General features: G+C 40.1%; 1 protein-coding gene and 1 long non-coding RNA gene across 3 annotated transcripts in view; both read right to left on the bottom strand.

Annotated features, from left to right (window-relative positions):
* Window positions 1-25,368: 25,368 nt before the first annotated feature.
* LOC114559325 (uncharacterized) lies at window positions 25,369-56,561 on the bottom strand. 2 transcript variants are annotated; one of them, XR_003693073.1, is made up of 4 exons: window positions 56,458-56,561; window positions 53,571-53,723; window positions 31,208-31,385; window positions 25,369-25,476 (listed from the first exon to the last, which is right to left on the bottom strand). It is a non-coding gene; the product is annotated as an uncharacterized LOC114559325 (long non-coding RNA). The 2 variants fall into 2 exon arrangements; XR_003693074.1 differs by having other exon boundaries at window positions 56,478-56,561.
* A 9,452-nt stretch (window positions 56,562-66,013) lies between these two features.
* The window catches only part of LOC114558161 (zinc finger protein 852), a 16,105-nt gene continuing 10,029 nt past the window's right edge, over window positions 66,014-72,089 (bottom strand). The window contains exons 4-6 of the mRNA XM_028581945.1: window positions 68,875-69,089; window positions 68,385-68,550; window positions 66,014-66,630 (exon numbers count right to left, since the gene is read on the bottom strand). Coding sequence (XP_028437746.1) covers window positions 66,352-66,630; window positions 68,385-68,550; window positions 68,875-69,089 — 660 coding nt within the window. The 3' untranslated portion in view covers window positions 66,014-66,351. The remainder of the gene's footprint in view (window positions 66,631-68,384; window positions 68,551-68,874; window positions 69,090-72,089) is intronic.

Below are 72,089 nucleotides of genomic sequence, written 5' to 3'. Positions count from 1 at the left end.
TTTTAATGGGAGTAAATTGAGGAACTCTTAATGGTTATAAGACTCTTGTCATAAAGGGCTCAAACAGAACTGCCCTGCTGTGAAATTTTATCTATGGTTCTGTTTCCATCACTTTTAAGCACCAAATAGGAAATACATTAATGTGCCTAAACATCTAAAGTTTATATAAAACAGAACCGTAGATTTAAAAAAAAGAAGAAAAAAAAGGACAGGTGATCTAAAACAGAACTACCACCATCCAGATGGAACGAAACCTTATTGCCCTAAAAACCCGAATGGTGGGGTCCGACTGTCATCTCTCCAGCCAATGCCATAAAGGGGATCTAGAAAAATCTCCCTTTTCTGTGGTTTCATTATCTGTTAAATATGTTACAATATGAACAGATACACATACACACATTTTGCTGTCATTTTTCTTATGACTTTTAAGGTTGACCTTGTACAGAACTACGGTGGCCGACAGTGGCAAACGCCCTGCAACTTCAGAAAACACATGCAAATAGACAAAACACAAGCAAATTAAGAAAACAACTTCATTAATTTGACAACACATGTGCAGCATTCAGCAAACGCGCTGCATATACACACAACACAGTCTCACTCCCTACTCGTCAAATGTATGACGCATGGTCAAGGACCCTGGCGTCAAGTTTCAACGAAAGAGGTGTACCCTTGACGTTATTTTTCGACGAGGGGGGTCCGTCAGATGGACATTCATGTTATTCCCTCACCGTCAAATACCGACGAAAGAAAAAACAAAATCTGTGACAGTTATTATTGGTATTTTTAGCCCAATAACGGCTGTTTTAATCAACATTATTCACAAGATATTATCATGGTTTATCAACACAGTCTCACTCCCTACTCGTCAAATGTATGACGCATGGTCAAGGACCTTGGCGTCAAGTTTCAACGAAATAGGGGTACCCTTGACGTTATTTTTCGACGAGGGGGTCCGTCAGATAGACATTCATGTTATTCCCTCACCGTCGGATATCGACGAAAGAAAAAAACACGCCCCCCGCCCCTTAACTCGAAATCTGTGACAGTTATTATTGGTAGTTTTAGCCCAATAACCGCTGTTTTAATCAACATTATTCACGAGATAGTATCATGGTTTATATGTATTTCTTTTTATGTTATTATTTCGGTATATTTCGGCCAGGGAAGCTGGATTGCTTTATAATGACGTATAATATAATGCTACATCTATCAACATTTATTTAGATGTTATCATGGTATTCATTTCTTTACTTTAATAATATTATTTCGGTCTTATTACCGGTGAAATATTACAGTATATGCTGTAATACAGAACATTACGATATGATCCGAGCAGGAAGCATTCAAAGCCGATAGGCCTATCCCACAATGCAATGCGGCCATTCATTTCAAAGAATCGGGCAGCGATCAGCTGGTCTTTAACGCCAGGATCGCTTCAATATACATATATACAGTCAGTGGTCAGTATCACTTCAATATACATATATACAGTCAGTGGTCAGTATCACTACAATATACATATATACAGTCAGTGGTCAGTATCACTTCAATATACATATATACAGTCAGTGGTCAGTATCACTTCAATATACATATATACAGTCAGTGGTCAGTATCACTACAATATACATATATACAGTCAGTGATTGTGTCACCAGCAACAACACGTTGCTCAGTTTTGTTCCAGTAAGTTATGAACCATAATAACGTTTAAACGAATCCGCGGAAAACTCCGGAAGTGACGTAGTACGTCCCGCTCGGCGGATACGAAGATAAAAATATATAGGCCTAACATTCGTAATATTAAGGTTTTTTTCTAATGTTGTATTTGAGGAGTTAAACAATAAAGATTGTTATAATATTAAAATACAGTTTAATGTATTTGTCTACGTTTAAACGAATCCGCGGAAGTGACGTGGAAATTCCACATCTCGTCTGTGAAAGAATGTTCCACGTTGTACGTACGTGATTTACACAATAAAATACTAATAATGAAAAAATTGTGTTTTATATTTAGCACTTTGATTTGCCTTATATATACTATATAAAAACCTACAGTTGAGTGTTTAGAAATACAGCCTAATGGCTTGTTTGACTAATTTGCATTTGTTTTGAATTGTACTGTTGTGAAAAACAATAAACTATATACAAAGAGAAGCATTTTTTATTTTATTTTCCATACATAGTTATTTAAAAACGCAATTTTCTAATTTTGCAGTTGATGAATATTAATAGCAAAGACTAAAGGGGAAAAACATGAGTATATTTATGTGTGGGACTTAGTTTGATTTAAAATCACACTGCATTATTTGTTGTTTTAAATAAATTACTTAAAAATAGAAATATCAATTTATGGTAGGCCTAACATATTCAGATTATATTCAGAAGATGATCCTCATATCAATCACCGTGGTTACAGCTTGTAGCCATCCTAACCTTTATAGCCTTTACTGAGACTACCTTTTCAAAATTAAGAAGGGACTAGTTTTAAGAAACATTTTCAGGAAATTAAAAGGATAAGCAGATTGTTACCGAGGTTTTTGTTCACTGAGTAAGATGTATATAGCTTTGTTTGGGTATGTCTACATATACAACATACAACATGTATATATATGGCATTTTTGGCACACTTCTACCTCAGCACTACTGCACAAAGACAAAACTCACACATCTCATTCAACCATTTCACAAGCTGAGAAAAGGGTCATGAGATGGGTCAGAGCAGTGGTTCCCAACCTTTTTTCCTTGGTGCCCCCCCCACTCATGTCTAAGAAAAGCTGACCCCCCCCTTTGAAACTGAAGTTGAGGTAACTCTGGAGATAGAGCTGGGTCAGAGGATATCAGAGGTCATAAATGATGAACCAATCATCGGCTCTGCTCCTATAGGCCCAATGGTGTTCATATGGACAACATGCACCTTTGGCTGGAAGGCCCGTGTTGAAAGTGTGTGTTATCATTTAGAGCAGACACCCACGGTGAATCAGATGGTTTATGTTATACAAGGCTGCATTACCGAGAATTTTATTATGACTCTCATGAAGGTTGTGTAGAGGAATAGAAACCAGTCTCTCCAGGCAAGCACACAGAATATGGTCTGCTCTATCTTTATTCTCCATGCCAAGTATGAGCTCTTATCCTCTGGCAGAAGATATGGGTAAACTTAACATTTCTAAACTATAAAAACGTTGATGATGATATAGGCCTAACTTGGACCTACCTCAATTAAAACTTTAAATAATGTTGCTTGAGATTGAGGGTGTGCAATAGCTTCATGATAGAAGCATGGTTGTGTTGCTCTTGTCACTGTTTGTGAAAGATGAGCAATAGATTGTTGCTGTGTGATGTGCTTCAGTCTAGCCTATATCACTTTGTTCATGTTCTTTTTTATTTTAAGTATGTCAGCTGTATGATAAAACAATATGTGAAGTGTTATTTGTGAAGCATTTGAACTCAAGGCAAATATCCCTCTGGGGACAATAAAGTATCTCCTGCTAAGTGGTCTCCATGATGTGTAAAAATTAAAACGTTGTCGTAGGACTATAGCAAACACATCATTGGAAAGGTCTCAACCTGGAGAGGAACATATGTCAGTCTGAAGAGCATACATTACTCCTGCTTTGAAATATTGACCTCTGAACCTTGAACCCAGTCCATGTATGAAGGCCTGTCATTTAGCAACAGAAGGTTCTACACACATAAAACCAGCTGTTATAGAAAGCTCTGGACCTCAGCTGTCATGTAGATATGGTCACCAAATTACCTACTGTAAGCACTGTCAAATATGGTAAAAAGCTATTTTCACCTATTTAACGATTTGATTTTTAAAATCTGATGAAACCAGTGTGTTATCCATTCTAAAAAACCCCAGGGTATATCCAAAATTATACACTGCCAACTTCTACTTGTGAGAAATATACCGATATACTTTAAAACTACAACTCCCATAAGAAACGCCACAGAAGCTGTTACAAAGCTTGAGCACTTGTAGTTCTTCCGGGGTGGGTGGGGGGACTCGTTCGGCTCCTCTTTCTGCTGTCTGCCGTGAAATGGCTTGATTCCACTTCAGATTGAGGCCGCCCGCCGGCCGGCCGAGCACACAATACATGAGACAAATACATGAAACTGTATTTTATTATTATAACTATCTTTATTGTTTAACTCCTCAAATACAACGTTTGAAAAAAACATACATTTTACGAATATTATAAATGTTTATCTTCGTATCCGCTGAGCGGGACGTACTACGTCACTTCCGGAGTTTTCCGCGGATTCGTTTAAACGTTATTATGATTCATAACTTACTGGAATGAAACTGAGCAACGTGTTGTTGCTGGTGACACAATCACTGACTGTATATATGTATATTGTAGTAATACTGACCACTGACTGTATATATGTATATTGTAGTGATACTGACCACTGACTGTATATATGTATATTGAAGCGATCCTGGCGTTAAAGACCAGCTGATCGCTGCCCGATTCTTTGACATGAATGGCCGCATTGCATTGTGGGATAGGCCTATCGGCTTTGAATGATTCCTGCTCGGATCATATCGTAATGTTCTGTATTACAGCATATACTGTAATATTTCACCGGTAATAAGACCGAAAGAATTTTATTAAAGTAAAGAAATGAATACCATGATAACATCTAAATAAATGTTGATAGATGTAGCATTATAGTTTAAGAAATATAAATCAACAAAAAAGCAATCCAGCTTACCTGGCCGAAATATACCGAAATAATAACATAAAAAGAAATACATATAAACCATGATAATATCTAGTGAATAATGTTGATTAAAACAGCGGTTATTGGGCTAAAACTACCAATAATAACTGTCACAGATTTCGAGTTAAGGGGCGGGGGGCGTGTTTTTTTCTTTCGTCGATATCCGACGGTGAGGGAATAACATGAATGTCTATCTGACGGACCCCCTCGTCGAAAAATAACGTCAAGGGTACCCCTATTTCGTTGAAACTTGACGCCAGGGTCCTTGACCATACGTCATACATTTGACGAGTAGGGAGTGAGACTGTGTTGTGTTTATATGTATTTCTTTTAATGTTATTATTCCGGTCTATTTCGGCCAGGGAAGCTGGGTTGCTTTTTTGTTTATTTATATTTTTTAAACTATAACGTTACATCTATCAACATTTATTTAGATGTTATCATGGTATGCATTTCTTTATTTTAATAATATTACTTTGGTCTTATTACCGGTGAAATATTACAGTATATGCTGTAATACAGAACATTACGATATGATCCGAGCAGGAAGCATTCAAAGCCGATAGGCCTATCCCACAATGCAATGCGGGCATTCATTTCAAAGAATCGGGCAGCGATCAGCTGGTCTTTAACGCCAGGATCGCTTCAATATACATATATACAGTCAGTGGTCAGTATCGCTTCAATATACATATATACAGTCAGTGGTCAGTATCACTACAATATACATATATACAGTCAGTGGTCAGTATCACTTCAATATACATATATACAGTCAGTGGTCAGTATCACTACAATATACATATATACAGTCAGTGGTCAGTATCACTTCAATATACATATATACAGTCAGTGGTCAGTATCACTTCAATATACATATATACAGTCAGTGGTCAGTATCGCTTCAATATACATATATACAGTCAGTGGTCAGTATCACTTCAATATACATATATACAGTCAGTGGTCAGTATCACTTCAATATACATATATACAGTCAGTGATTGTGTCACCAGCAACAACACGTTGCTCAGTTTTGTTCCAGTAAGTTATGAATCATAATAACGTTTAAACGAATCCGCGGAAAACTCCGGAAGTGACGTAGTACGTCCCGCTCAGCGGATACGAAGATAAAAATATATAATATTCGTAATATTGATGTTTTTTTCTAACGTTGTATTTGAGGAGTTACACAATAAAGATAGTTATAATAATAAAATACAGTTTCATGTATTTGTCTCATATACTGTGTGCTCGGCCGGCCAGCGGGCAGCATCAATCTGAAATGGAATCAAGCCATTTCACGGCAGACAGCAGAAAGAGGAGCTGAACGAGTCCCCCCACCCACCCCGGAAGAACTCAACCCGGTCTCACGCCAGGTCGTTATATAGTCACGTTATTGTAATCTATTAAGTCGTGGACAGGTTATGTAAATCCCGTTTTTTCCGTGTATATGCAACGACTTTTGAACGTGTACAGGTCACGCTTTTCGAACCTGCTGCTCTGGGGGACGCGACAACGGGGAAATGAGGCGCCACACGCCGGCCAAAACAACGGGACGGGCCGCCACTCGCGACCCGCACAAGGGCACACAACAACGGGGAAATGAAACGCCACAATAACAAGACGGTTGGGGTTAGGAAAAAAAAAGAACAGGGAAAGGAACCGTCACACACAAGACACGCCGACAAAGGAACTGCCACACGCGGGGCGCGATCCCCGGTCTCCGGGGTGAAAGTCCTGTGTTTTCTGACCCATCCACCACCCCGACCAACTTCCCTACGCGGACTTTCGCCTTATCAACTACTCGCTACTCGCTTTCGTTCTGGGATCATGAAATATGCTTCCCATTAAAATGCATTGCTTTCAATTTCGTAATGGCCACACGAAAAAAACAGGATTTACGTAACCTGTCCACGACTTAATAGATTACAATAACGTGACTATATAACGACCTGGCGTGAGACTGGGCTGGAAGAACTAGAAGTGCTCAAGCTTTGTAACAGCTTCTGTAGCGTTTCTTATGGGAGTTGTAGTTTTAAAGTATATTGTTATATTTCTCATAATTAGAAGTTGGCAGTGTATAATTTCGGATACACCCTGGGGTTTTTTGGGATGGAGAACACACTGGTGTCATCAGATTTTAAAAATCGAATCGTTAAATAGGTGAAAATAGCTTATTACCATATTTGATAGTGCTTACAGTGGGTAAACTTTGGTGACCATATCTACATGAGAGCTGAGGTCCAGAGCTTTCTATAACAGCTGGTTTTATGTGTGTAGAACCTTCTGTTGCTAAATGACAGGCCTTCATACATGGACTGGGTTCAAGGTTCAGAGGTCAATATTTCAAAGCAGGAGTAATGTATCCTCTTCAGACTGACATATGTTCCTCTCCAGGTTGAGACCTTTCCAACGATGTGTTTGCTATAGTCCTACGACAAGGTTTTAATTTTTACACATCATGGAGACCACTTAGCAGGAGATACTTTATTGTTCAGAGGGATATTTGCCTTGAGTTCTAATGCTTCAGAAATAACACTTGACATATTGTTTTATCATACAGCTGACATATTACAATAAACAACAACATGAACAAAGTGATATGTAGTCAGACTGAAGCACATCACACAGCCAATCTTGCTCATCTATCACAAACAGTGACAAGAGCAACACACAACCCTATATGCATCATATTATGAAGCTATTGCACAACACCTGCAGCCTCAAGCAACATTATTTAAAGTTGTAATTGAGGTAGGTCCACATTAGGCCTGTTTGGAAATGTTAAGTTTACCCATATCTTCTGCCAAAGGATAAGAGCTCATACTTGGCATGGAGAATAAAGATAGAGCAGACCATATGTGCTTGCCTGGAGAGACTGGTTTCTATTCCTCTCCACAACCTTCATGAGAGTCATAATAAAATGCTCTGTAATGCAGCCTTGTATAACATAAACCATCTGATTCACCGTGGGTGTCTGCTCTAAATGATAACACACACTTTCAACACGGGCCTTCCAGCCAAAGGTGTTGTCCATATGAACACCAAGGTGCCTGGAGCAGAGCTGATGGATTGGTTCATCATTTCTGACCTCTGATATCCTCTGACCCAGTGGTTCCCAACCTTATATAAAATATTTGCACATTATTAAACAAATTATGATAATACACTAGAATATATAATGTATACAAAAGTCTGTATGAAATATATTTTGTTGTATGGTTGTTTTTCCTGGCCATTATGGCATCACTATTTTATGAATGAAACATGGCGGAGAAATGTAATAGTGCTGATAACTCCTCTGTATCAAAAAAGAAAGTAAGGCTTTATGTCGAGAGTTACCTCAACTTTGTTTTCGGGTGGCTCAGCTTCTTTTCTTAGACATGAGTAGGGGGGGCGCCAAGGAAAAAAGGTTGAGAACACTGCTCTGACCCATGTCATGACCCTTTTCTCAGCTAAGGTAGAAGTTTGCCAAAAATGCCAAAACACATGTTGTATATGTACACATACCCAAACAAAGCTATATACATCTTACTCTGTGAATAAAAACCTCGGCAACAATCTGCTTATCCTTTTAATTTCCTGAAAATGCTTCCTAAAACTAGTCCCTTCTTAATTTTGAAAAGGTAGTCTCAGTAAAGGCTATGGCTACAAGCTGTAACCACGGTGATTGATATGAGGATCATCTTCTGAATATAATAATTAAAATGTTAGGCCTACCATAAATTGATAATTCAAAAAAAGTAATTTATTTAAAACAACTAATAATGCAGTGTGATTTTAAATCAAACTAAGTTCCACACATAAATATACTCATGTCTTTCCCCTTTAGTCTTTGCTATTAATATTCATCAACTGCAAAATTTGAAAATTGCATTTTTAAATAACTATGCATAGAAAATAAAATAAAAAATGCTTCTCTTTGTACATAGTTTATTGTTTTTCACAACAGTACAAGTCAAAACAAATGCAAATTAGTCAAACAAGCCATTAGGCTGTATTTCTAAACACTCAACTGTAGGTTTTTATATAGTATATATAAGGCAAATCAAAGTGCTAAACATCAAACACCATTTTTTCATTATTAGTATTTTATTGTGTAAATTCTCACATACAACGTGAAACATTCTTTCACAGATGAGATGTGGAATTACTATGTCACTTCTGCGGATTTGTTTAAACTTTATTGGGGACAATAAAGTATCTTCATATCTGCTGAGCGGGACGTACCACGTCACTTCCGTGGATTTGTTTAAACATGGCCGGCCGGCGATATTACGAATCCCACTATGGCCACGCCCTTCAATAGCGTTCACACACTACTATTGGCCAGGCGTCCAATCGAGCTGCTTCATATAGGGCGGGTCTTGGCGTGGCCATAGTGGGATTCGTAATTTTGCGGCCGGCGATATTACGATATTACAAATTCATTCAACTGTATTTTATTATTATTGCTGTCTTTATTGTTTAACTCCTACAACAAAATAAGTGACCAATCTGCATTCATATTGTGGAGCAATACACTCTTGAAATACAAAAAATAGACTATTTAAAATAATCCCTCCCTGTTTAGTAAACCAGCCAATTTACCGTGGGATTTATCAAACTGAATAAATCCGGCCTGCACATAAAGACAAAACTGCTTTGCTTGCTCCATTGTGTTGTAAGTAAGACATCTGCTGATAAAGTTATTGTATTCATCAGCATGATTGCCGTACTGTTTAGTTCAAAAACATCCAAACACCAAAGGAAGACGAGCCGACCAAACGCAAGCTTTTATTTTGAAAAGTCGAAGCTCGAGCACGGCACCAGCCTCCCGGCTGAGACGGGAGCATAGACTGTATATTACTAATATATTATATTATTTTATTAATAAGGGCATGAGACAGGAGTTCTCTTTTTACTATGCAGCCATACCCGACTCTAATAAAAAGGCAGAAAAGGGGTCATAAATCCAGCTGATTAGCTGCTCCCTCTAGAGGTCTGGAGAACTTCCGTTGTGGAATCTGGATGCAGCGTTTTTTTGTTGCATTTGAGTTTGTGTGCTTTTCTTTTTGCATCATTTTTTATTCGCATCGCGTTTATGTATTTGGTGGGGTTGTGTGTATTTGCATCGCGTTTGCTGAATGCTGCGCATGTGTTGTTAAATTAATGAAGTTGTTTTTCTTTTTGCATCACTTCTTTTTTCAGGGTTTGCTTTTCTTTTTGCATCGTTTTTTAATTGCAGCGCGTTTGTATATTTGGTTGTGTTGTGTGTATATGCAGCGCGTTTGCTGAATGCTGCACAAGTGTTGTCAAATTAATGAAGTTGTTTTCTTAATTAACTTGTGTTTTGTCTATTTGCATGTGTTTTCTGAAGTTGCAGGGCGTTTGCCCCTGTCAGCCACCATACAGAACACAAGAGAAAACAACAGGCAATGCTTAAAGACGTATAGCTGTGATGCAATTATGGCAATGATTAAGATTGGCAATGGGAAACTTTGTTTTATAATAAGTTTAAACTGAAAAGCCTAAAACTAAATTTACGTACACATATAGTCCAGTGTCCAGGTATCCAAACTGGGAGCAGAATGCACTGCAGAGTTGCTGCATTCGCCTAGAAAGGAAAATAGGTTAATATAAAATGAGAGTACTTCATTTATTAAAAAAATATTTTCATTATTTAAAAAACAAAAAAGCTAATATATTGAAGAATCAATAAAGAAATTACCGGCAGGTGACCCATAGGTTCAAGGACACTGGTGGAAACCAAGTTGCTGTGACATGGCTGTTTTCTGCAAACACTCCCGCCACTCTCTGTAACAGATATAGTTGATCTATTATTGTTGAAAAGAAATTGTGTGTATCGATTCCATTTTGTTTAAATATTTTACAAACATTACCTTTTCTATAACTTTGAGACAGCTGTTCAGGATCTGCGAAAATATAGACACATGGGTTATAAAAATGTTTTAACAATTAAATTAAATTAACTTGCATAATCAATAAGCATCATCTCATTAGCATAAAGACAGTATGGTCTTGATTCTTACTGTTCTATCCATGTCCTCAATCAATCCCAGACTACAAACGTCTGATCGAGTGAGGACTACATTGTCCACAAATGCTAGGTGTTCATTAGGATCTTTGGTCCTATCCAAAACCTCCATTAACTAAGGGAAAGAAAAAAGAAATCAAGACCTGTACCTTTTAATAGTAAGCACAATTCTTAGTACAGTTGCTTTGCATCACCTTTTCTTTTTGCATGTTCAGAAACTCCTGAGCCCAGCATGCCTTGTTTGGCTTGACTTTCTGAAGACTGGTGAAGTCTGTCTGCTTTTTGTCATGGTTTACTAATTGAAAGAACACAACAACAAAAAATATCAAAGTTGTTATATATCAAAGTTGCTTCATAAAACCTAATGTCAATCAGAGCGGCTGACTCACACTTCTGTTGTTCTTCACTTCCTCCACCGCAGCCAAAGGATATAGGATATATCAGATTTTTTTCTGATATAACACTATATAAGAAAAAAAAGATTAATCCTTGTGCACCACTCTAACAAACTTACAAATGTACCCATTCTAAACAGGAGGCCATGTGCTAAATTTGTGCACGACACAATTTAAATCTATAATCGTAACTGAGATTACAATTTTGGAATTGTATAAAAACTTCCCAAATTTCATGCCATTGGCATTAACACAGCAAAAATATACAGGTTTTCATATTTATATTGTTTCCAGCTTTGCAGAAGTGTTGTGAACAAAAGGAACAGCATACCCAACATGAGTCTTCCATAGCTGTCCAACTGCATCACCCCATTTTCTGGAACAATCTTTTTGTATTGCTCTTCTGCTTTTTTGTTCCTTTCCACATTGTAGTGGTGCAGTGTATTTCTTTGGAGAAATATATGGGTTGAGGGTGTCGTCATATTCAAGAAGTAATTGTTCTTCTTCATGCCTGAAAACAGCTGCTCCACACTGGCTGTTGATGTAACCAGCAAGCTCAGGCACGTGTTGGATCTTTCTCAGCACGTCCCTCTCATCTCTGCTGCTGCCCTGGTGGAACACATCACTAACAACAAAATGCTCTGAAGACCCAGTGAGAGGATGGCCATTATCATCTGCTGGTACCTTGGGGTGCTTCACCCAAGACATATTCACTGTTAGTTTTCCCTCTGAAGCCTGCTTAAAGGGAAACTTCACAGATTAGCATTAAGCTTTGTATCAGTAGAAACCTGGTAGTATTTTTGAATGACCATGCTTCCCTCCCTCATGTCCCCCTGAGAGGGAAGATCTCTGTATTGTTGGTCTGGAAAAAAACCTCAGATGACGCAAAATGACGATTTTTGGTTGCGTTTTTTTTACCCAGAGGCAAAAGACTACAGTCTGTATTAGGAGCCACCTCCGCATAGCCCAAAGGGGGTTGGACTGTCGGCTTTGCCTGCACGGAGACCAGCGGTGGTGCTCGATTCCTCTGGCCGGTGAGGAGACCTCATCAGTGGGGAGCGTTGAATGAGTGTGACGGTGGAAAGCTAACGCTAGCCAGCCACCTGTTCACCAGTCCTGCTTGCAAGTGTCCACTCATTAAACAAAGTGGACAACATCCAACTTCAACGAAACTCCCACGTGAGTTCAGAGACGGCTGTGCTGTGTTTTTGTTGTTGTGGAAATATTGCTGTGGACAATCCAGCCTGCTGTCACCGGGTAAGACTACTAGTGGAGGTGGGCTGTGTTACCCCGGACTGCCTGTTGCAGAAATGGGGTGATTTGTATCCAACTAACTGCTAACTGCTGGTGGAGTTTGTGACTGTAAAATGCCGACAATTCTAGCTACATCCCACGCAAATGTACGGCTGTGTTTATACTCGATGTTTATACCACAGCCCACCAAGAGCTAATCCTAGTAGCTATGTGTTAGCCTTCTTTTATTACATGGCTTGGTTGAATTCTAATGTAGAATGCGGTCTGTTATTTCTTGATAACAGACCGCTGCTAAGGATAACACATTGTTGCCATGCATAGCAGAGCGTTGCCATGGACGCAGTTCTGTTCACTCTGGAGCTATCAATCAATCCGCTGAAAGAAGTCCGGATAATGTATCAGCTGTGGCAAAAAAAAAGCATGTTTTAAATGTGTAACACCACATGAGCCACGGTGAAACATTTTTTCGTGTATATGGTTGAAATGACAATAAAACACACTTGTTGAGTTGATCGTCTCACTGTCTGTCTGTAAAGGGTAGGCGTGGCTTGGGAGTGGCCTCATACAGCAGCAAAGCAAGTGCATTCTGGGATGTTTTCTTTCATCCATATGAGCCAAAAACACATTTTCTGGCTTATCTTGGCCTAGAAGGCACCAATTTCAATTTTCTTTTCATATTTCTACTACATAAGTGACCCAATTTAAAGATATATTCAGCTTTCCAGCAGTGAAATTTCCCTTTAATGAGGTTTATTGACCATGAACTCCAGAAATAAGTGTAACACTAGTGGTAATAGGTTGGAATGAAGTTGGCTAAGAAGATGTAACACAGAATGGGGTGATCATTTATACTTTACAGACCAAACAGAAGGAGGACAACACAAGGGTAACCTTCAACTGAGAGGTAACACATTAAAATACCTTACACTTGACCAACATTTAAGCTCTTCTTTTTAAATAAATAATGTTACAGCTGTAATGCTGCTAGAATCAGATATCTAGTCTGACCCACCTGCTTCTCTTCATAATTGTTAGATTAATAACATATAACAAAGTAGAGGGAGGCAGGCCAGCAAAGCCCGATCCGGCAGGGGAGAGTTCAAAGCCCGAACAGGCTACCTCTCCTTATGTCCTGTCTCTCTTAGTTACGCTGTTATAGTTCTAGACTGCCGGGGGACTTCCTTCCTTCCTTTGACGCACTGAGCTGCTCTCTCCTCTCCCTTTCTATTACCATTTGTGTGTATCCCGTCCCAGAAATGCTTGTTACTAATCCTAGCTTCTGGGGAGTTTACTCCCCGGAGTCCTTATGTTTTTTCCCCCAGCGTATTTCCTTGGAGAACGGTGGCACCAAGATCCTGGTTCCAGCTGTCGCCGTGGTCCTGCTGCACTCCCTGCTGAGCTCAGCGGTGCCCTGCAATGTCATGCTGCTTCCTGCTGAACCCTGCAGCTTCCTGCTGAACCCTGCTGCTTCCTGCTGAACCCTGCTGCTTCCTGCTGAACCCTGCAGCTTCCTGCTACGTCCATCCATGCTCTGCTGGGCCACGCTACATCCTGTAACGCCCTGCAGCACCCTGATATGACATGAACTACTACGACTACCATTTGAAGTCACTGTTCCATTATTAATGTGACTATTATCGCCACTGTTCATCATATCCCCAACCGGCCCGTCAGACACCGCCTACCAAGAGCCTTGGTCTGTCCCAGGTTTCTTCCCAAGAGGGAGTTTTTCCTCGCCACTGTCGCACTGCTTGCTCTTGAGGGAATTACTGTAATTTAGAAACCAATAAGGAAACTCCAAGGCACTCTCTTACTCTTTTAAGAGAGTGCCTTGGAGTTTCCTTATTGGTTTCTACATTATGTCTATCCCATCCAAAGAGCACCTCAAGCTAATTTTTTGAGTCCTGGAATGCAGGACTTGAGTCCGCTACAGACATTTGAATTACTGTAATTGTTGGAATTGTTGGGGCTTTGTAAATTATAGAGTGTGGTCTAGACCTACTCTATCTGTAAAGTGTCTCGAGATAACTCTTGTTATGATTTGATACTATAAATAAAATTGAATTAAATTGAATTGAATAGTTAAAATATCAGTAATAGAATGAATACATGAACAAATTATTTGATTAAGGAAATGATGGAATAGTAACTTGATCGATTGATTGGCAAATGTTTTTTTGGGGGATTTTGACGGTGTTTTCTGCTACGAGCTGTGTGGTTGCATATTGAGAAACGACAGATTGACAACACTTTGATAATTGTCATTAAAATGACTGTTTTCTGTCTTCACATGTTGCCGTTAGTGATGTCTGAATGAAGCCGTATGAAGCTCAGACACAGAGACACAGAGACACCTGCTGGTTTCTAAAACGGTCCGTGTACTTGGCGGCCAACGGATTTTCGTTTTGAAAGGAAAAAAACAAAAACGAAAAACGGCCAGTTTCCCAATTACCATTAGTAAATAGGAAAACAAAAAACGGAAAACAACCCATTATTCGTTTTTTGTTTTGATATTAAAAAATGGAAAACGAAAAACTATCTCGTTATCCGATTTTCTTTGATGTGTTTGTAGATGGAACCCGTAAATTAAATTGTGTGTATAAATCGTATTCCTCATTCACTTTTTTTGTGACCCGGAAGCGATCGTAGGTAGTAAGCGGCTGCATACCCGGAAATCATTTGGACATCAATGAGACCCATGAGTCCATGGACAGTTAGAATGATACGGACGTAAAAATGTTTTTAGACGAATATGCTAGTTTTATATTAGAAAACCGAAAGAATATGATGTATTGTGGCGATATAGCAGCTGCGTTGGGTTCACAGTTTGGAACGATACGGGGTTTCTGAGAGGAGTGTGCGGAGCTGGTGTGATCAGCAGGGACTTGTGGCGAAACACAAGTTGACTTTTATTATGAAGTGGTCACAGGAGATTAGCGCTGACTGCTCTCATTCATCAAAAATGAGTCTACACAACAAGACAACCATCATAGTCTAATAATAATAATAATAATAATAATAATGAAGCAAAAACATTTTCAAAATTTCTCATTTTCACATAAAAGGTCTAACGTTGTTTTGCGCCATTGCTTTGGCAAATATCTGTCAAACAAACTAAAATCGAAACCATGATATGGCTTTCCCTTATCAAATCGCAAAAGACAAACAAACAGGGATATAATTAGTATAAATAAGATGTAAAATCAATATAAATGTGATTTTTGGAGGTTAAAGTAACTAAGTAACTACATTTTAAATTAGCTACTTTTACTATTTTACTTGTACTTGAGTAAACAACAAAGTAACAGTACTTTTACTTAAGTAGAACATTTTTTTTACTCTTTTCACTTCTGCTGATTTATTTAAATCTAAAAATTGCACAGACCTAGCCCTAGTCTGCATATCGCTTTTAATATGCAAATATTAAAAGCATTTCTCTGGCGAAACACAAGTTGACTTTTATTATGAAGTGCAGGAGATTAGCGCTGACCGCTCTCATTCATCAAAAATGAGTCTACACAACAAGACAACCATCATAGTCTAATAATAACAATAATAATAATGTGCGGAGGTGGTGTGCTCAGCAGGGACTTGTCAGGGACTTCTGTCCTGACGGCCAACTTGAAGTTGAAATCGCTGAAGGTATTGTTGAGGCAAGTTTTTCTTTTTTTATCAATCGCCGTTTACCGCTTTCGTTAAACATACAAATGAATGCTACTCTTAAAGTAAATAAAAAGCTGACCACCACAGCTAGGCCGATATGCAGACTAGGGCTAGGTCTATGCAATTTTTAGATTAAAATAAATCAGCAGAAGTGAAAAGAGTAAAAAAAAATTTCTACTTAAGTAAAAGTACTGTTACTTTGTTGTTTACTCAAGTACAAGTAAAATAGTAAAAGTAGCTAATTTAAAATGTAGTTACTTAGTTACTTTTTTAACCTCCAAAAATCACATTTATATTGATTTTATATCTTATTTATACTAATTATAGCCCTGGGCCTGTTTCACAAAACCAAGATAAGGGATTAAGCCGGGATTTCCTGGTTATCCTGGATGAATTTAGCCTTGACTCGGTTTCACGAAAGCAGAGGCACATAAATCACCATGGAGATTTAGTCTGTGCAGCTAGCCTGGTCCTGACCAGGCTAACAGCCAGGCTAACAGCTAGCCTGGTCCTGACCAGGCTAACAGCCAGGATTTATTTAATCCTGGAACCTTTTCTGTTCACTCAGCAGTGGTTTTACCCTTTTGTTATCAGCCTGGATTAAAATACAACAGGTGCATATTGCTGTTCATTTAAGTACTGTTATTATTTAAAGTTGTGACCATTATTTTTTTTTATAATTATAAATTTGTCATTGTTACTGTTATATTGCTGTATGAAGACTGCTGTTCATATTGTTGTAAGAAGTATGATGAATATATTATGGCAGTTGTTGAGATAATTAGAAAAGGCTGATAAAATTTCAAATGAGTTTTAAATGAAGTCTGTTACTAAGGGCAACACATACAATGCTGTACATTTCTATAGTTCCCCAATGCACCTTAAATTATTTTAGTGTATCATTTCTTTTTTTATTCTTTAACAATAAGGATCATGTTTGTTCTGCTTCCATGTGCATTGTATTTGGCATTCTTAGCACACAATTTGTGTTGTCCAGTAAACTGGGACTATAATTTGGGAGGATTGTACAATTTTAAGAACATATCCTAACTGTACAATCCTCCCAAATTATAGACTTAGTTCACTGGACCAGTAACTATCTAGTGATGTAGGCTACTGTACATTCATGTAACAACAGGGAGAGGACACCTTAATGGTTTTTGACCTTATATTTTGCCTGGGGGGAAATAACTGATGAATATACTCTGTTCCATTCATGTTTATAGTGTGCATGAAATTTATCACTTTATTATCTTTATAGTTTCTAGATTTTACAGTGCAATTTCTTCAGTGTCTTTATTTTCTATGTCCACATATACCAGGGAGCAAGGCATATAATATGTAGAGAAGGAAACTCGTCCTCTATAAAAAATAAAAAAACGCGAGAAAAAGCGTGACAGATAATAGCGGACAGACTAAATGATAGTCTAAAAATATACATTTATGAACTACTGCTCTTAAATGAAACCATTCAATGTGTCACTTGTCATTTGCAAAAACAAACACCTGTACACTTTGCATTAAAAGCGAGTAGTGGAAGTTAATATGACTTAGGAAATTAATATTTTAGCCAGTGAGAGAGAGGGAGGAACAGAGTGAATATTTACGCTTCATATTCTAGCGTTATAGAAAATGGATCTTCATGGTAAATTTCCTGAGATAACATTATCTTCTGCTTACTTTTAAGGCAAAGCGTACAATTGTTAATTTGTGCAAATGATTAGTAGCCTAATCATTGAATGGTAGGATTATGACGGTTTCAGTTCAGAGCAGAGGTCAGTTAATGTTTATATTTAGGCTCCGTACGCATTCAGTCGGTCCGTGATCGTCTGCTACACTTTCTCTCTGTTTCAGTACAGCGGCCGTGTTATTTTCTTTTTATACAAATAATGTGTTTCACGTCATCATATTTCCACAAGAAGCTGCTGCTCACTCTGTATAAAGTATGAACAATGCGTATTCTCCATTTTGGCATCAGTAAATCTGTGCTCGACCTCGCGGTCTTTTGAGGAAATCCGTGGACGCGCATCTATCTGAATTAGTTCAGCCTGGCTCGACCTAGTCGCTCCTCCTCAGCTCCTAGTCTCTCCTCCTCAGCTCCTAGTCGCTCCTCCTCAGCTCCTAGTCTCTCCTCCTCAGCTCCTAGTCTCTCCTCCTCAGCTCCTAGTCGCTCCTCCTCAGCTCCTAGTCTCTCCTCCTCAGCTCCTAGTCTCTCCTCCTCAGCTCCTGGTCGCTCCTCCTCAGCTCCTAGTCTCTCCTCCTCAGCTCCTAGTCTCTCCTCCTCAGCTCCTGGTCGCTCCTCCTCAGCTCCTAGTCTCTCCTCCTCAGCTCCTAGTCTCTCCTCCTCAGCTCCTAGTCTCTCCTCCTCAGCTCCTAGTCTCTCCTCCTCAGCCTGGCTTGGCCTTCGTGAAACGCACCATGCCAGGATGCACAGATTAGACTAGGTCAAGCCTCGCTTTATCAGTTATCCTGGATTTATATATTCTGCTTTTGTGAAACAGGCCCGTTTGTTTTTTGTTTGACAGATATTGTTGTATTAAATCGGAGTCTTTTGCGATTTGATAAGGGAAAGCCATATCATGGTTTCGATTTTAGTTTGTTTGACAGATATTTGCCAAAGCAATGGCGCAAAACAACGTTAGACCTTTTACGTGAAAATGAGAAATTTTGAAAATGTTTTTGCTTCATTATTATTATTATTATTATTATTATTATTAGACTATGATGGTTGTCTTGTTGTGTAGACTCATTTTTGATGAATGAGAGCAGTCAGCGCTAATCTCCTGTGACCACTTCATAATAAAAGTCAACTTGTGTTTCGCCACAAGTCCCTGCTGATCACACCAGCTCCGCACACTCCTCTCAGAAACCCCGTATCGTTCCAAACTGTGAACCCAACGCAGCTGCTATATCGCCACAATACATCATATTCTTTCGGTTTTCTAATATAAAACTAGCATATTTGTCTAAAAACATTTTTACGTCCGTATCATTCTAACTGTCCATGGACTCATGGGTCTCATTGATGTCCAAATGATTTCCGGGTATGCAGCCGCTTACTACCTACGATCGCTTCCGGGTCACGAAAAAAATGAATGAGGAATAAGATTTATACACACAATTTAATTTCCGAGTTCCATCTACAAACACATCAAAGAAAATCGGATAACGAGATAGTTTTTTGTTTTCCATTTTTTAATATCAAAACAAAAAACGAATAATGGGTTGTTTTCCGTTTTTTGTTTTCCTATTTACTAATGGTAATTGGGAAACTGGCCGTTTTTCGTTTTTTTCCTTTCAAAACGAAAATCCGTTGGCCGCCAAGTACACGGACCTACGCGGACCTCCCACGTTTTTATGTTTAAAAAACAAGATCTTACTCTTTAACAGAAAGGTTGACCTTAGAAATCCTTTCCATAATGTTGTCAGACACTTAGAATATTAATCTGAGTCTGTCAGCAGCAAAACGAGCACTTTAGTGAAGGTAAATACAAGCTGGACAATTGTCCTGTTAACTTACATTGTAGCTTGTTTCCCCGGTGCCGACTGCAGCGATCTCTCTTACTACTGGACCAATGTCAGAGCTTGTTCATTTAGACACAAAAACATAGAAACATTGGGGTTGAAAAAGAATGGTAGTTACCTTTTTTAAAAAGACATTTATAAAGAGCCCTTCATGTTTATGTTTATAGTGTCATGTCAGACTTATGCACATTTCTTAAATAAAGAGTTATTGTTTGAAGTATTGTTATATTATTACAAGCAGTACCATAGTTCCCCTCACCGGTCCCTGGGTGTCAAAGAACTCGCCGGTCTTCTTTTTGACCGTGCGAGACTGAAGTGTCTTGCAGCCAAGTCTTTTCCCACACTCAGAGCCCCTTAACAAGTTTTCCCCAGCAGCATCAGTCGTACATTTTACCGGGACTTCAGTATTTTTCAGTTTAAAGCTGACTGAGGTTCTCTGGTCTCCTTCCAATCAGCACTGTCACCAGTCTCCGGTTCAGAAGAGTCTGCAGTCTGGTCTTCAGTCTCTGGTTGTAAAAGTGGATGTGAGTTCCTGGCTGGTTCTGGTCCTCCACAGTCCTCTCCATCAGCTTCTGTCCAAGGTTTCCCAATCCAGCGGCGCGCACGTTCACATAAAAGAGTTTGCACAGCATGACCAATCGCAAACATCTACCAGATCTGTATATTTTACATAAGAAGAGCAAACTATAATACATAAATATGAAGAACACAGACACGGTTATACAGGCAAAATGCAATACAGTCGCGGCTTCCTAAAACAGGAAGGAAAGCTGGCAAAAAAATAGCCGACGCTGTAAATGCGTAAATTACAACGCTTATCATCAACCCATCAGTCAGGACCAAGATCTGACCATAATTACACTTGTGCTTTCCATAAACTGTCATGGCTTTAGCCTATTATATTATCAGTTGCAACCCTGGCAGAAGCGATCGTGAGAGCAAATAAAAAATATAAAAACATAATTCAAACCGGTGTGTGGCATTGCCAACCCACGGCTCAAGAAGCCGACAAATAGCCTATACGTAAGAGCACAGCTCTCTCTCTCTCCGCGCACCGAGCTCCACCACATCTTCTAAGAACAGTTACGCCGTTATCAATCGAGTATTGATTGGTCAGTAGGCGGTGCTTTTACACCGGTTGATCTCTAATCCCCAACATAAGTTACCACAGTGATTTAACCAGGTAACAAGTGATCCACCACAAGGCACCAGACTAACTTTTGCCTTGGTGCACCTAACTCTTTATTTAAGTGCACCAGCACAAAATGTAGGTGCAAATGTTTCCTTGCGTCGCTGTTAACGCTGAATGGCGATACATGATATATAGCTCTGTATTTTTTTACAAAGTGAGCTAAATAAATAAGTCAAAGCCACTTTTCACAAGCTCTTTTATTAAAACAGATTGTGATTAAAATAAAATGCAAAGACAGGGTTTCCTTTACCAGTTTGAAAATATACAGCTGCAACACATGTAAATGAAAGTTATCTGAAATCAGCGGCGTCACACACGTCTTGTGTAGGCTATGAAATGTCTTTATCGTCACAGCGCTGCATTTTTATGAACTATGATATTCTGGCCATGGGTCACATCTCTCGCCCAGGTCCAGCGGGCTCCGTCTCACACGCTATTACTCAACGAACTCAAGTTAGTTGCATTTAATAACTTCAAATGTGTTTTTCACCGTGGCGGCAGCAATAACAGAGAGTTACCACTTGAAACACTGGTACCAATACAGGTTTCCCTCTCGTACTTAACAATATACAGCTGTGTTAATAACAATTAAAACTGGAGACAAATGTCAGCAGTTTGGACCGGCGGCGCTGTGTCTCTCCATGTTGCAGAGGGGGGGCTGCACGGAGGAGAGATCCAAACACAGGCACGGCTTTCCAGAAGGAACGGGTCATGTAATGCAACATTAAACCATATCCATATAAATGACATCGCTTCGTTCGTGGAGAGGCAGCGGATGCGAGGACCTTAGGTGCACCGGTGCGACCTAGGAAAAATCCAGTTTAGCTTTTTCTTTCTTTTTCTGCAGGAAATCTATTTTCTATTTCAGTAACTTTATGCAGCCGATTTAACTGGATTCCAGTTGGGGACCGTTAGGTATTTATGGAATGGACCACCGGAGGAAAATAGGGGAGAGTCATGTGTTTTTATTCTCAGCTGGGGGGAGGGTCACCCAACATTTTTTACTCTAGGGGGGGGTCACCCAACTTTTGTATTCATGAAAAGAGCAACATTTCAAAGTGGCTTGTTTGGTGCATATTTTTCCATGTAGCTCTCACTCTCGGCCCCCAATCAGCACCCTAGCAGACTTACTAATCGCTGTGGATTACTTTTTTTTCGTGTCACTGGATTATGGCAACATACGGATCTTTTTTCTTAACATGTCTTAATGTTAATGGTTTGATTGCGCTTTGTTTGGAGAGCCATCTCAACAGACTGTAGGTCGAACACTGATTGTTCACTGTTACATTTTAGTTGAATTATCCGCCACTGTCTGTCTACGATTGATTATTACCCACGTGTGCTTTGTTGAATGGTCTCAATGTTTTATTGTTTTATTTCATGTGAATACTAGTTTACTAGAGGAGAAACTTAGTATTTGAAGTAATGCAGTAATGCAGGAAGTGTGCATTTAGTTTCCATGCTTATTGTGTTTCCCCAACAATTTTAGGAGTAAATCTACTGAAATTGCCCCCACACCATAACAGAGGAGTGGGATGCGTAAGATGAGAAAGCAGAGGTTAAGCCGCATATCTCATAGCTGTAAAAAAAAAACAATGGGCATCTGTACGTCTTTACCAAGTGAAAACCAGTACAGAAGGCATCAATAAAATGTTGGGGAGGATCATGCCTCTTTTCCTAATCATTTTGGAGGGTCATACAAAATGTATTGCCGGCGAAGGGAGAAAGTCTTTTTTGACGAAAGATCGCAAAACTCCTCTGGTAGCCCCTTAAAGGTCCCATGACATGGTGCTCTTTGGATGCTTTATATAGGCCTAAGTGGTCCCCTAATACTGTATCTGAAGTCTCTTTTATATAGACCTTAGTGGTCCCTTAATACTGCATCTGAAGTCTCTTTTATATAGACCTTAGAGGTCCCCTAATACTGTATCTGAAGTCTCTTTTATATAGACCTTAGTGGTCCCCTAATACTGTATCTGAAGTCTCTTTTATATAGACCTTAGTGGTCCCCTAATACTGTATCTGAAGTCTCTTTTATATAGACCTTAGTGGTCCCCTAATACTGTATCTGAAGTCTCTTTTATATAGACCTTAGTGGTCCACTAATACTGTATCTGAAGTCTCTTTCCCAAAATTCAGCCTTGGTGCAGAATTACAGCCACTAGAGACAGTCCCACAATGAGCTTTCCTTAGGATGTGCCTTTTCTGTGTCTGCCAACTGCCACTTTACTCATTTGAAAGCCATGATGTCTCTCTCTCATGGGTGGGCCAAATTCTCTGGGTGGGCAAAGCAGAGAAAGGGGAGGTAACCTTTCTCCTTATGACCTCATAAGGAGTAGATTCCAGATCGGCCCATCTGAGGCAGAGCAGGATACCCAGGGCTCGGTTTACACCTATCACCATTTCTAGCCACTGGGGGACCATAGGCAGGCTGGGGGAACTCATATTAATGTTAAAAAACCTCAAACTGAAATTGTCATGTCATGGGACCTTTAAATAAATAACAAACAGTCTCTTACATGAACTTTTATTTCAGACTCCCTGAAAGCAGAACAGAAACTATTCTCATAGAAATATGGAGATATTTTTCTCAACTCCTGTCCGTTATGCTCCAATTTGTCAATTGGAACCTGCTATAAGATCTGGGTTTGGTGAAAGCAATTTTCAGCTTTCACACGCATTATCTGCAGGGAATTCATTTTGATTTTTGTTAGTAATTTATTATCATAAGCACAACAATAACAAAGTAGCAGTCATTATATCCATAGGCTTGCTCCAACAATGCTTATTAAATATGTGCAAAAACAAATTCATAGTAAAAATGAAAATCTAGGACAGTAAATAGTACAGAAGGTAAATATATGTACTAAATAAAATATATATATTTGTTGTAATGATAAGTGACTTCTGGGAATACAAAACTTGGTGAATAACTGAGGTGAATAGATAATTCCATAATAGAAAAGCTGTATGGCCCTAATCACAGAACGTGTGTCTGTTAATAACGCGTCAAATATATAAAGAAATTTGCGATCTCAAATTAACCCAAAAGTTGCAGCTCTGAAAATACAGATTAATTGTTACATAGCTTATTAAACTGTCATCACTCATCTGACAGAAAGTTGGCATCATCTTTCTGCTCCTTTGTGAATGTTGTTGCGTGTGTTTGTTGCTGTCCTGTCCCTTACAGGAAGTAAATCCTTTTATATTCCCAAAAACATCTTGTCTTGGTCTGAACTAAGTGTCTTGCAGCCAAGTCTTTTCCCACACTCTGAGCCCCTTAACAGTTTTTTTCCCAGCAGTATCAGTCGTACGACTTGCCGGGACTTCAGTATTTTTCAGAGTTTAAAGCTGACTGAGGTTCTCTGGTCTCCTTCCAATCAGCACTGTCACCAGTCTCAGGATCAGTGGATGTGAGTTCCTGGCTGGTTCTGGTCCTCCACAGTCCTCTCCATCAGCTTCTGTTTCCCTCTGACCAACACATTTATGTGTTTTGAGCTTAGAGCGCTGGGCAAATCTTCTGTTACAAACTGAGCAGCTGAAAGGTTTTTATCCTGTGTGAGTTCTCATGTGTCTCTTCAGGTTTTCACTAACAGGGAAAGCTTTACCACACTCAAAACAGCTGAAAGGTTTTTCTCCTGTGTGAGTTCTCATGTGTCTCTTTAGATGTGTCTTGTAGCCAAATCTTTTATCACAAATTGAGCAGCTGAAAGGTTTCTCTCCTGTGTGAGTTCTCACGTGTACCTTCAGATATGACTCACGGTTAAATCTCCTCCCACACTCAGAGCAGCTGAATGTTTTCTTACGTCTTGAATCATGTTTCAGAGAGTTTAAAGCTGACTGAGGTTCTCTGGTCTCCTTCCAATCAGCACTGTCATCAGTCTCAGGTTCAGAAGAGTCTCCAGTCTGGTCTTCAGTCTCTGGTTGTAAAAGTGGATGTGAGTTCCTGGCTGGTTCTGGTCCTCCACAGTCCTCTCCATCAGCTTCTGTTTCCATCTGACCAACACATTTATGTGTTTTGACATCAGAACGCCAGGCAAATCTTTTCTTACAAACACTGCAGCTGAATCTTTTCTCTCCTGTGTGGACTGTCATGTGTGACCGTAAACTTTCTCTCACTGTAAAAGATTTGTTACAGACTGAGCAGCTGAAAGGTTTTTCTCCTGTGTGAGTACTCATGTGTTTCTTCAGGTTTCCTTTATTAGAGAAAGCTTTACCACACTCAGAGCAGCTGAAAGGCTTTTCTCTTGTGTGAGTTCTCATGTGTGACTGTAAATTTCCTCTCTGTGTAAAAGATTTCTTACAGACTGAGCAGCTAAAAGGTTTCTCTCCTGTGTGAGTTATCATGTGTATCTTCAGACTTCCCTTGAAGCCAAATCTTTTCCCACACTCAGAGCAGCTGAATGTTTTTGTTTTTCTCTGATGAAGCTGTGAGGACTGAGCTTCCTCTTCATCATCTTCACTCTTCACAGGGACAGGAGTGAATGGGAACTTGGTGATATCAGCCTCCTCCAGCCTTTGAAGCTGCTCTCCCTCCTGACTGCTCCACAGTTCCTCCTGTTCCTCTTTAATGTGTGGGGGGGGGTCTGGCCCCTGCTGGTCCACACTGGAGCTACACTCCTGCTGCTCCTCTTTAATAACAATCACTTCCAGAACGACTGGAGGTAAAGCTGAAACACAGACAGACATACATTAAACATCAGTCTCAACAATACTTTGCTAATTAGCTGAGATCACTGCCTCTATCTCTGCCACAAGAAAGTTTCTAAACACCAAACACTAGCTCTGAACTGCCCGGGAATTTGTGTATCAGCTGACTGTTTCCTCAGTTCCTCAGTCTCTTTTCTTTCTCTCTTTTCTCCGGGAAATGAAGCTGCCTTCAAGTGTGCTGAGAAACGTCCAGATCTATAAACCATCTGATGGGAAACAGGAACTGTGAAATATAAAGTCTATTTGTGCTACGTTGGGGGTTTAAAGAACACAACAGTACATCACACAGATGGGACAATTAATTACACTCCCGCTGCCGCACAACCCTGTACAGAATCACACAATCACTTTTTTCGTGTGAATGCATACTTAAGCTGCAAGAGAGACGCAGTTACGCAGGTGTTTCCCTCCCACTGAGCTCACTGATTTAGTTATCTGGTGGAGTTTCTTATCCAGACTGGAGCCGAGTTTGGCAAATACTACTGCACTTATCTTAGCTACATCATCATATCTCCACATCTTCCACCATTTTGTCAGGTCTGCTGGTCCCTGGTCCCAGCTGAGTTTTTTCAGATTCGGGTCACAGTACTCGTTTGTTTTCAGGAGCGCGATCACGGAAGTCTTGTATAGTGTGGACACATTGACAATGTTGTTGTCATTACTTAGAATTCCTCATGGGGGAGACAAAAACTATAGCCTGGATGCCAGCCAAACTTAGCCCCGCCCACAACATTCGAGGTCGGGAAGTTCGGTCTGGACTCGATCCGTTGAGGAGCAATTATACTCGAACAAGATCTGTTCGGACCAATCAGATTGTCGGACAGATGATCAACAGTAACAGCAATCACGTCACAAAAGAGCACTTGGGTCGAATTTGTTTACAACAGGTGGCCGCCGCTGGAGAATTGAGATGTGTAGATTCCACCATCGCGTCTGTTACAGAAGATATCGACAGCGCATTCATTTTAAAATCCTCAACCAGCCAGTCTCAAACCAGCTGATGGTGTGGCTACGACTCAGCTGTTCAAGTGGCAGAGGCTGGTTTAGAACGTAAGAGGCTTCACCTGTTTCAACGGCCAACAGAGAAGTCAGCTGGTAAAGTCAGATATAAACTATATGAATAAAATGATCATTAATCCATTTTATTTCTGCGTTACAAGCAGCTTTACGAATTGGCAGAGTTTTAGACGGAGCGGAGCCTCAACAACCGCCCAAAAGCACTGTAACGTTATATGGTGGAGCGAGATAGAGAGTGAGTGAAGAGAGAGAGCACCCAGCGGCGTTAGAACAAAGCCGTAAATCAGAGAAATAAAACGTGTTTTCGCCGATTCATCTCTAGAAATTAAACTGTAGCGAGCATGTCACTATCACTAATGTTATCCACATTTATATTTACATGCAACAAATGATATATCCAGCTTCAGAAAAAGTCTAAAAGTCGGAAGTTAGAACGAAAGCATTGTGCAAAGAATGGTTGCTATGGAGACGATACACGGTGTTGAGTTCTGTTGACAGTTGAGTTGAGTTCTGTTCCTCTGATTGTTTGTAGGTCTATCCAATGAATGCAGAGGTATTTTCTTTACCGGTTCGGTTGGAACACGCCCCTTAATCACAGCCCAATGGAGCGGTTTCAGACTCACATTCTGACTAGAATCTGAGTAGGACCACGTTGGCTACAGAAACTACACACTATAGCTATTTATATACAAGGCCAAAGGTTCAGAACGATTGGTAATAAGCAATTTACTTTTATTAAACTAGCTTATAACTTAAAGCAATACGTTTGTTAGGTTAATTCAAGTTTAAGGCAGTCAGATAAAAATGACATTCAAGCCTAGTGGAAAAAATGTTTGACTGCAATCTATTGCCTAAATTAAAGCAACTCTAACTTTAAAAGCAACATACATTAAAGTGTTAGAAATTTTCAAAATACAGTATATTCCAAACTAGTGCCAAAGAAATGGCTCTGTCTGCACCGAAATGGTTGTTTTTGAACCAAGCAGCTCCAACATTTATGATAAAATGTACAGGTGTACAGTTTAGTTTTAGAAGAAATGTTAACAAAAAGAGAACAATCTTCACTGATTGATTTTCATGCCTAAAAAAGTAAATGTTACAAACTAAATAAGCAAACTGTTTTTGTTTTCATGCCTGAAAAACCTGATTAAACAAGCTGACCTTAAAAACAACAAGGCCCAGTAATATAAAGGCTACCCAGAGAGAGGCTTCACTCTCTCGCTGGGTCACAGATCTCACAGAAAACGTGGTAGTTGATTCATAGGAAGATTTGAACTGACCAAGTTTTGTTGTTCTCACCTCTGTATTCTGAGGATATTGCTGTTGGAAATATTCGTGCTTAGTGTCATAGTGGCGTTTAACATTTCCACACTTCCCAACTTCAACGGTCTCTGTGCTAATCAAACACAAGTGCTTCATGCTAGATTCAAGGAAAATTAACGCATATTTTTCAGACCACTCGTCTTTGAAAACTCTGTATTCTTGGTCAACTTTTCTTTTCTTCACATATTTGGAAAGTGACATCCTCACCGTGACGTAGCCTTCACTGACAGAATATGGTGAAGTCTCACTTTCTCGTGTCTGCAGGACACGTGAACGCCAGTTAGCCGACCCTGAACTCGCCATGAAAGTTTGGTTTCAATAATATTGAACATGTTATCAGACAGTTAACTCTTTAATATTAAACGTGTAGCATAGCCTGTTATCAGTCAGTTAACTCAGTAATATTAAACGTGTAGCATAGCCTGTTATCAGTCAGTTAACTCTTTAATATTAAACGTGTAGCATAGCCTGTTATCAGACAGTTAACTCAGTAATATTAAACGTGTAGCATAGCCTGTTATCAGTCAGTTAACTCAGTAATATTAAACGTGTAGCATAGCCTGTTATCAGACAGTTAACTCAGTAATATTAAACGTGTAGCATAGCCTGTTATCAGACAGTTAACTCAGTAATATTAAACGTGTAGCATAGCCTGTTATCAGACAGTTAACTTGGTAATATTAAACGTGTAGCATAGCCTGTTATCAGACAGTTAACTCAGTAATATTAAACGTGTAGCATAGCCTGTTATCAGACAGTTAACTCAGTAATATTAAACGTGAACGGCAGTTAGCTGACCCGAACGTCAAAGGCTCGCAGCTGTCAACGTTGTCATGACAACAGTGGTGTAACAGAACATAGTTGAAGACTCACGGTTTGGAATGCATGTGAACTGCTGATCAATTGCAAAGTTCACCCCTAATAATAGTGTGAAATAAATGTTTACTGTCGCTGTAACTTAAAGTAAGCTGATGAATCTCTATGGAGGGTTGCCGTAAAAAGAGACAGGCAACTAAATTTTCGGTTCACCTAAATGGCGCATGTTATAATCCAGCGCTAATATGGCACTGGTGCCAAACTGACCGCTATCTACCGGACGGAATAGCAATGTGGATGTCGGTGCAACTTAAATGCTCTCTGATGCTCCGAAAACAGACGTTAGAGGCAACAGTAGCATTGCTGCATGTGACGTTAGTTAACACTAATAACACGTTACACTTGGCAGCAGGTACCGTGTATGTTAGACTACCGTTAGCTAGCAGATAGATTAAACACGGTTTAAATGCTGACAGCTAAACGGTGTTAAAGTGTGACTGTATTTCACTGTAGAGGATTCTAACAGCAGGACGTACAACAGTCTGCTGCTAAAGCTATGAGCTAAAAGACACAAACTAGCTCTATGGTCACTGCTGTTGTTAGAAAAACAACACACACACACACACACACACCTCCAATTTCCTGTTCCCAAAAGTTACAAATCAACTGTCTGGACAACTGATGGACTGATTTATATTTATTTATAAATGATATGTATGGATATATTTTATATTATTATAAATGTGACACCCTCCATCCTTTGAAGTTGACACATACAGACCTACACACACTAACACACGCACGCATGCGTATACACACACACACACACACACACACACTTCTCCAATTTCCTGTTCCCAAAAGTTACAAATCAACATTTTTGACAACTGATGGACTGATTTATATTTATTTATAAATGATATGTATGGATATATTTTATATTATTATAACATGTGACACCCTCCCCAGTGTTTCCCGCACCACTTTGCTGTTCGGGCGGCCGCCTAAGCTGGGGAACCCTAGCGCCTTAACAAGGTAGTCAAAAAAAAAATCTGCTGCACAAAAGGCCGCCAAGTGCATCCCGAAGAGTAGCGCAGACGCTTATTAGTCTATAGTTGTTGCAAATTTAAAGTAAGTTAGCTGGTGACTTTGTTGTTTGAGTTCTTCACCTGCTAGCTAGGTTGCATGTGCCTGTTGATATATGTATAGTTTGTATGATGTTTGTAATTAAGGGATAAATCGCCATTTCACCGTCGCGTGCGCGTCAGAGTTTGTCAACAAATGTGCGGCCAGCTGGGCATGCCCGGGCAGAGACCGGGTGATAGACTTTCCGGAGCGTTGGCATATGGCAGGCAGAGAGCATTTCTATATGTATATCTGTCCTGTTCTTCACATCAGTGAGGCTTTCTTCTCTTGTTTCAACGAAGTGAAGACTTGACGAAGTGACTGGAACTATCCATCACCTCTCACGAATGGAATCTTACTGTCCCGGCTGCTGCTCTTGTCTCTGTGAGACACAGCTGATGTCTGTTTTTTTAATCACTACACCCGGTTAGTGAGCGTAGTTAACACTACCAAGTTTTTATTTCACGCATACTATCTGCTTTGAGTGAGTGAATCTATTGGCTGAGCTATTATCTCAGAGCTGTGTGTTTTGGAGGAGAGTTGTCAGGCAAAGTGGCAGAGAGCGTGTTACAGAGGATAATGGGAGCCATGCGAGTACAACTATTATAGCCCTTTTTTAAATAGTTTAATGAGCTTAAAATTGCACATTTTTGAAAAGCAGGTTATTTATTAATTATAAATTATTATATTATTATTGGCAGATGCCAACCCTACCACCTTAACTAACTAATTTTCTGTGGGAAACACTGCCTCCCCCCTCTGAAGCTGATTAATTTCTTCTTCCAGCTTTGACAGCATCACAGATTAAGCCTTCAACTTTTCAAAAATATATATTTCAGCTCATAGCTTCTTATGTGGTGAAATGTATCTTTTTACCTCCCAAGTGTTCTCTAGCCTGGCAGAGTCAGACTCAACAACTTCCTTAGAAAACGGTGTGTTACTGGGTGTACTGGCCCTTTAAAAAGGTATTTCAACAGGTAGAAAGTTCAGTATGGGCTATAATCTGTCAGATAAAAGCCTCATGAATAAACTCTAGTCATTTTGAGGCAGAAACAACCTTTTCTGCCTCAAGCTGCAATCACTTTTTGGCCAGTGGAAAAAAGACTGGATGGTTATAATGTAGGCAGCGATAGAATGTAACTAAGTACATTTACTCCAGTACTTGTACTTCAGTCCAAATGTTGAGGTAATTGTACTTTACTTGAGTCTTTTCTTTTCATGCCACTGGTATTAGTACTGTAACTACAGTAAAGGGTCTGAATACTTCTTCCAGAAGTGAATCTAGGACTGGGAGGATAAAGTTAGTACGCTGATATAAAAACACATTAGCTTCAGGACCTAGCTGCATGCGGCTAACAGGCTAACATTAGCTTAGCGTGATTATGAGAGCAGTTAGCCTGTCAGACTAACCTTCTCCCCGCAGCTTGGTCTCCTCCGTGTGTTCCCGGTGCCGCTCCATCTCTGATGAACAGACTAAGAAACGCTGTTTGGGATTCCCTGATCTGGATTCAGCTAACGGCTTCTCTCCTCACTGCTCCCGCTGCTCAGCACGGGCAAACAACAACAAACACGACTTCCGGGGAGACCGCTGTCAAAATAAAAGCCCCGTTATTCTAGTTTCACTTTTTTGTTTTGATTTCTTTCATGAAGATATATTTTGTTACATTTATGAACCATGTTTTACTGGTTTAGATCTGTCTATATGGTTCATACTAAATATCCATATTTGTTCTGTTTTTCTCATAATATATTCAGTTAATACAATGCATATATCTATATTATTCTTACTATTATAATGTTATTGCTACTACATTGCACATCTCTTTACATGTTGTTCATACACTGTTCATATTACATAGCCATATTTATTCTGCTCTTATAAGATAACTGCTAATACACTGCACATATTTGTATTTAATTTATATTACTCTAAACCATCTTCTGTAAACCAACTGTATACTACTGTCCAAAGTGCACTATATTTCTTGTCCTGTCTATACACCACCTGTCTATACCTGTCTATACTTTGTTTATCATATTGCACTTTTCTGCTTTTTTTGGCACTTCTGGTTGGACGCAAACTCCATTTCGTTGTCTTTGTACTCTGCACAATGACAATGAAGTTGAATCTATTCTAATCTAATCTACTGTTGTAACTTTTTAAACTGTAAAGATTATTAGAAAAACTGATGGATTGATGTATATTTATTTAGATATGTTTATAGCCCTCAGTTTGATAACCTACATTTGATGTATTACGTGAGTTGAATATATTTTTGCAACAATATCCGAATAGAAGACAAGATCTTTTTTATGTTACTGTGTGTCACAAAAGCTAGCCAGCGGATTATTTAAGTCTTGACTCGGTTTCAGGAAAGCAGAGGAGCCTAAATTACCATGGAGATTTATTCCATGCTAACAGCCTGTTCTGTTCACTCAGCAGTGGTTTACCTGATTGTTATTATTGTCATTAGCCTGCATTAAAATACAACAGGTACATGTTGCTGTTCAGTTTAATACTGTTATTATTTCAATCATTATTCATGTATGGTTGGTGCTGTTATATTGCTGTATGAAGACTGCTGTTCATATTGTTGTTAGAAGTTTGGTGAATATATTACAGCAGTTGTTGAGATAATTAGAAAAGGTTGATAAAGTTTTAAATGTGTTTTAAATGGAGTCAGTGATGAAGGGTAATATATAAAGTCATATACATGTGTTTCTATAATGAAGTCAGTGATGAAGGGTAATATATAAAGTCTTATGCACGTGTTTCTATAATGAAGTCAGTGATGAAGGGTAATATATAAAGTCCTATGCACGTGTTTCTATAATGAAGTCTAATAATAAAGTCCTATCAGTTTCTGATGAAGTGATGAATATATAAAGTCCTATGCACGTGTTTCTATAATGAAGTCAGTGATGAAGGGTAATATATAAAGTCCTATACACGTGTTTCTATAATGGTTCTAATGGCAGACTGCTCAGAGACCAATACATCTTTTTAGATCATTTATTTCTTTTCTATTCTTTAACAGTAAAGGATCACGTTTGTTCCTCTTCCTTGTTTATTTTATCTGCCATTCTTAGCACACAATGTGTGTTCTTCTGTCCAGTGGTGGAGTGTAACTAAGTACATGTACTCCAGTAATGTACTTGAGTCCAAATGTTGAGGTACTTGTACTTTACTCGAGTCTTTTCTTTTCATGCCACTTTCTACTTCTACTCCGCTACATTTCAGAGAGAAATATTGTACTTTTTACTCCACTACATTCATCTGTTACAGCTTTAGTTACTAGTTACTTTACACATTAAGATTTCTGCACACAGAACACATGTAGTTTATAAAATCTGATGTTTGATTCTAAAGTAAACTAGCCAACAATATAACGGCCTACAAGTCAGCTGAGATGGTTGGATCCTTTACTCTTTCTACAAGGTTTTAATACTTTAACTACATTTTCCTGATGATACTCTCAGACTTTTACAGAAGTAACATTTTCACTGCAGGACTTTTACTGTAACAGAGTATTTTGACAGTGTGGTATTAGTACTTTTACTTAAGTAGAGGATCTGAATACTTCATCCACCGCTGGTTCTCTCCAGTAAACTGGGATTATAATTTGGGAGGATTGTACAATTCTAAAACCATATCCTAATTATACAATCCTCCTTAATTATAGTCTTAGTTTACTGGACCAATGACTACTGTATATAGTGTAGGCTACTGTACATTCATGTAACAACAGGGAGAGGACACCTCAATGAGTATTGACCTTGTATTTTCCTGGGGGGAAACAACTGATGAACACTCTGTTACAGTCATTGTTTACAGTGTGCATTCAATTTACTAATTTCTAGATTTTAGAGGAAGCAAAGCATATAATATGTGAAGGAGCTCAGCCACTATTATAAAACAGAGAGAAAATGTGTTTTAGACAGTAGCGAACGGACTGAATTATAGTCTGAAAATATACATTTATGAACCACTTTTAAACACAGTCCCTCTGATGGTATGCCTAATTCTGATGCTCTGTTACGTGACCAGTTCATTGAAAATATTTGGTAACCTTTATGCAGTGAGCTGAACAGTTAGTCTGTCCAAACCCCCAGTGGCCTTTACTGGGTGTCAGAGAAGCAGCGATCCGTTGGGAACAGGAGGGAGAGCCTAATGAATGTAAGGCTAGGAGTTCTTCTCTCCCCTCTGTTTGTGCTATGCAATCTGCTACAGGTTCACCCAGATCAAGTGATCAAACAGAAAGCCATTGACTCTTCTGACCTGATAGATTTGAAAGCAATGCTACAGAAGCAGCAAGCAGCAGAATGCTACTGCTTATAAAGCACTGAACGGTGTAGGGCCAAAATACAATTCTGATCTGCTGCTACATTATGAACCCTCCAGACCTCTCAGATCAGACAGGTCTGCTTTCTGTTGTTCCAATCAGTCACTTAGACACAGAACCATGGGGAGACAGAGTCCAGGATGAAATATACAGAAGTTATCCTTTAAATATCAACATATTCTATAAACATAGGAGGAGGAGGAGGGTATCTGGTAGAAGAAAGGGCTGGATGAGAGGCCCTCTCATTATTACAGTCCCTGCAGAACACAGTGTAAATACCTAAATATCTGTCTTTAATACTGTGCATATCATCAAATGTCAAAGTCTGAAAATACAGCCGTTAAGCTCTCGCACAATCGTTACAATTAATGTCCTCGTTATTGGTCCAAACTTTAATATAGTTTGTGACAAAACCTGCATGAAGAAAAGTGTGTTTGCCTATTACGCTTTCTTTTGTCTTCACATTGTATCTCGGGTTGGGGGGTACCACTAGTTGATGCTGTGTTGGCAAGGTGTTAACAATCACAAATTGTTGTAAAAATATAAATACTGCGGTGACCCCCGTGCGTAATGCTGCATGATGGCACTGCTGGCCCTGCAGGAGGACTAACCCCTAATGGAAGAATCAGGACAGAAACTTCAGGGACCATGACGATGACTGGTTAATATGCCAATTTAGATTCCCTAAAGCTGAGCTCTTGGATCTATGTACTGAATTGGGTCCAGTAGAGAGGGCATCGCACCGGAAGCGTGCCATCCCGGTCTAAATACAGGTCCTCGCCACTCTGGGTGAAACCGGCTGTTTCCAGAGGGAAATGTCAGACAGCAAAGTGTTTTAAATAAATATTATATATAATCTTCACTTTTATCACTAAGGCTTGTTTGAATATAATATATAGTTCTGTTAAATCTTATCATATACGTCTGGTATATCAAAGCTGTCCCCCAGTGCTGTAATGCCTGCCGTTTTATTAATCAATGTAGTCTATAAATCAGGTTTCCCTACTTTGTGCAAGAACAGGCTGAAGTTATAATTGGCAGCAATTCCTGAACATCTGAGAAGTTTTTTGCTTTTTCTCCGCCAGTCATCATGATTTGGTGTAACAAATGCCAGTGTCATTCATATACTGATCAGTATTGACAGGCAAACTCTCTCTCTAATGTAGCTCAGGGTAAATTCTTTCAAGGCAAGGCAGCTTTATTTATATAGCACATTTCAGCAACAGGGCAATTCAAAGTGCTTTACATAAAACATTAAAGAGCAGTTAGAAAACAATTAAAAAACAATAATAAACAAATTAAAAACATTAAAAGACAAGAATAAAATTGATAGTGCAGTATAAGAATAAAAGTTACAGTGCAGTATAAGAAATTAAAGTTAATAAAATAGATTATTTAAAGAAAAGCAACATCAAAAAGATAGGTCTTTAGCTTAGATTTAAAAGAACAGAGTTGCAGCGGACCTACAGGTTTCTGGGAGTTTGTTCCAGATATGTGGAGCATAAAAACTGAACGCTGCTTCCCCCTGTTTAGTTTTGACTCTGGGGACAACAAGTAGACCTGTCCCAGACCACCTGAGAGGTCTGGGTGGGTCATAATGTAGTAGCAGATCAGAAATGTATTTTGGCCCTAAACCGTTTAGTGATTTATAAACCAGTAAAAGTATTTTGAAATCAATTCTTTGAGGCACTGGAAGCCAGTGTAGAGACTTCAGTACTGGAGTGATGTGATCCACTTTCTTGGTTTTAGTGAGGACTCGAGCAGCAGCGTTCTGAATCAGCTGCAGCTGTCTGATTGATTTTTTAGGGAGACCTGTAAAGACACCGTTACAGTAGTCAAGTCTACTGAAGATAAAAGCATGGACAAGTTTTTCCAGATCCTGCTGAGACATAAGTCCTTTAACCCTTGGTATATTTTTAAGGGGATAATAGGCTGATTTTTTAATTATGTTAATGTGGCTTTTAAAATTTAGGTCTGAGTCCATGACTACACCAAGATTTCTGGCTTTGTCTGTTGTTTTTAACATTGTCGTTTGAAGCTGAGCGCTGACTTTCAATCGTTCCTCTTTTGCTCCAAAAACAACCACCTCCGTTTTTTCTTCATTTAATTTAAGAAAGTTCTGGCACATCCAATCATTAATCTGTTCAATGCACATATTTAATTGTTGTATTGGGCTATAGTTCCCTGGCAATAAGGTTATGTAAATTTGTGTGTCATCCGCATAACTATGGTAACTTATTTTGTTGTTTTCCATAATCTGAGCCAGTGGAAGCATGTAGATGTTGAACAGAAGAGGCCCCAGAACTGAGCCTTGGGGAACTCCATGACGTCATATTTGTATGCTCAGATGTATAATTACCTATAGACACAAAGTAGTCCCTATTCTTTAAATAGGATTCAAACCACTTTAGTACTGAGCCAGAAAGACCAACCCAGTTTTCCAATCGGTCAAGCAATATGTCATGGTCTACCGTATCAAATGCAGCACTGAGATCAAGTAATACTAAGACTGAAATTTTGCCACTATCTGTGTTTAAGTGGATGTCATTAAAGACTTTAACAAGAGCTGTCTCAGTGCTGTGGTGTGGTCGAAAACCTGACTGGAAGGCATCAAAACTGTTGTTTAGCGATAAGAAAAGGTTGAGTTGTTGAAAAACCACTTTTTCTATGATTTTACTTAAAAATGGAAGGTTTGATATTGGCCTATAGTTGCTCATTAGTGTCGTGTCTAGATTGTTCTTTTTTAGGAGTGGCTTGATGACTGCAGTTTTCAAGGCCTGTGGGAAGATACCTGAGAGCAGAGACGTGTTTACAATCTGTAGAAGATGAGAAGCCAAACAATTCGAAACATTTTTGAAAACACCCGTTGGTAGAATATCAAGGCAACAGGAGGAGGTTTTCAGATGTTGTATAATGTCCTCCAGGTTTTTAAGGTTGATCGTATGAAATTGTGTCATGTTGGAATTTGTTTTGCGTGCACATTGTGACAACACATATCCTGTACTTGATATGGAAGCACTGACTGTTTGTCTAATTTTCTGAATTTTGTCTGTGAAGAAGGAGGCAAAGTCATTGCAAGCCTTGGAAGACAACAGTTCAGATGCTATTGGTACTGGAGGGTTTGTTAATCTATCAACAGTAGCAAACAAAGCACGTGAATTATTATTGTTTCTGGCAATAATGTCAGAGAAAAAGGACCGCCTTGCATTCCTTAGTTCCATATTATAAATGCGAAGTCTCTCTTTATAAGTGTTATAATGGACCTGGAGATTAGATTTTTGCCAACTGCTTTCAGCTTTTCGACATTCTCTTTTTTCTGTTCTCACAACTATAACATTTCTCCATGGAGATCTTTTCTTACCAGAGACAGCTTTGACCTTAGTGGGAGCAATAGCATCAATAACATTCGTAATTTTACAGTTGAAATTATCTACAAGCTCAGTGACTGAGGCCCCAGTGAGGGCGGGTGTAGAGGAGAAAAGCTGAATGAATGATTCACTGGTGTTTTCAGTAATATACCGTTTTCTGATTAACTTTGTTTGAACACTTTTGGGCAGAGAGATAGTGTCGTTAAAGAAAACACAGGAATGATCAGAGAGAGCAACATCAGTCACCACAACCTTGGAAATGTTCAGACCCTTGGAGATAATCAAGTCCAGAGTGTGCCCCTTATTGTGCGTGGGCTGTGTCACATGCTGAGTCAGTCCATAGCTCTCAAAAACACAACACAGTTCTTTGGTCCCTCGGTCCTGGGGGTTGTCAACATGAATGTTGAAATCACCAGCAATAATTACACGGTCAAAGTTAATACATATTATAGACAGCAGTTCATTAAAATCGTCAAAGAAGTTTGCATAGTATTTAGGTGGCCTGTAGATATTTAGAAGTAGAGCTTGAGGGGAGGATCTTAGCTGAAGAGCCACATATTCAAAAGAAGCAAAATTTCCGTAAGATATTTGCGTACATCGGAATGAGTCATTAAACAAAATGGCGACTCCACCTCCTTTCTTATTCACTCTATTCTCACTCATAAAACTGAAGTTAAGGGGGGGCTGACTCAATGAGAACAGCAGCACTGTTATTATGGTCCAACCAGGTTTCAGTTAAAAACATAAAATCAAGATTGTGGTTGATAATAAAATCATTGATTAAAAATGATTTTCCCGCCAAAGACCTAACGTTTAGTAGTGCTAGTGTTAGCGCGTTTTCATTTTTTGGGACAGACTGTGGCTGACGAGGAATGGATGCTAAATTTGCAAAGTTTGCAGTTCCGTGCTTATTCACCATTCTTTTTCTATTACCTATCACAACATAAATTGTGGAAGAATCTAATACGTAGGGCCCAGGCTTGTCTTGGAAAAAGTCATGAGTGCTACTAGGCATGCAGCCTGGACCCGGCCCATATCAGTTAATGCTTACTGCATTTTGCACACAAGCATCCTTATCAGTTTGGGGAGAAGGAGTTAACTGCCGTCCTTGAGGGGGCAGAGGTGCCTGGCGTTTTACAATGGGAGAAGGAAGGGGGGCATACTTGGTTCCAGCATTTACCAGCTGCTTCATCTGGTCAGTGAACTCCAACATGGGGATGGGGGAAAGAGGGGAGAGTGACGTATCCTTAAAGAGGTCCTCAAAGCTTTTGTGGTTGTCAAAGGGGTTTGAGGAGTGTTGGACGGGTGAGAAGGGGGGTTGAGATTTCTCATCTCCGCTCTTTGGTCTCCCATGGTCAAATCTTTGCTCGGGTGGGGGCTGTGGTGGCTCACTGCCGCACTTTGTTGTGTCTTCCTCTTGTTTTGGTTCATCTTGTCTCGTGTCCTTGGCCAAGGGAGCAGATGTGTGTTGCAGAAAGTAAAGTAGGCTAGAGGTGAACAGCTTTACTCCTGGCTTGTTAAGGAATAGTCCATCTGATTTAAAAAGATGTCTGCAGCCACAGAAAATGTTAAAATTGTCAATGAACTGCATAGAATGGTTGTTGGTACAGCACTGAATGCAATGCAGTTGAAAGCCATCTGTTCAGTGCCAACAGTCTGCCGAAACTCTCAGCTCCTCCTCTGACTGCCGGTATAGGGCCACTGACAAACACCTTTGCGTTTAGGGAGCTGACTGTGTTCAGCAGAGTCATAAAGTCACAATTCAGCACTTCAGACTTTTGCTTTACAAAATCATTTGACCCTATATGCAGTATAATGTTCTTCACAGTTGGGTGTGCTGCTACGATATCTGGGATTCTTTGGGCCAAGTCAGACACCATGTCTTTGGGAAAACAGAGTATTTTGGTGTTTTTACTGCTTTTTATATCTTTCACAGCAGAGTCACCCACAATCAGAGTTTGGGGCCCAGTCATTAGCTTTCCATGTAGCTTTTTACTTTTAGAATTGCTCTCAGTCCTTACCCTGCTGTGTGACGATGAGACGTAATCCAGGTCATGTCCAGGGTCCTGCAGCAGAGGAGCAAATCTGTTCTTCACCTGCACACTCAGTTGTTGGGGAGGCATTTTGTTGCTGATTTTTCCTTTTGCAGCTGTCCACGACCGTGTCCTACTAAGTACAGGGGTTGAAGAGGCACTCTGCCTGGGTGGTAATACAGGCCAGCCGGTCATATCACAAATCTCAGGGCGCTGTGTCCTGCCTGTTAGTTGTCCTCCCATTTCCCAGGAAAATGATTTACTCTTAGGCTTTGCACCAAAAGAGTTCCAGGGAGGACTGCCACTTGTTGATTTATTATCAGTTCCACAGCCCTCCTGTTTCTTTGTGGTCTTGCTGGTGCTAGTTAGCCGTGTGTTAGCATGCTTTTGTCCATTGTTTTGGGTCACTGGTAAAGTGGTTTCATTTCCACATGATCCGTTCACTTCCATATTTACTTCTAACCGGTAAATTTTGGTTTCCAGAACTGCAATCTTCTGAAGGAGTTTGTAGTAGTCCTCTATGGAGAAGGGTGGCATCTTGCTGCTAATTAGCTTTAGCTACAGTCATTTTAGGACAGGCTTGAGCAAGAAAATGTTCAAATATGACAATAGCTACTATGTTTACAAAAAATGTATAGTCCAGTGATTTATAAGTATCCAAGAGCCGCTGCTCATAGTTTCTCTCAGAGGAAAAGCAAGATTATCAGCAGAAATATGCAAGCAGAGGCAGGAGCAAGCAATAGAGCGTCTGCACTGTAAGAAGCAGGAAGCTCAGATCAGATGTACAGCTTTTCTCCAGTGTGAATGCGTTGATGTTTTTTTAGGGTACTATGTCATGTGAAAGCTGCCCCACATTGATCACAGCTGGGTAGATTATGTCCAATGTGAACTCTCTGATGAATCTTTAAATATTTTGATGTTGTGAAGGATTTGTCACAGTGTTGACAGCGGTGACAAAAAAATAAAAAAATAAATAAATAAAAAATAAAAAAACAAACAGAGTGAGTTAGTATAACTCCCAAACTCGCAAATTAAAACAAATCTCACGAAACATCGAAAGTAAGTGGCGCTCCACCAAAGTGGTGGAATCCCGTTTGGAATGGCAAGACAGTCTGAAAACCTATAGGAAGGCCCTAAGAAAGGCCAGATCAGACTATTACTCATCATTAATAGAAGAAAACAAGAACAACCCAAGGTTTCTTTTCAGCACTGTAGCCAGGCTGACAGATAGCCACAGCTCTACTGAGCCATCTATTCCTCTAGCTCTGAGTAGTGATGACTTCATGAGCTTCTTTAATGATAAAATTATAACAATTAGAGATAAAATTCATCACCTTTTGCCCTTAACTTCTAACAGTTCATCTTTAAATGCAGGACCGCTAGAAAGAACGACGACTCCCGACATATACTTGGACTGCTTTTATCCTATAGACCTTCAACAATTAATGTTAAAGATATCCTCAGCTAAGCCGTCTACCTGTCTCTTAGACCCCATCCCAACGAGGCTACTCAAAGAAGCGTTACCCGTGGTAAACACTTCATTATTAGATATGATCAACATGTCCTTACTAACAGGTTATGTACCGCAGTCATTTAAAATTGCTGTGATAAAACCTCTTCTGAAAAAACCCACCCTAGATCCTGAGGTCTTAGCAAACTATAGACCTATATCTAACCTTCCCTTTCTATCCAAGATCCTTGAGAAGGTGGTTGCTAATCAGTTATGTGATTTTCTACATAGCAACAGTCTATTTGATGATTTTCAATCAGGATTTAGAAAGAATCATAGCACAGAGACGGCACTGGTGAAAATTACTAACGACCTTCTAACTGCTGCAGACAAAGGACTTGTCTCCATTCTTGTTCTACTAGATCTTAGTGCTGCATTTGACACTATTGACCATACTATCCTGTTACAGAGACTGGAACACTTAGTTGGCATTAAAGGAATCGCACTAAGCTGGTTTAAGTCCTATTTCTCTGAACGATCCCAGTTTGTTAATGTTAATGATAAACCCTCCAAGCACGCTAAAGTTAGCCATGGCGTTCCTCAAGGCTCAGTGCTTGGACCAATTCTATTTTCCTTATATATGCTTCCTCTAGGTAATATTATTAGGAAACACTCGATTAACTATCACTGTTACGCAGACGATACCCAATTATATCTGTCAATTAAGCCAGATGAAAGTGGTCAGTTAGCAAGACTTCAAACGTGTATTGAGGATATAAAATCCTGGATGACCCACAATTTCCTGATGTTAAACTCAGACAAAACTGAAGTTATTGTGATAGGACCAACGCACCGCCGAACTTCGTTTTCGAAAGATATAGTTACTCTGGATGGTATTACCCTGGCCTCCAGCACTGCTGTCAGAAATCTAGGAGTTATTTTTGATCAGGATATATCCTTCAACGCCCACTTAAAACAAACCTCAAGAATAGCCTTTTTCCATCTTCGTAACATTGCCAAAATTAGGAATATCCTGTCTCAAAACGATGCTGAAAAACTAGTCCATGCATTCGTTACTTCTAGACTAGATTACTGCAATTCCTTATTATCAGGTTGCCCAAATAAGTCCATTAAGACTCTCCAACTGATCCAGAATGCTGTAGCACGTGTTCTGACGAGAACTAAGAGATCATATTTCTCCTGTATTAGCTTCTCTGCATTGGCTTCCAGTGAAATATAGGATTGAATTTAAAATCCTCCTCCTGACTTACAAAGCTCTAAATGGTCAAGCACCATCATACTTAGAAGAGCTCATAGTACCTTATTGTCCCACTAGAGCACTGCGCTCCCAGAATGCGGGGCTACTTATGGTTCCTAGAGTCTCTGCAAGTAGACTGGGGGCCAGGGCCTTCAGCTATCAGGCTCCAGTATTATGGAACCAGCTCCCAGTCGGGGTTCGAGAGGCAGACACCGTCACCACATTTAAGAGTAAACTGAAAACCCTCCTCTTTGATAAAGCTTATAGTTAGGGACGAGGAGTTGAAGCGTCCACCTAACCCGGCCCACTGCTTCTCCTCGTAGTCATCAGTTTTTTATACTGTATAATTAATAATCGAGCGAGAGTAGAGGGAGGCAGGCCAGTACAGCCCGATCCGGTTGGGGGGAGTTCTAGCCCGACCAGGCACCTCTCTTTAACCTGCCTCTCTTAAGTTATGCTATTACAATTCTAGACTGCCGGGGAGGCTGTTCCTCCCTAAGACACACTGAGCTGCTCTCTCATCTCTACTTGTTACTTTTGTATGCATCCTGTCCCAGAAATACTTGTTACTAATCTAGCTCTGGGGAGTTTACTCCCCGGAGTCCTTATGTTTCTTCAGGATGCGGCCGGGAAATGCAGAGAATCGCAGAGCATTTCCCGGCCGCATCCTGCTGCGTCCTGCTGCATCCGCAGCCTCCACCCGTGCTCTGCAGCGCCACGTTACATCCCGCAACGCCCTGCTGTGATGTTCATACGCACAGAGTAGTCAGGATCCGGTATAGAGAACTGCAATACTCAGTATGACACGATGTGCCCGGCTAGGACATGAACTTCCACGATAACCTTCGAAGTCAATGTGACTTCTAATGTGACTGTTATCACCACTGTTCATCACGCCCCCAACCGGCCCGTCAGACACCGCCTACCAAGAGTCTGGGTCTGCTGAGGTTTCTTCCTAAAAGGGAGTTTTTTCTTGCCACTGTCGCAATAGCCACTGCTAATGCTTGCTCTTGAGGGAATTACTGTAATTGTTGGGGTTTTGGAATTTATAGAGTGTGGTCTAGACCTACTCTATCTGTAAAGTGTCTCGAGATAACTTTTGTTATGATTTGATACTATAAATAAAATTGAATTGAATTGAATTGAATAGTTAGTGAACAACCTTCTTTAAACCCTGGACTTGCTCTCACTCACAATTTTTTTTTATATTATTATACAATAATTTATGAAAATATGTGCCGGTGGCAGACATGTTATTAAGGAAGCAAATGTACTCTTCATAACTTTCATAAGTTCTGAAATATTCTAAATTTTTCAGTTAAGTCTCCCCATTCAAGTGAATGGGAACAATTTAAAAACTAAAACATTTGCACACTCTTCAGTTTTACTTTCAGTTAGAAATTCCATGGTAACTTTAAAATAACAGAAACCATTCATTAGTGCTAAAACAATTCTTCAAGTAACTCGAATAATTTGATTACTAAAAATCCTCGATGCAAAATTCTTAGCCTCAAAGCTTTGTTTAATAGATGTAACTAACGTACGGCTCACTGTGTTATCGCACGGATGATTATTACTAGCACACATCGGGCTGGACACAAGACTGACGGTGCAGATTACAAAATGAAGGCAGACAGCGAAAATAGTGAGGGGTTAAGAGAAGAGACAGACAGGAGAAAACGACAGAAAGTTTGGGATCATTTAAAGCTGCAAACGTGCTGCTACATCATCGCAGTAGAAAACATCCATTCCACGGAGCGAACCTGACACAAGGTAGGCTAACTAACGTCCGTGCTCTTGTCCACCGCGTTGTTTTACACAACTAGCCTACAGCATGCTACTCTGCCAATAGCAATGTTTTACAAACAAGCTAAACCGAAAGCTTCCGGGTTGTAATCAAACTGTTTTATTAGTTTGCTACTAATCACATTTACCCTCGGCTTAGTGAACAACTGTTACATATCCAGTGCAAAGAGCCAGAGGCCAGAAGGGGAAGGGGGCTTAAAATGTTTACATTTAGGCCACCAAAAATGTACTTCTGCCAACAGAATAAGGGTCTTGGTGGCTCATGCTGCTCATGCTTAAAAATATTAGCCTATATCCCTGTTATTGTATGCAATTTAGGCAATACAAAAGGTTGCTTTTTCGTTTTGTTTTTTTTTGGTATATTTGCTATTGCTGTTTACTGTAAAGCAAAAGTAAACTTAGCACAAAAAGTAAGGAAATTTGTGTTTGGTAGATTATTTCTCTTTGGTAACAATGCTTTTTGGCAATAAATCTTATACCGTTGGAAAGCCTGCTCCTCCTCAGCCCGGCTTGACCTAGTCGCTCCTCCTCAGCCTGGCTCTGACGTCGTGAAACGCACAATGCCAGGATGCTCTGATCAGAGCATCGCTTAATCGGTTATCCTGGATTTATATATTCTACTTTTGTGCAATACCCCTCTAGTTGGAAAAAAACTAAATACCACGTTAACAACACGTTGATTTCATGTAATTCTGAGCCATTTGGTAACTTGCCAACAAACCATTTCTGTAAGCCTGAGGGGGGAGGGGGTGTTAGTGCCTAACACTATTTAACATGCTACTATCATGATACCTAGGCTACATTTACACTACTATGTTTAGTTTTTAAAATGACTATCTTTTGCTACGTTTATACCTCACGTCCACACTACTGAGGTTAGAAGAGCCCGATGGCTTCCATAGTAACATGTCTGCAACCAGAACAACTTCACCTGCATTTTGACATTTAATTAATGTATGTATTCAAAAAGGTTTGATGTTGAAAAATGCCCAGAATGTATGAATGGTGGTGCTGCAGCTATCGATTACTCTAGGAATCGTGTATTCTACCGATTATTTCATCATTTAAATCAAGTAATCAGGTAAGAAATAAAGTTAGGAAATTTGTGGTTGGTAGATTATTTCTCTGTGGTAACAATGCTTTTTGGCAAAACATCTTATACCGTTGGAAAGCCTGTTTAGTTCCCTTTCAAATGGTGCCCCATTTGAAAGGAACGTGCATTTGTGGGATGAGCAGCAGCGCTGAGTATGTGGGCTGCGCCCAAGAAAAATTTGCCAAATCTTCTCTGCCATTGCCAAAAAGGTTATTTTGCTGTTGCTATTGACACTTGTTTTGAGCTTCTGGTACCCCCAGGTGTTGCCAATCAGGTGCCTGATTAGCACCTGATTGGCAGCACCTGTGAGCATGGGCCCTACTACTGTAAGTACTGCTACAGTCCGTATGTGTCTGCTCCAAGAATCGGCCGTGTTTGACTGATCTGGATAGGGCACTTCCTGCCATAACAGCCCTTCATCGTCAGGCCCGTTTGTGCTGGTGTTGGCAACACGTGGAACTTGAACATGTGGAGGAACGTTATGTTCAGTGATGAGTCCAGATTCTGCCTACGGCAGTTGAATCATAGGGTCAAAGTGTGGAGAAGGCTATGCTGATTGCTGCACCGATAGAGTTACACCTTTTGGTGGAGGCAGTGTGATGGTGTGGGGCTGCATCTCCCTCACTGGAAAAACGAGGCTTGTAATCATTGGAGGCAATGTCAATGCAGAGAGATATAGAGATGAGATTCTGCAACCAGTGGCAATCCCATATCTCCACAGTCTGGGACCTCCAAGTAGGGCTGAACGATTTTGGAAAAGAAATCTAATTGCGATTTCTTTCACCAATTTTGCAATTGCGATTTAATATGCGATTATTTTTTAAGCTCTTTGTCTTCTGTATTATTCAACAAAGACAAGCAATAAATCATTGTTTAGTATGAACAAAACACAATTAGATAGATTAAACAAACTTTTCTTTCCTGGAGGCCAGGCCTGTATATGATGATGAAATAGAGCTTTTTCACGGCAGACATTTTGGCGTGTCATAGTAGGAAAAGCACAGTGTATTCAAACCCATTAACGATGGCTGCATTCCACTTAGGAGAGGTCCTGGTATTGTGCATGCTGACTCACTGAAATGGCTTACTGGGAGACTTGATGGAATTGAGCCATCGTTAAGGTTATCAATTTCAGCTGTGCTTCTCCTACCATGACAAGTCCAAATGGCTGCTGTGAAAAAGGTCCATTAGGTGATGCATGAATTTATATGAATGAAATCTTTTATTTAACTACTTCAATCAGAGTAGCACTGACCAAGCCTGGTGTAAACATTCATATTAAAGTCAGAAACAAATCACACAAACTAAAGTGCAGATTGCAGAAATATAAAAACAAATATGTGGCTTTACCACACTTAGTAGTATTTAGATTATTTAATTATTATTTACTGTAATAAACATATGTAAACATGTGGATTGCCCTTTTTAAACACTGTCTTTTAACTTTACTAGACAGTTAAGTGAAAATATAGTATATATACTGTATATACTATATTTTTACTTAACTGTCTATATATATATATATATATATATATATATATATATATATATATATATATACACACACACAGTATATACACACAACAGTGTATTGTTTTACAGCTCACACAGAGGAGGTGCCTCCAGCCCCTCCCCCTCATGAAGTTGCGTGCCGTGTGCATGACAGCATCAACGTTGCACTAGCTCAGAGAGGCTATCGTTACGTTAGTTGCTGCTGGTCTTGCCGTGGGATTAACTGTAATAATAAATAATAAAACCATAGAAACACAGCGGCCACGCTGCAGTGAAAGCTCCCTGAACATCATTTATCAGAGTCTGATTGTTACCCCTCTCAGTGGCAGTCTCCTCTGCGCCATAGCTTTATAACGGAGCTAGCTAGATAACTGGAGCTAACCGCTAATTAGAGCCTTCAGTTCTGCGTGCCTGTATCCATTAACTGCATGTATGGACTCAAACCCAAATAAAACCCTTTATTTTATTAAAATGGCTGTAAAAGTTTTAAACTACAACTCAAGAGTTGTTTGAATGACAGAAATCAGCTCAAGGTACGGCATAGCGCTAGCGTGCTAAGTTGATGCTTTCTCTGCAGTGCAAACTGATTTGCTCTTGCGAGTCACGTAACCAAATCGCAGCCTTTGCGATTAGGAAATCGCGTTTTAACTAGGGCTGTCAAAATTAACGCGTTAATTTTTGCGTTAATTTTTTAATATTTAACTCGTTAAAAAAAATTAACGAAATTAACGCAGCTGTGTCGGTTTACTTCATGTGGCGGCTGAGAAACGTAATACGTCTACATAACAGCAGGCGCCGCTACTCTGTATTGTTGCCCAAGTAATGAAAACCGGCAGCTGATTGGACGAACGCGTCACATGGGTTTGTTTTCTCCGGATATTGAGAGCCAGACTGTCATGGCGGCCGTTCAGAATACGATCTCATATTGTACTAAAATAGTTCACTGAAACGTGTTTCTGAAAACATTTTAAGCAAGAAATAGGCCGTGCAGTTGCTGAATCGGTCTTCATTTCAGCTCAACAAAGGTCAGTTTAGAAGATAGAAGCCAAATTGTTGCCGCTGTTGTTCTGAAAGATATTAAACATTCTGAACTTAGCAGAACCTTTCCTTGTTTGTTTTTTTCTTCATATTTGCAAAGTTAAGTGATTAAGCATTTAAATATCCATTATTACAAGCTTCAGTCTCAATTTAAAGTGATTAATCGCGATTAATTACAGCAAATTGTGCAATTAATTAGTTCATTTTTTTTAATCGATTGACAGCCCTAATTTTAACATATTGCGATATTTTTGCAAATGCAATTAATCGTTCAGCCCTACCTCCAAGATGAAAACACTCGCCCCCACAGGGCAGGGTTTATCAGAAACTACCTCCAGAATGTGGGAGTGGAGAGGATGAATGGCCTGCCAGCGGTCCTGACCTCAACCCCATTGAACACTTGTGGGATAAGTTTGGGCGTGCTGTTCATGCCAGAGTGACCAACACAACCACGTTGGCTGACTTGCAACAAATGCTGGTTGAACAATGGGAGGCCATCCCACGGCAGTGTGTGACCAGGCTGGTGACCAGCATGAGGAAGAGGTGCCAAGCTGTTGTGGCTGTGTATGGTTCTTCCACACACTACTGAGGCTCCTGTTTGTGAAATGAATAAATTGTTAAATTGCCAATATGTCTTGTTTCTTCAAACTTCAATCATCCAATCCACCAAACACTAATCGAGTCAATGGAAGAATAAGCTGTTTGGCACTGGCAGAGAAGATTTAGCAAATTTTTCATGGGCGCAACCCACAAATCCAAAAAATGCATTTTCCTTACAAATGGGGCAGCATTTGAAAGGGAACTAAACAGGCTTACTAATGGTATAAGATGTATTGCCAAGAAGCATTGTTACCACAGAGAAATAATCTACCAACCACAAATTTCCTTACTTTTTGTGCTAAATTTATTTCTTAAATTAAACTACTCGATTAAATGATGAAATAATCTGTAGAGTACTTGATTCCTAAAGTAATTGATAGCTGCAGCCCTACCATTCATACATTCTGGGCATTTTTCAACATTTAAATCCCATTCAAACCTTTTTGAATACATACATTAATTGGATGTCAAAATGAAGGTAAAGTTGTTCTGGTTGCAGACATGTTACTATGGAAGCCATCGGGCTCTTCTAACCTCAGTAGTGTGGACGTGAGGTATAAACGTAGCAAAAGATAGTCATTTTAAAAACTAAACATAGTAGTGTAAATGTAGCCTAGGTATCATGATAGTAGCATGTTAAATAGTGTTAGGCACTAACACCCCCCTCCCCCCTCAGGCTTACATAAATGGTTTGTTGGCAAGTTACCAAATGGCTCAGAATTACATGAAATCAACGTGTTGTTAACGTGGTATTTAGTTTTTTTCCAACTAGAGGGGTATTGCACAAAAGTAGAATATATAAATCCAGGATAACCAATTAAGCAATGCTCTGATCAGAGCATCCTGGCATTGTGCGTTTCACGACGGCAGAGCCAGGCTGAGGAGGAGCGACTAGGTCCAGCCGTGCTGAAGTAATTTGGATCGATAAGCGTTCACGGCTTCACAGGTTTACTGATGCTTAAATGGAGAATACGTGTTTTGCGTACATTACACAGAGTGAGCAGCAATTTCTTATGGAAGTTTGAGCAAGTGTAACACATTATTTGTAAAGAAGAAACACGGCCGTTGAAGACGAGGGCTTCCGTCACCTACTGGAATACTTAGAGCCAAGGTACTCTCTTCCATCACGCAAGTATTTTACAGAGACCGCACTGCCAGAACTGTACAAAAAAAGTGTGCGAACACATCTCAAAAGAGATTAAAGATATAAAGACAATGAGCTTCAAGCTAAAAAAAACGTTCACACACCAGCGATACCATTTCGGCTGCAATTAAGGAGATGCTTGACCAGTGGCACATTCCTTTGAATAAAGTACATGACATGCTCAGGGACAATGCAAGGAACATGGAAAAGACCATGGACAACATGGGGGATGCAGAGCTTAGGCTGCTTCGCTCACACATTGCAGCTTGTAGTCAATGAGGGACTACTGTCACAACGGAGTGTGAGCGATGCCATTGCAATCGGTAGACAAATTGTGGGACATTTTAACCATTCTCCACTTACATATTCACGGCTGCAAGATATCCAGCTCCAGATGCAAATGCATCTTAAAGACGTCACAACAAGGTGGAATAGTACCTACTTGATGACAGAGTCCTCTGTGCTTACATTGCTGACCATGACCAGCCCAGTACACTGACCGCTAACCAGTGGGGTTTGCTAGAAAAAAACGTTGTTCTGGCACCATTTGAAGAGCTAACAAGGAAAGTAAGCTCATTGACTGCCGACATCATTCCAGCTGTCACCGTCCTCAAACGCATCCTGGCTAAAAAAGGCGATGCAGATACTAAAACCCTGCTTCAAGCTGTCAACAAACACTTCAACACTGTGGAAGATGAACCCCTATATGTATTTGCCACCCTGCTGGACCCGAGATATAAAGACAGGTAAGATTGTAAACTAACTCATTACATTAGGTCTATATTATAGATTGTTTTACTCTCCACAGTAACACTACTACTGTAATTGATCAGATGAGACGTTTATATATATATATATATATATATATATATATATATATATATATATATATATATATAAACACACACACATATACATACACACGTTACACATCTCCCACATCTGGAAAGGAGTCAGTCTGTCTGTGTGTTTTTCGCTTGTTCTTGACATTCCCATCAGTATTTTTCTATACCTTATTCATCTCAACTGCTTTCATATTAGAGATCAGATGAAGTTCAGCTGGAAATTAACAGTGGTGAGGGTGATGCAGGGAGAGCCAGCACTGCAGAGCTGCAGGTAGGTGTTATATGAAGAGTGAGGTGATTTTAGTTTTTTGATCATGAGAGGAAGGTTTGAACATGATAAGAAGTGAACACGGTTTCACTTAAACAATAATATAACAAACATGATTTTAATATTGCACTAGCTTTCCCATCCATACTATACCTTATTCACCTAACCTTAATGGGTTAGGGTTGGGGTGCTTGTAGTAACTGCAGTCTCGTCACACTGTGTGACATTGTGACTGTTTTCCTTTTAGGGTGTTCAGAGCAGGGACAGACAGCTGAGAGACACTGAAGTCAGGGGACAGAACTCTCTCCTTCCAAGAGCGGTGGTACAAGGACTTTCCCTGGCTACATGATGATGCAGTGCAGAAGGGGGGTTGGTGTTTTTGTTGCATAAGAATTTACCAGGACAAACTCACACCATTTGCTGTAAAATCAGAGCCCGCCTTTATCACTTCTGGATTCAAAAATTGGAAAAAACCTATTGAAAAATGTAAAGCACATCAAAGTAGTCATACACACCGTCACGCTGTCTCTGCGACTGCACAAGAAAATCATCCTGTAAATGCACAGTTGTCCAGTGTTTTGGCAAATCAACAAGCAGACAACAGGCATTGTCTGGGGAAAATTGTGAGTTCAATCAAATATGTGGCATGAAAGGGACAGGCCTTGAGAGGACATGAGGATGAAAACAGTCATTTTTATCAGCTCTTGAAAGACAAGGCAGAGGATGATGTTCTTTTAGCCAAATGGTTGCAGAGGTTCCAGAAAGACTACATAAGTCCACAGATCCAGAATGAAATTCTGTCTACAATGAGCAACAATATTGTTAGTGAAATAGCTGATACAATCAGAGATCTACCAGTTCTTCAGTATGCAGTTATTATGGATGGAACACAAGACATTTCCGGGCAAGAACAAGAAAGTATTTGCCTGTGTTATGTTGACAATGACCTGAAGCCCCATGAAGAGTTCATTGGTTTGTATTATGTTTCTGATACAACAAGAAAATGCTTTGCTGGAGTAGTTCAAGATGTTCTGCTGAGATTAAACTTACCAAGGCATGGTTTACGAGGTCAAACTTATGACGGGGTAGCTGATATGGCTGGGAAGCATGCTGGTGCACAGGAACTAATAAAACAAGAGCAGCCACTAGCACTTAATGTTCATTGTGGGGCCCACTGTACTAATTTCATCACACAGAAAGCTTGCTTAGCCTCTGTTCTGATCAGAGACTCATTGGATTGGGTCAACCAGCTTGGAGTCCTTTTGTCTCATTCAGAGAAGTTTAAGGCGATCCATGCAGCAATAGCACATGCAGATAATCCATCATGCACTGCAATAAAACCCCTGTGTCCCAATGGCTTGTGGTGCCTCAAATACTGCATCTACTGCTAATGGCCTGCTAGGGTAGTTTAGGAAAGGCAAAACAGTTTTTGGTCTCATCCTTGCCTCACCAGTGATTTGTGAGCTTGAATGCCTGAACATCTCTTTTCAGAAGAGATGAAAACTGAAACCATTGCTGGCATAAGGGCTGCTGTCAAAGTTGTTAGGACCTCACTCAAGGCCAAAAGAGATGAGGCAAGTTTCAAAACTCTGTTTGAAGAGGCGACGGCTGTGGTTCTGTCTTTAGGTGTTAAGTCCATTACCATTCCACAGACCAGACCACCCCCAAAACGTTTCATTGAAGGAGCTGAGGCACATCAGCCTAAAAGTGCCAAGGACCACTACAGAGGGGAATTCTTTAAAGTCCTGGATACTGTAGCTGCACAGCTCAGTGAGCTATTTAACCAGGATGACTTGCTGACTTTGCAAAAGTTGGAAGAGACACTTCTGAGTGGAGAGATTGATGCTGCAGTCATTGAGAAATACCCAGAAAGTCACTTTCAGTGCAGCTTTCTGTTTCGCTTGAACTACTCATTTAGCAACAGTGCAGAGGCTGCAGGGATCATTCGTGGATTGCCTGTAGAGGTACGTAGACTATTTGGGCAAGTGGAAAACCTGGTCAGGTTGCTTTTGGTAGTCCCTGTTTTATCCTCTGAGGCAGAGAGAAGTTTTAGTGTCCTCCGCATGCTCAAAACTTGGCTCCGTTCCACAATGACTCAAAACAGACTTAACCATGTTGCTGTTTGTCATGTCCATCAGGATAAACTTGACTTACTGGACAAGAAGTCAATTTGAAAGCAATTCGTGGCTGCAAATGGCACACGTTTGACACTGAAATAATCACGGCACGCAAATGATTGAATGCAGGACTGTACAAAGAATTGATATTTATTAGTTCATTACATCCATTCTAATGTCTTTTTCGTTTACCTATACCTTGGAAATGTGGAAGGATATCACATTCAAGAGTTAAAACAAGTTGGTTTATATGTTAATATTATTTATATATATGGTTATATGTTATTTGTTTTTGCCTTTCACCTTAACCTTTGCATGCATCTGTTCATTGAGGCATAAGCTACAACTAAGAAAAGAAAATTTATTGAGAAAATTTGAATTTGAATATCAATATATGTTATTTATTAATCTACAAAACTGGATGATTAGGCCTGCAATTAAAGAATTGATTTGATATTTATCACTGAATTACTGCCATTCATGTGTTTTCCTTTATCTTTACAAATGTATCTTTTTAGTAGAATAAAGTGTGTTGGTGAATGTTTTGCAGTGTAGTTTTTATGACATATTTCTGTTCAAACCATTAACGGATCTGTCAGGTTTCCAATATGTGTACCCCCCAATGTTAAACTCATTCCTACGCCCCTGGTATCGGGTATCGACAGATACACAAAGCCCAGGCATCGGTATCGGGACTGAAAAAGTCAGATCGGTGCATCCCTGGGATAGCTGCGCAGAATAAATCTCCATGGTAAGTTATCTGCCTCTGCTTTCGTGAAACCAAGTCAAGGCTTAATAGATCCAGGATACCTGGGTAACCCCGGCCTAATCTGCTTTCTAGGTTTTGTGAAATAGCCCCCTGTTTCTTTAGAGTGGTTGTTGTGTCCTGAACACTGACCTGAACATGGCTGCTATCAGAGTCCCAGTCTCCTGCTTGTCTTCTGGGGACCTGGTTGCTCCGCTGCTCCAGGTTCTGGTTGTCCTCCTCCATTCCTCTCTGGTCCTGAAATCCAGCAGATCTCCACTGGGGCTGCTGGACTCACTCTGGATTCTGTTCAGCACAAATCAAAGCACGCAGAGATATTCAGGAGCTGCTGTCTCCTCTTGTTCTCCTCCCATCCACACACAACTAAAACAACAGGCTGACAACTCAAAGCAGCGGCTGGAAAACTGGTCCATCTCCTTCCTCGCTACAACATGAACTCGGAGTAGTTTGGAGAAAACAGCATTATATTAAACTGGGAATAAATCTAAAGGTAAAAAAAAACACTACCATAACGCTGGCTTTTTGGTGTCTACCCTTCACAATAAAAGCCCAGCTTAAATTCACTCAGAGCATTTCACTAACAGGAAACTCAATGAAAAGGGATTCTGCCGACACTAGATATCAAACCAAAGCTACACACTATATCTGATTAAACTGCAGCGAGCTGTAAGTTCACCACTTCTACAGAAGGCCAAATATAATGTCATCTCAGAGACAGCTGTCTTCCTGTCTCACTCAGACTACGCTGTTTAGGTGTGCTAACTTACACTAATAACTTTACTGTTGTCAAAATACCTCTGCTACGGACGGTGTGAAAGCTCATCTGAACTTGGGTCCAGATCAAACACCAGAACTCTGGTCCGTTTGAAAACGGAGGTCCCGGTTCAGGTGGGACCGCGATCCGACCCAAACACAGGAAGTGGACCAAAAACAGAGCATTTACTAGCCTGCAGTTTCAACCTTTCACACAGTTTACGGACTTAAATATCTGATTTAAGGGATTACGTGTGCAGGTTAGTTCCCCCAATAAATGTGAATGCCTGAAACTCGTTTCTCAGCAGGAGATTACATTCGTCTTTTCTAGAGAGTCATCTTACATTAAGATTACAGTTACCTCAAAACTGTGGTCTAGGTTTTAACAGACACTCTGCTCCAACTCCTCTTTAACACAACAAAAGAATAAGACATTTAATGATACAGCCAACATTGTGTTACAGGGTATACTGTTGCACTGTTTAGGCAACACACTGTCAGCTGCTCACATTGTTCACCTTCTTCAAAAATATTAGAAACACTGAAGCAGAACCAGAAAACCCAAGACCTTACCTTAAGCCAAGGACCACAGGACTTAATGACTTCAGACCCGTCGCCCTGACCTCTGTGGTTATGAAGTCCTTTGAGCGCCTTGTGCTTTCACACCTCAAAGCCATCACCGACCCCCTCCTGGACCCCCTGCAGTTTGCCTACAGAGCCAACAGGTCTGTAGACGATGCAGTAAACCTGGCCCTACACTACATCCTCCGGCACCCGGACCTACGCCAGGATCCTGTTTTTGGACTTCAGCTCTGCCTTCAACACCATCATCCCGGCTCTGCTCCGGGAAAAGCTCTCCCAGCTTGGTGTGCCTGACTCCACCTGCAGGTGGATCACTGACTTCCTGTCTGACAGGAAGCAGCATGTGAAGCTGGAGAAACACGTCTCCAACTCACAGACCATCAGCACCGGATCCCCTCAGGGCTGTGTTCTTTTGCCTCTGCTCTTCTCCCTGTACACCAACAACTGCACCTCCAGTCACAAGTCCGTCAAGCTTCTGAAGTTCACGGACGACACCTCCCTCATCGGACTCATCTCTGATGGAGACGAGTCCGCCTACAGGTCGGAGGCTGACCACCTGGTGAAGTGGTGCAACCTAAACAATCTAGATCTCAATGCTCTAAAGACAATGGAGATGGTTGTGGACTTCAGGAAGAACCCAGCCCCACCTGCCCCCATCACCCTCTGTGGCTCCACAATTGACACTGTGGAGTCTTTCCGCTTCCTGGGAACTACCATCTCCCAAGACCTCAAGTGGGAGCTGAACATCAGCTCCCTCGTCAAGAAAGCACAACAGAGGATGTACTTCCTCCGGCAGCTGAAGAAATTCAACCTGCCAAAGACAATGATGGTGCACTTCTACAGCCATCATTGAGTCCATCCTCACATCCTCCATCACCATCTGGTACGCTGCTGCCACAGCCAAGGACAAGGGCAGACTGCAGCGTGTCATTCAGTCTGCAGAGAAGGTGATTGGCTGCAATCTGCCGCCGCTCCAGGACCTTTACGCCACCAGTACTCTGAAGCGTCCTGGAAAGATTGTGGCTGACACTAGCCTTATTAACAAGGCCCGGAAACCACCCTGACTCTCCACCTGGCTCTTCATGCCACTGTTCTCTCTCTGCTGTAATGCTCTTTGCTCTTTATTTATTTATTTTATTTTATTTCTATCTTTATTTTTAATTTAATACATACTGTGTACATATACTTATATTGTTTATACCTATACTTATATTGTTTATTACATTTAGAGAATGTGTGATGTGCACCAACAACACCAAAACAAATTTCTTGTATGTGTTAAAAAACGTACTTGGCAATAAAAACCCTTTCTGATTCTGATTCTGATAAATTCAGTGTTGCTTCATTATTTCTGATAGCAGAAGAGTGGGCGAGTTTCCCTCTGATATTCTGTCCAATCAACAAGCGACTGTTTCCACCATGTGACGTGTTTGCTGCGTTTGACAAAGTGCAGTGTGACGTAAACCGAACCAAATGAAAAATGCAACGTTACAACTTCAGCCACGAATCACACCGAGTCCACCGAGCTATAGAGGAGCAACAAACGGAGCAGACAGTTGCTCAGGAATGGAAGTTCTGTTTCCCTGAACCTTAATAACTGCCAAATGGGAAGCGAACGCATGCGCAGCTCTGATTTCTATTCTCTCTGACTGCCGTGTAAAAGAACAGTTATTAAAGTGTTTACCTGAGTGTGTGCGGGTTTACCTGGAGCCCTGTCTTCTTAAAACTCACTAATAACAAACAACACAGCTATCCCGCCGCCAGCCACACATCACAGTGAAGCAACAAGACTTCCTGTTTCCTCCAAGTCAGGGTTTTTCAGATTAAAAGTTTACAATGAAAGAACGTCACCACCTGGAGGTCAGAAAGGGAAACAACAGATAAACATTCAGTTTATTAATCAGTTAGTGGTGGACTGGCATGAGAACATTTACTCAAATACTGTACTTAACTCGAGGTACTTGTACTTTACTTGAGTATTAAATAATGTACAGCATTTTAATGACTAAAACAATGTAGAAGTATATGGAAAAATTAAAGAATATAGATTCATTTTGAGCATTTTAATTTATTTTTTCACCAGACTATATTTAATTAAAACAGAAATGTTATGATTATTAAACACACTTATTTCAAAGTGGACAGAAAATAAATAAAACAATCAAAAGCCGTCTTGGTTCATCTTTCCACTATTCCAACAATCACCACTCTGGTTTGGTTGAAATAAACCCTTAATTCACCCATTTACATGTGGAAATATGCTGGCTCTATACACGCTAAAAGTCCTGATTATCTACATGGAGTCTGGTGGGTTTGGTGATGGGGACTTCAGGGCTGTTTCATGTTAAACAAAAAAGATCTTACTCTTTAACAAAAAGCTCTATCTCTGTAGGTAATGTTGTCAGACACTTAGAATAATAATCCGAGTCTGTCAGCACTTTTAGTGGATGGAAACATTCTCTTATCAAGGAGTTTAAACATAGAAATGGCAGGAAGGATAAATCCACCAAATCAAGTCCCAAATAATCAGCATGAGGCCTCGTTTTATTTCATTTATTCTGTTCAGAGAACTGAAGGGATCCAGAAATCCAGTCTGCTGCTACGTCCAGGACCGAGCACAAGCTTCTTTGTATGAGTAAGGATTTATTTGTTTCAAATTTCAAGAAGTTTAAAATAAAATAATTGACATTAATTTACAAGTCAGATGAATAAATCAGTTGTTTGCTGTTTGACTTGGTCTGTTCCCTGCTGCTCCATCATTCTTTAGCGCTGGTGTTGAACGGAGGTTCAGTTGAAAACCCTAAAACAGCTAAACATATATTACTGCTTAGAAATGTATTAACCCAAAAACAGCTACAACTATATTACTGCTTAGACATGTATTAAACCAAAAACAGCTAAAACTATGTTAGTGCCATGAGTATATTCACTTGCTTAGAAACATGCTTAGAAAAATGTCTGCCAGAGAATGACACTGCAGCTGTAAAGAGGAAAAGTTTGTGTGGAGCACTGAGTTCATGTATGAGAGAGAAGGATGGGGATTTAATGTGAAACATATGCACTCGTAAATAATACTGTCTTGTACCTGCATTTGCTTGGAGAGGGGAGTCAGGCAGTCATATATGATTTAAATGCATTATCGCTAGCTTGTGTAATGCATAGGGCTGTATTTGCAATGACCTGGTCCTGAACTGGGCTGTTGGATTGTGTAATGCATAGATAAGAAACATTGTCACATGTGAAATTTCCTACACGTGTCTTCTGACTTGTATCTGCATTAAATTGTGGTACCCTATAAGGTCATATGAAATGGTGAAACAAACCTTTCTGTGCCTGGGGGAGTGAACCAGTCAGTATATGTTCATAAATAGGGGTACTTCGCTGACAGGAAATGGACTTTGGGGCATTTTGTGCTTCGGAGGCAAGGATTTAAGTATCTCAGCATTTAGAGGAATTTTTCATTGAACTTACTCTGTTAGGGACTTAGTGCATTTTTCATTTTCTTTCAATTTAGCTTATTTGCTTTTTTAACTCTCTGCTTCAAATAAAATAAAAATACCTGAACTCGTGTTGAGCTAGGAACCAAAAACCTCGTGAATCTTTTGTGCCTTTTTGGAAGACTTTTTCTCTTTTTTCTCCTCCCCTGCCGTATGGGCGGGGGACACCCTCACGGGGGACAGCTCAGACTCCTCTTTAACCACCCGTGGTGAGTTGCAGCCCGGCGGGAACCAATCTTGACAGTCAGACCTCCTGTTATTTCTCAGCGGAGTGCATTTCCAACGCAGTGGAACCTTCGGTGATCCTGGGAGGAGCAGCCTTAAACCATGAGTACTTAAGAAAAATCATTTGGTTGTAAAGATCCCCTCGGGCAGTGTTTTTCATACACAGGGGGTTAAAAGTCCGTGAGGTGTAGGGTGTTAATCAAAGCCTCTTGCCTCGCCTCCAGGTTCCCTGACCCGGCCGAGGGCCCTTTAATACAGGCATGTGTGTCTCTCTAATAAACTAACAAACAGGGAAGTATCTGAAATAACTCCTTTTAATATAGACAAAAACATCCGCTCCGCTGACGGTAACTGGTGTTGCTGTACGGCAGAAGAGGGCATAGTAGACGCGGGGGTTATCGAGGCGAAGGTATAAAGGGAGTTGGCTTTTGAAGAAAGTGATACGAAGCCTTGGTAACTGTCACATCGCTCATCACTGGAAAACATCATCATCATCAGAGTCTTTACTTTCAGTCTCAACAGACCTCAACAGATTTAAAACCACATTCAGTCACAGAAAATACAAAGAGTGAATATGAAATGTCAGACAAAGATTATTAAAGGTCCCATATGGTGACACTTAAACTTATATTTGTATCGTTTATATGTGTCTATTAGACATTAATTTAATAGTGTTACCCCAAAAAAAGAGTTGGGTTGATTTTCCCAAACTTTTCTGGGAGCCCTTTTTCTCCCCTCCCACACACGCTTGGATTCCCTGCTGGATGGAATGTTCAGCCCACAACTAAAGAGCAGAACACTCTGATTGGCTAAGCACAGATAAACATAGAACGCTCTGATTGGCTAAGCACAGATAAACATAGAACGCTCTGATTGGCTAAGCACAGATAAACATAGAATGCGGCCTGGAATCAGAATCCTACTATGAACATGGCAGCGGGATCTGCAAGACCTCCCCAGTTAGAGCCTGAATACTCAAGTTCAGAGGATTCAGGCGAAGAGGACCAATTCATTTCTTTTAGAAGAGGTCAGCAGGACGTTTCAGAGTGGTAAGTTGATTGTGTTTTTATTTTAGTATGTAAGGCTTTAGACAAAGTCAGCTAACGTTAGACAAGTGTGTCTTGAGTGATGTGGCTATTCGGGGCTAAGGCTAACGTTATATGGTGGCTGTGTATTTTGGCCTCTTTTGGGTTTTAAACCTTTGAAAGTCACAGAAACCACTTAGAGTGAATGATGTGTTTTCATGTTATTATCATCATACAGTCGCTGTTACCTGACACACGCCCACCTACTCTTATCCCCGGCTCTCTGTGCACCGCCGGCAGCGGTGTCAGCAGCATGAAGGTCCCCTGGGACCGCCGGTAAACGATATAGTATGACCTTATTTGTAGTTTCATAAAATGTACCAGAATTTACAAATATGAAAGAAATTACTACAGATATTAATGTTCTTACCTCGGTCTTCGCAATGTTGTTCATATGTAATGTTCAAACATAATGTTCCTATACATTCTCCAGTCAGTACTAAATATTTGAAAACACCCAGATCAAGTATTAAAGTGATTTTTTGTTTACAAATGCATTCAAATTGTTTTCATTGAATTAAACCAATTGACATACTTTTCCTGTTTCATGCTCCAGTTGATGTTTCATGTTACTACAGGTGCACATGTGGACATTGTGAGCGGATGCCGCCCGAGGTTGAATTCCTGTTTTACAACACCAAGACGTGTGAGGGCCACAGCAGAGAAGCAATTGGCAACAGAAGCATATAAATGTTCAATTCAATTTTATTTAAAGAGACCCAACAATTACCCCAAGAGCAAGCATTTGGTGTGACAGTGGCGAGGAGAAACTTCCTTTTTAACAGGCAGAAAGCTGGGACAGAACCTACTGTTCAGTAGTGATATGAACTGTAGTAGAAGTAGTCTGATAATAACAGTTGCAAGAACCTGAGCTCTGACTGGCTCAGCGCTGAGATCCTCTGGAATGGTGATCTTCTGCAGCTCTTCAGTAAAAGGTGCTGGGTCAGGGACAACACATAGCCTGTGGAATGAAAGAATTAGGTTTTAATTTATTTATTAACATGTAATGTTTATTAGCAATTTACTAAATCTATGTGTGACCCGGTGTGTTGTACGAGACAGACAAATATTAGCCCCCGTTTTAATATTTGAACTGATTAGAACCCAAGGACTCAAAACATAAATAAACTATTGTATTACTTGTGTGTGTCTCTGTTTGGTCACAGGGTCATTTGAGTACATGTGTTTGAATGGGTGAGGTTGTTCCTGCTGAGCTCAGCATGTCAGCAGAGGGCGCTCTAGGCTTTACAATACACTGGGCATCAGTAGCTAATGCTGACAGTAGAAGTCATCGCCAGTACGGGATGAACGAGTTTAAGTGTGTACGCTACAGAGAGTGATCCTGACCTGAACTGTATCTGTATTTTTACAGAAATAAATATTTAATGTAAAATAATTTTAACATATGAATTAATTATTTTGCAGAGAGAAACTTTCATCAACAAGAAAGGAAGAGATAATAATAGAAATATGGCTAATAAAAACAATAGCAATACGACGCAAGATTTGGCATTAACGAGGTAACTTCAGGTTCAACCCAGGGTTTAGTGTATCACGGCGGTGGATCACTTGTTATGAAAGATATAGATTTTCAGCGGAGGTAATTACGTACAGGGCTATTTGTCGGCTTCTTGAGCCACGTCTTGCGGTTTGAATTATGTTGTTATATAATTTATTTGCTCTCACGATATCTTACCACTGTTGGGGTTGCAACTAAAATAATAGTTTAAAGCAGTTTATGGAAAGCACAGTGTAATTATGGTCAGATCTTGGTCCTGACTGAGTGATATTAATAAGCGTTGTGATTTGCGTGTTTACAGCATCTGCTTTTTTTTTTAGGAAGCAGTGACTGTATTGTGTTTTGCCTGTAAAATAGTGTCTGTGTTCTTCATATTTATGTAGAATTATAGTTTGCTCTTCTGATGTAAAATATGCGGCTCTGGTAGATGTTTGTGATTGTACCTGCTCTACATGAAGTGCCCTGAGAAAACTTCTGTTATGATTTGACACTATCAATAAAATAAAATTGAATTAATGTTGCATGTTGTTGTAATAATTTACTTACAGAATGTTGGCTCAATTTTCCTTCATTTGAGGCTTTATCCCCCTTTCTTTGCTTTAGGGAAGGCCAGTTTAAAGGCAGGATCTCCCAGAGCACTTGTTGACTATGGCCGGTTGGCATTCTCATTGAAGTGGGATGCTGAGAGATAGAGTCTGCAACAACAACAATGCAAATTATGTAATGGGTGTGTATTTTATTACTCCAATACATTGTACAAAGAAAGAGAAGTCTACACACTGTGCTAAGCTACCTGAGCAAATGGCACAGATCAAAACTTATTTTTGTAGTTTTTTAAATAATAGATAAGTCAGATAGTATGTAGACTGTGGCTCATTTGAAATAGCAGTAATAACAAACATGATACATAAATACATATCATGTAGTGTGTAGGACAATATATCGGTATACACTCTCTAAGATCAATGTTATATGTCTGCCCACATTATGTACTGTCTGATAAGGTTCCCATATTTGTTTCCTCTTTTTTCTTCTCCTCTTTCAACTGCAATGGGAATATACTGTAAGGTCCATAGATATATAATTTGGGAATAACTATTACCAGTAATCATTCAAATGATTACGGTACTTTTGACTTATCAGCTTATAAATACAAATGTAAATAAAATACAACAACAGGTAAACTAACATTTACAAAAATTCAATTTCACAAACCTCTGCTTCTGACCCGAGTCTTAGTAGTGTCCTTGGATAGTTGGGTTCCAACAGATCTTTTAGGAAGGGGGTCAGTCTGGCAGCCAATACTCCGGGAGGTATTGGCCTGGGAAACAGGTCTAATGGCTCCCTAAGAATACATTCACATATGTTAGGAAATATATATATATATATATATATGTGTGTGTGTGTGTGTGTGTGTGTGTATATATATATATATATATGTATATCTGATGAGGTAGCGTCCTCTATCTACTATAACATAAATGACAAATAAAGGCACTTGGATGACTCAAACAACACTAAACAGTGGCAGTGCAAACAGTGCAGTATAAGAAGGTATTTAACATGTTAGATGCAATACAGATATATGTGAATATAATAAATAATAGGTAACTACCTAGGTTAATCACATGTAGAGCTTATAACATATATTGCAAAGACAGAAGGGAGAGAGAAAGAAAAATCAAAAGGGTTGGCAAGCAGGGGACGCATTGCACAGAATCGGTCATGTATATCAATAAGGTAATAATTTATTTATATCGTTTATAACATAGTATTAGTGTACTTTCTTGCCAGATTCCCTTCACCAAGAAAATACTGTATATCAGACGCTGCAAATTGCTAGCCGTGGCGCGTCCTGTCTCATAGCAGGGTGGAGCAAAAAAGCTGCTGGCGCCTCACGGGGACTTGGGGGCGCTTTTGCCCCTAAAAAACGGACTTGAACCCGGCGAGAGCACCAACAATATCTTTAGTTTCCTCCTGCCCCTTGATTAACAAACAAACTATAACAGTAGACAACATCACTGTTGTTTGCTGTAGCAAACGTTACTATACAGTTAACTTAGCTACAGCACTAACGTTAGTTAGTTCAGTAGCAAACTAGGTTATATAGTTATAACGTGCACAGTCACCCCCCCCCCCCCACACCAACACACACACAGATAAACCGTATGTTAGCTAGTGGTGCCACAGCCAGCTAGCTAACCAGCCAGCTAACCAACCATTAGGAAAAACGAAATTATCAACTCTGTTAGTAATCTACGTTATGAAATAGTTTTCTACTCACAGTTTCAATGCTTGGGAGAGGGTCCTGAATAGTGGGAATGGATCCTTTCATCAACAGTAGTTTTGATACGACATCATATAGCCCCTGATTCAGTAGAATTGCGGTGAGAAATGTGCAGTTCAGTAGCTAGCTAGCTACATAGCGATACAGTAGCTAGCTAGCTGAAAAGCCTGACTCGGCACAGGTTGAGGCAAGTCTCCAAAAATAAAATCCATCCACCTGTCAGCGACATCTTTTTCTTTTGGAAGGCAGTGCAGTGATGTATTTCATACTCCCACCCTGGAATGATGCATTTGTCATGGCAGGCTTTCTGGGAAGACATGACTCCCGCATCTTCTCGGATTCTTCTCAGCAGCATGAAGCGAACGTTAGAAAAGGGGGCGGGTCTAAGTCGATTTTGGAACACGACACCCATTGGTTACCCGGTTTCTACGAAGCAAATACATCAAATTCTAACTGGCCCGTTTAGCTGGGAGGCGGTCTAGTTCTGTGTGGGGTGGACAAATGGCGGCAGTGAGCGATTTCACATTTTCACAGCTTTTACTTTACACCCCCGAGCCTATATGACACACAGAATCCCATAAAAACCCATTTTCACCATATGGGACCTTTAAATGAAAGTCCACAAAGGAAGATAATATGATGGTAAACTACAAAACAATAATAACTTGAGAGCATACAATTAAAAATGGCCAACTTCCATTTGGGTGTAGCTAATAAAAGTAAATTGGAAATATGTCCATAATAATGAGAGCAACGTGTGTACCAATTTTCGTGAAGATCAAAGCAACTGTGTCCAAATTAAGACCTTCCACACATTACGGGGCACTGAACACAAATTAACCAAACCACTCTAGTCTCGTATTGCTCACAGGTTTTCATTGTTTTGATTTGACTTTGTGAGTATATTAAAGGATGTCACACATGCAGTCAAAGGCTAAAACTCATTAGGTGGCGCTATAGAGACACCATGCCACTCCCAAGCCCAAAGGTGATATCAGATTGAAATATTAAAGCAGTGTTTCCTATACATAGGTTCTACTCGGGCGCACCGCTCAGGTAGACAAAATCTGTATTAATTTTTTTTTCTCTTCAAACAACGGTGTATTTTCTACAACGTACACAGACCAGCTGCCTCCAGCCCCTTGTGAAGTTTTGCGCTGCGTGCATGACAGCATCAACAACGTTACACTTCAGGCTCAGAGGCTATCATTAGTAGTACCATGCTGCTGGTGGGATTAACTGTACTAATAAATCCGTAGAAAAACCACGGCCACACCGCTGTGAAAGCTCCCCAAATATCATTCATCAGATTCTGGTTGTCAAAATATCATCAACAGATTCTCCCATGTCTCACATTACACTATCAACTGGAATAAATCAATGTTACTACCCCTCTCAGATGACCCATGGGATTTTGGAGCTCAGGACACTTCCCTCCACCTTCACACAGACAACATCAAGTAGGGAGTCAGATTTCCCCCAGGCTGTCGGAGCTTTACACCCTCAACTATACTCCCCTCCTCAAAGACAAATACAAACACTGGTCTAATCACCCACTCACACTCATCGGAAGAATAGCTGCAGTCAATCATTAACGACACAATTTTATTGAAAAAACAAAAAAATCTGAATATCACTCTCAACACTACACAATAAAAAAATCACATGGTGGGCTTGAGGGACAAATGTCAATCACTACTTCCTGGCAAATCTATTACAGTACTTGGTTAAATGGATCAACATACACAAGCACAATTACCCGTGGCTGGAAGTGGAACAAAACAAACATCCCAACTGCAGATCTCCCCTTCCTCTCACAATCAATCAAGGAATCCAACTTCTACCAACGCATCACCATCTATTCACCTCTGACCAACCAAATCACAAAATCATCACTAGAATTAAACAAGTTCACCCCACTGTGTTCATGTTACAGAACAAACCTTTTTACTTCTCCATATGGACACAAAAAAGAATCACACACCTTCACCACCTATTTGAGAACAACCATTTCATGTCATTTAACACATTCACACAGAAATATGGGGTTGGGAGAGAACAATTCCTTCAATATCAACAACTTAGACTTAAAATTAAAGATAACATTGGACTTACCAACAACACATTACAACTCTCTCAGCTTACAGAAGAACTTATGAAAATTAATAACTTCAAAAAACTAACCTCCCAGCTACATACAATGATTTCCAACCTGAATACAACAATAACACTCCCAACAATCAAGTAGGAAACTGATCTGGCCTTGTCTCCCACCCCTGATTACTGGGAACACATCTGTAAGAATACCTTTTCCATGACAGCTAACACAAACCTGCAGCTTATACAATATAAAAGTAATTAACAGAACTCACATCACCAAAACTAAAATGTTCAAAATGGGCCTAGCAAACACAGGTATCTGTTCACAATCTATGACTATCTGTCAACCAGTTCACTCTTTCTGGATCACGGTCACTGAGACACTGTCCACCACCCTGAGCTACAGCATCCCATCGTCTCCTTGATAACAGCTCGGAAATCCACATCCTGCAAAAATTGAGGAATCTGTTGTTCATTTCTCTAGCTGTCGATAAGAAAGTAGTCCCCCAAAACCGGAAATCAAAGAATTTGTGCCACATCAATCAATTTTAATCTCAGAATACATTTCAATGGAAAATACAATGCACACAGAAGGAAGCAAATGTCAGCCTTAGAAGACACCTGGTCCCCATTTCCAACATTGCTAAATTCAAGAAACTAACTACAATCCGTGTACATTACCAGACATATACCTCCCTCCTAGTTCTTTTACATTTATATCATTTAATTATTCTATTATCCCTAAAAAAAAGTAATCATTAAAACACACAGCATTTGACCCATTTCTAACAGGACTAACCCTTCAAAGGAAAGGAGTGTAATATGTAATCGTAGCCACAATAACAGCTTGGCTCTGAAAACATGTTCACAAGGCAGTGTGAATGCACTGGTGTCTTTTAAGGTATCTACTACAAGACAAAGTTTTCCCACATTGATCACAGCTGTACGGCTTCTCTCCAGTGTGAATGCGTTGATGGATTTTTAGGGTATATTGGCGTGTGAAAGCTGCCTCACATTGATCACAGCTGTGTAGACTCTGTCCAGTGTGAACTCGCTGATGAATCTTGAAATATCCAGATGATGTGAAAGATTTGTCACAGTGTTGACAGTGGTGACGTTTGGGTCCCTCTCCTCCTCTCCGTTTCTATAGCAGACAACAGAGAGAGTTAGTGAACAACCTTCTCTAAACCCTGGACTTGCTCTCACTCAGAATTTGAACTCTTCATACTATAATTTACGACAAAATGAAGGAAAATATGTGCTGGTTGCAGACATGTTATTATGGAAGCAAATGTACTTTATAACTTTTAAAAGATCCAAAATATTGTACATTTTTCAGCTGCTCTGAACTGAAACCGTCATAATCATACCATTCAAGGAGTTAGGCTACTAATCATTTGCACAAATTAACAGTTGTAGCCTACTCTTTGCCTTAAAAGTGAGCAGAAGATAATGTTACTCAGGAAATTTACCATGAAGATCAATTTCAACCACTTATCTACAATGCTAGAATATGATGCGTAGCCTACATAACTCTCTCTCACTCACTACGTTTACAAGCAGCCAATAACCCGTTCAAAACCGGAATATTAGCAATAACCCGGTCACGCACGGCCATGTAAACACCGGTAAAAACACGTATATGCTCATATATCGTTTTTAAAAACCTGAAAATGAGCCCTGGGTTACCCCTTTTCTAACCCGAAATTTTGGTCATGTAAACGCATATCTGCATATCCCCATCAAAAGGAACATTGATTTGTGTTCTGCGCATGTTCTATTCGCAAGGAATCTTGTTCTTTTGAGTAGAGGAACTTCTTGTATGCGCCAGAAAACCTGCGCACAGTATACCGGAAGTAGACAAGTAGAGGTAAACATGGCGAGACGCAGCACAGCACCACACTTTTGGAGCGAGGAGGAAACCAATTTCTTTATTAGTGTGGTGAAAACCATGAATATAATGTCTTTTGTTGACGGCAGAAAGTACCGAGATAGTGAGATTTATAAGAAGGTGACCGAAAAGTTACGCGAAGCAGGGTTTGTCCGTACGTCCAGACGCTAACCGTGCGTCGCCGTTTTCATCGGGATATTGCCAATTGATTACAAATTCCACGTATACAGGAGTAACTCTCTCTGCTCACGCATGTAAATGGATTATTCCGAATGTTTCAGAAACCCGAATAATGACCTTAACCCGAAAATTGACAGCTTGTAAACATAGTCACTGTCTCTCCCTCTCTCTCATATGGGCTAAAATATACATTTCCTAAGTAACATATTAACTCCCACTGCAAACCAAGAGAGAGAGAGTTAGTAAACAACCTTCTTTAAACCCTGGACTTGCTCTCACACACAATTTTAACTCTTGGTACAATCATTCTTGACAAAATGAAAGAAAATATGTGCCAGTTGCAGACATGTTATTGTAGAAGCAAATGTACTCTTCACAACTTTTATGAATTCCAAAATATTCTACATTTTGCAGGCAAGTTGTAATGAAACAGCTAGAGAAAGCTTGGCAGACGATCGTGGACCGCCTGAATTTGTAAGCACCCTAAAAATATACATCTACTGACCACTGCTCTGAAACCGTCATAATCATTCCATTCAAGGAGTTAGGCTACTAATCATTTGCACAAATTAACAGTTGTAGCTAGGGATGCACATTATATCCTAAATGTTGCGTTAACTTGAAACGGGTAAACCTCGTGGTGCATTCAAAGTTATTGTAAAATACCATTTTCCCATCTGTTTTTGTCGTTTAACAGCAATTTACTGGTGAAATAAGCTATTATTGTTATGTTATTATTACATTTTTAATAAATCATTTAAATTCCTCCCTTTTTCGTTTTTGTTCTGGGACGCTTCAGTCTGGAGTAACCTCTTTCCTTCGCTCACCTCCTCCTTCTTCCTCTTGCTCCCTCGCTCCTCTGAGTCTCCCGAGGCCTCAATAACAACTTTCCTCTTGCCCTCCTTCTTTTTCTCCTCCTTGCGTTTCTGCATGTACTCTGCGATAAGGTCGGGGCAGTCCCGGTTGTCTTCCGGCTCCCATGTGTTATCCTCACTGGAAAGGTGAGTGCGGACAGAATCAGAAGAATCAGAAAGGGTTTTATTGCCAAGTACGTTTTTTAACACATACAAGGAATTTGTTTTGGTGTTGTTGGTGCACATCACACATTCTCTAAATGGAATATTAAACAATATAAGTATAATAAGAAGAAGAAAATCTCGTCAGGCTTTGTTTTTAGGCAATAAAAAAATCTGCAACTTGGTGTCTGCAACTTGGTGTCAAAATATCAAACCTTCAACTTTGAGGGCATGATGCAATGCCGAAATTTATGCTGTAGATTATTTGCAGTTATATATAATATTATAGACTCATACTTACTCTAAAAACCCCTTCCATTTCAGCAGAAATTCTACTCTTCCCTTCACCACTCTGCGGTCCAAAACCTTCTCCACCACACACTCCTCCTCCTTCTCTTCCTTAGCTGCTGCTGTGGCGGCTTCTGCAGCTGCAGGAGGTGCTGCAGGCTGCTCCTCCTCCGCCTTCTTGCCCTTCTTTCCTGCTACGGTCGCCAGCTTGACGTCTGCTGAGGGCGCCTTTGGTAGACCCAAAGGGGAAACATGATAATGATTACAGGGGGCTAGCAGAACTAATGGGAGGTGTGAGTGAATTATAGTTGACCATGTTTACTATGTTAAAATGTTCTGTTTGAATGGAGAAAATGCAAGGGCTGATGAGGTGACCAATCCATAGGACTTCAGAGTGTGAAGTATCTCCTGCATTAAAACTGAAATAACTACTAAAATGTAAGCCACAAAGTCATTAACGAGCTATAAGCTACATGCACAGTAGCCTCAATCAACGATGAATAACCTATTTACCAGAAAATCGCCAGATGTTCCTTGCCTTGTTTTGATCGTGCAACAAGGCAGGTCTGGTTGGTTCTTTTGGGGAATAATTGTAAAGATTTAAAAAGAATATGTTTAACGTTACACCATTTTATATCTAACTGGGATGTTTTGGGACCGATTGTGGCTGGATTGCTGCGGACCAGGTAATGTTACACAGGGTGATACACTGGTAAGAGCAAATGACGTTTAGCCATGTATGCAGCTAATTTAAATAGCTCACTTTACCGTATTGTGTCAACAGTTAATTTCATTTTATATTACATATGGCTAGGGTTGGGTACCGTTCACAGGCGGGCTTTACGCAATGAGGATAGAGCAGCGACGGCGAGCAGCTTTTTGTTTACATTCAACATGACGGCTACCGAAGCCGTGCTTCACCATGACCAGGGACCGGCAAGACACACTCTTTTTCCTTTCTCTCAACTTCTCCGCCGTGTGTGGCGTGTACCCGCTCGCGGTGTGAAGCGTGTGTCCGCGCTATTCTTGCACATGTAGGGAGCCTCGTGAATTAACCTGCAACATATCAGCTGTTTGGAAATTCTTCAGCGTGTGTGCAGAAGATAAGTTAGCAATATGCAACACCTGCAAGGAAAAAGTAGGGTGTGGAGGGAGACGACACCAAAAACCAGAATCACATTTATTTTGTTGGATGAGAAAAGCGTCACCCGTATCGTTGGTCTGATTGGTTGAAGGACTATCCAATGAGCCCAGAGGCATTTGAGTGGCGTCCGTTGGTGACGCCCCTTTGGAAATGAACTGTCAATGAACCTTTCCCAGACCCACTCTCAGTTACAGTTGAGAAGGGTCTGGTGTTAACCAGGCTAGGTGCCGGTACCAATGCCTGAAATTTGGTTCCGGTATTCAACAGTACCTTTTTTCCGGTAACGATGACCCTTTGTAATAAAAAATGTATTTCAGTTGTAAAAATAATTTCTAACATATTTATGCACACGGCACGCAACTTTGCAAGGGGAAGGGGCTGGAGGCAGCAGGTCTGTGTTCGCTGCAAAAAATTCACCGTTGTTTGGAAAGAAAATTGAATTTGGATTTTATCTACGGGTCTCAATTTACCTGGTTGGTGCGCCCAAGTAGAACCAATGTATGGGAAACTCTGCTTCCAACCTCAGTAGTGTGGACGTGAGGTATAAACATAGCAAAAGATTTTCATTTGAAAAATGTTAAATAGTGTTAGGTAACCCCCCAGGTTTACATAAATGGTTTGTTGACAAGTAACGAAATGGCTCAGAATTACATGAAATCAATGTGTTGTTAAAGTGGTATTTTGTTTTTCCAATCAGAGGGGTATTGCACAAAAGTAGAATTTATAAATTCAGGATAACCGATAAAGCGAGGCTTGACCTAGTCCCATCAGAGTATCCTGGCGTTCTGTGTTTCACGACAGCCAAGCCGGGCTGAGGAGGAGCGACTAGATCGTGTCAGGCTGAGGAGGAGCGACTAGTAAGGGTGGGAGGAAAAAAATCAATACAGCATAGTATCGCAATATTTTCTGTGGCAATACTGTATCGATACACAGATGTCAAGCAGGGCTCGACATAAGCAATGTAAAAACGTATGTTGGGCTAGTTGATTGGCCAGTGGTTCTGTCTGCTGCATCAGCAAACGTCACACAGAGTGGCACGAAGTGTGTGAATGTTAACATTTCACATTTTCACCTCAGGTAATTTATAACCAATTCATTTGGATACAAGCATTGCATTTTGGAAGATAGATTGGATTCTGAACAGCGATGCCTGCGCTGCGTGCACACATACAGCAGGGCCCGAGGTGTGTGCGTTACTTCACGCAGCACATGCAACTGACTGGAAACGTTACCGTGGATTATTTACCGCCGATGGCGCAGATGAACTAACGCTACACTCGTTACTGTAAGTAGGTAGACTACAATAAAACCTCCATGATTAAAGAGTCAATACTTATCAGTATACCCACCTACCTGTTGTACAGGCATAAACATGTAGAAATCGATATCTCAGTCTGCGCTGTCTGCGCTGTCCACAAACACAGCTTTACTCTGCAAATAGCGACTTTACAAACGAGCTAAAATGAAATATGTCAGTTTGTACGGTTTATCTTAATTTGCAACCAATCTTGAACTTTGGACAAACTCTTGTAAACGTAGCTGCTGTCTAAACGAGCGGTAAACCTATGGATGTATTATAAGACCAAAACAAATACATGTGGCTACTTAATATGCACGTGAATGACACCGCATTCTTCATTCTTGATAATGTTGCCGGTTGTATTATTTAGCAACAACATTGTCTTATTTCAAATGAGGCATACAGGATGAATGCTAGCCTGCTTATCAGTCCATTCATCATTACAGCTGCTGTTTTCCACAACTTTTCACTTCAGGCTCTTTGACAGTGACATTTTTTCCTGACAACAGGCCTTTCTTTCTGTAAGCGTTTTCCACCAGTCAGGACACTGATTACGTTTCAGTAATCAAGACTTTAACCATCACTCCTCAGTGAACTGCCCCCTAATCTGAGATCATTTTCTAGTTAAGTAGCCTATCTAGTTATCATTATGGATTTTCCATGTTTTTAGGGGTTTGCTTACACTAATACATGTAAAAAATATAGCATTAATTTAGTAAGAAAGTGAAAATATCAAACAAGAAAATGCGTATTAGGTATAATTTTATTTTCTTTATTAGAAAGT

The sequence above is a fragment of the Perca flavescens genome, chromosome 7 (genome assembly GCF_004354835.1).
Source record: "Perca flavescens isolate YP-PL-M2 chromosome 7, PFLA_1.0, whole genome shotgun sequence".
Lineage (NCBI taxonomy): Eukaryota > Metazoa > Chordata > Actinopteri > Perciformes > Percidae > Perca > Perca flavescens.
Note: the sequence above shows the minus strand (reverse complement) of the source record. Positions and strands in the feature narration are given on the sequence as shown.